General features: G+C 41.6%; 2 pseudogenes; both read right to left on the minus strand.

Moving 5' to 3' along the window:
• Positions 1–37,070: 37,070 nt before the first annotated feature.
• On the minus strand, positions 37,071–37,585 carry LOC121479297 (annotated as a pseudogene).
• Positions 37,586–55,379: 17,794 nt separating this feature from the next.
• On the minus strand, positions 55,380–56,561 carry LOC121479247 (annotated as a pseudogene).
• Between the last annotated feature and the right edge of the window lie 15,528 nt (positions 56,562–72,089).

The raw sequence follows: 72,089 nt of genomic DNA on the forward strand, positions 1-72,089 counted from the left end.
GGATAGTCACAGAGAGAGAGAGAGGCAGAGACAAAGGCAGAGGGAGAAGCAGGCTCCATGCACCGGGAGCCCGATGTGGGATTCGATCCCGGGTCTCCAGGATCGTGCCCTGGGCCAAAGGCAGGCGCCAAACCGCTGCGCCACCCAGGGATCCCTATTTTTTTGACTTTTAAATCTGTTTTTAAATTTTTTATTATAATAGAATTTTGCCGGTTATTCTAGAATTCCCTTACTCCCACCAAAAGTAATCACTTTTATGGTTTTTATGGTATTAAGTTTCTTGCATATTTATGGCTTAGTTAAAAGTATGCAGCCCTACACATCATAGTTTTGCCTACTTAAAAGTTTTTATATATGAACTTGAAGAACCTGGCCCATTTGACCTGTGGACTATGCTCCAGGCTGAATTTTGCTGATTGTGCCCTCATTGTGCAGTTCAACATGCTCCTGTGTTCCCTGTCTTCCTATAAATTGACAGCCGGATCCAGAGGCAGATTCAGGATCAGCCCCTGGGATAGGTGATTATAGGTGGTGCTGTATTCTTCTGTCATGTACCTGTTCTTTTCTCTCTTATTTTTAATGTTGGAGGATATGATGCATGTCACCTAGATCCATTCATTTGTTGGAGGCTGCAGAACAGTGATGTTCTAAGACCATAACTTTGTTTTCATTTATTATCTGGAATAGTTTTAAAAGGATATACTTCCTTTTATCCACTATTTGGTTGCCTAATAGTTTATACATATTGGAAAGTAAGATACATGTTTGATAGTTTCCTTTACTTAGTTTTCTTTCTTTTAAAAAAATGTATTTATTTATGAGAGAGAGAGAGAGAGAGAGAGAGAAGGAGCAGAGAGAGGAGCAGGGGGAGAGGGGAGGCAGGGAGTCTCACTGGGCTGAATCCAAGGACTCTGGGGTCATGACCTGAGCCGATGCTTAACCAACTAAGCCACTCAGGTACTCCTTTTTACTTAAGTTTTCAAGATCATGTACTGGTTCTTTGTCATCCTCAAAAGTTTACCTGTTAGGTTTTTCAAACATGTCATCATGAGCTCATAGGTTTAAATATACTTGATGAATTCCAATTTCTTGTAATTCTCATCCTTATGGAAGTCACATTGTCCCATCTGTGAGTTAGAGAAGCTCTTCCACTTAGACCTCTGTGATCAGCTGCTCTCGTATCTCCTTGACATGATTCTAGAACTGGGTTGGCCTTTGTTTCTAGGCTTTCTCAGTGGACAGAGCTAAGAAAACACGCATACATACACAGACAGACAAACTCTGTCTCTCTCACCACCTCTCTGTCATCTGTCTAGAAGCAGATAAAATGCCATATCAGTTCACACTAATTCCTTTAAATTTTTTTTAAATTTAAATTCAATTTAATTAACATATAGTGTATTATTAGTTTCAGGGGTAGAATTTAGTAATTTATCAGTTGCATATAACACCCAGTGCTCATCACATCAAGAGCCCTCCTTAATGCCCATCACCCACTTTAGAAATGGACAGAAATGATGAACAGACATTTCTCCAAAGAAGACATACGAATGGCCAACAGACACATGAAAAAATGCTCAACGTCACTTGGCATCAGGGAAATACAAATCCAAACCTCAGTGAGATACCACCTCACACCAGCCAGAATGGCTAAAATTAACAACACACCAATTTCTCTAAAAAATTTTTTCCTTTTATTTAAATTCAATATGCCAACATATAGTATAATACCCAGTGCTCATCTAATCATGTGTCTCCTTAATAACCCATCACCCAGTTAGCCCATCACCTCACCCATCTCCCCTTATGCAACCCTTTGTTGTTTCTCAGAATTAGGAGTCTCTCATGGTTTGTCTTCCTCTCTAATTTTTCCCCATTCAGTTTCCCTCCTTATTTATGGTCCCTTTCACTGTTTCCTATATTCCACATATGAATGAGACCATATGATAATTGTCTTTCTCTGATTGACTTATTTCACTCAGCATAATGCCCTCCAATTCCATCCACATCAAAATAAATGGTAGGTATTGGTCCTTTCTGATGACTGAGTAATATTCCATTGTATATATACGACATCTTCTTTATCCATTCATCTGTCAATGGACATCTTGGCTCCTTCCACAGTTTGGCTGTTGTGGACATTGCTGCTATGAACATTGGGGTGCAGGCCATCTGTTTCACGACATCTGTGTCTTTGGGGTAAATACCTAGTAGTGCAATTACTGGGTCATAGGGTAGCTCTATTTTTAACTTCTTGAGGAACCTCTACATTGTTTTCCAGAGAGGCTGCACCAGCTTGTGTTCCCACCAACAATGTAAAAGGGTTCCCCTTTCTCCACATCCTTGCCAACAGTTGTCTTGTTAATTTTAGCCATTCTTATGGGTGTAAAGTAGCATCTCATTGTAGTTTTGATCTGTATTTCCCTGATGGCAATTGATGAATAAAACACCAACTTCTAATTCAAATTAAAGACTACAGGGTTTTTACTTTACCTCCTCTATATTACATCTGTATCTCCCCTCTTTCACACCAAAAATCTAGTTCCCACGTATATAGGATTAAACTATCCCATAATTACTTGCTTTATCCCTTGGTATAAACACAACAGTCTCAGAATAACAACATAATACTATTACCACCAATCATGATTCCTCAGAACAGTTAACTGTATTACATATGCTATTTCTTGTCTCTCCATTATTTTATGGCTTTACTACATCGTCACAGTCGGATCTGTGTTCACATGGTCCTATAGTATATATATTATAAGGTTCTCTATTAACTTTCATTTAGTCTTAGTTCTTCAAGCAGCTACAGGTTAAGTGCTCACCATCTGTCCTTATGTGTTCTCTAGTCATTTTTGTTGTCTGAAACATGGGCTTTAGTAGATTCCTCAGGAAGAACTCAAGGGAACAGTATTTTCTGCGTTTTTGTATGATGGGAACAGTTGGTCTCTGCTCTTTATACACAAGGGCGATACTGCTGAATGCATGACAAATGAGCGCCATGTGGGATCTGGGATTTTCTTTTGCTCTAAGGGACACTATTTGGACAACTGGCAAAGTTAGAATTAAGTCTGTATAATAGGTCTGAACAATAGCTTATTAATTTTCTTACTTTGAAATCATATTGTGGTTGTGTAAGAGAATGGTTTTGTTTTGAGACACAAACTCCAGCAATTAGGGGTAGAAGTGCATCATGTATGCAACTTATATATCTACACATGTGTCCATGCACACACAGGCACACGCGATAAATGGTAATATTTGGGGAATCTAGGTGAAAGGTGTATGGAAATTCTGAATTCTTCACGCTATTCTTCAGCTTTTCTGTAAGTCTAAAATGATGATAAAATAAAAAACAGTATTTATATAGACATGCATTTTTCAATAGACATGTAAGTGTGTATATCCCTATTTATGCTAACATCCATAATTTTACAGTACAGTTTTATGGATCTTTTGGGTTGTATTTTTTCAAAGACACAGTAGAAACTTCTTATGATGTTTAAGGATTTATACTTGGCACAATAAAATATGCAGTACTGATGACGGATCCAGAAAACATGCAGGAAAAAAAAAGACATAAATGACTTCTTTATAAAGAAAAAAATTCAACAACAATGCAAAAATACAGAGGTTTGATCTTGATTCATTTTGCATAGATGTCTATTTCTGCCATATTTTCTTGATTTTTAACCGAGACCTTGATCCCCTTCTTCTTCTAGTTTTTCCTTTAAAGTCAAATAAAAAGGAACAGAGCTATAATTATTTTGCATTGAGTGTCTCAAGTAGATTTAGATTGGTGGTTTCAAAGCAAACAAACAAGAGACAGATGCAATGGAATTTCATAACTAGATGGGCTTTAGGGTGTATCAATTTTCTTAGGCAAGTTCATAAAAAAACAAGTCTCTCCCTCTCATACTCTGTCCTTAGGGACTAATGTTCTAAAAAGGGAGAACAATTTTCCAGTAAAATTAACTCTGTTGAAGATGTGATGGATTTTAAAGACATTCCCCTTTTGCGATATTTTTTAAGGCTTGTGGAGATAAACCACTATGTAGCTACTGGGGGGCCTCCCTGGTGGGCTGCATTCTTGTCCGATGTCGTGGCACAGGTGGATGTAAGTGGCCTCATGCTTGGATCTCCTGGTTGTCCAAAATACTTTCATCTTTTCCACAGGATGGCAAGTTCTGTTTGAAAAGTGGAAGCACCCCTTAAAGATATGAAACAAATTTCCATCATTTGGGAGGGCAGTCTCCAACTTACAAATGAATTGTTTTTGAATATTGTTTCTGTTGGTGGCTGGAAATGTAAAATCGCCTTTTTGTAGGACACACCATAGTTAGGTCCCCAGGCCAGGTGACTAAAATTTACCAAGCCCACCATGTTAATTTCTTTTTTTTTTTTTTTTTTTACCATGTTAATTTCTTTTTTTTTTTTTTTTTTTACCATGTTAATTTCTGAAGCAATCCTACAGCTCCCAATCTCCAGGTGTGACTATGTTCTAGAGCACTGGCTCTCAACTGGGCCATGGAGGGCACTTTTTGAAAGGCCCCGCTGGCTGCTATCTAACACCCTACACAAATTCCCTGGAGTGTAGATCTTCTCATGGTACTGCTCTGCTCAGGGGCATGCATGCTCCTTGCTGACTACCAAATATATGCCCCTCCTTAGGCAGCATTCAAGGCTTTCAACCACAGGCTCCGATTCTCCTGTCCCACTATGTGCCATTACCCCACATGCTATCTAAAGCTTTGCCTGAACGTGCCCCACGCTTCCTCAGTTCCCCACCTTTGCCTATGCTATTCTTGGCACCCAGGATTCAATCTCTATTTGTCTTGACCTAGGAGATACCTCCTCTTTGCTGGCTCATCTCATATACCACGTCCTTTCCTGATTTCTCCTAGTTGGCACTTACTTCTCCATTCTGAATATATTCTTATCCTACTACTATCTCACCCGTTGTATGGCATGTAGTATTGTCTTTATGGGGTAGTGTTTGTTAGACTATTAATGAGTCCTATGCCTACCTGGGGGGCAGGGATCCTTGTCTTATCCACCTCTGAGAATCCGGCAATGCCTAGCACTGTGCTTGAAACACAGTGGCTGCACAACAAATTCTAAGGTGTTGAACTGCCTCCCTGCCCCCATCCCAATGTCACATATAGAGAGGGGATGGGCAGTATGTGCAAGTGCCCGTAGCAGGCCAGAGAGGGGAGCTGTCTTTGTTACTCTCCAAACATTAATGTCCACAGACAGCTAAGTGCTGTCTACCTTTGGCTTTGAGTCAGATACAATAAAACAAAATCAGCCATTACGAGTAATGCTTTTTAAATATTGTTGTAAGCCTCACAAAAGATGTTTGCTATCCCTGACTGGTGTCAGATACAATAAATATAATTAATCTCTGGAAACACATAGATGAAATTACTTAAATCATGGCTTTAGTTTGTTTCCAATCCTCTGAATCTCCTGGGCATAGAGCAAACCACGTGACCTTTTGCTGCTGGAGGCGCCTCCAGCCCTTCTCCCAGGTTTGGCTCTAGGGATCGTGGTTCTTTCTGGCCATTTTAAACTTGAAAGTGGAAAATGTTGGGCTCTCCATATCCATCTCTTGGGGACTTACTAAAAGAAAGTTTATTTGTGCAGGAGAGATGACCTCTCCTTTCCTCTTTGACTGTGTTTTCATATCTAATAAAGTCGAGAGTGCATGTTGCAGCAGCTTCCCTCAGGACAAATTCAATGAGTCTTGGAGGTAAATGGCACCGAGTGCTTTCCTCCATCTCAGTATCACCAAATTACTTTTGCCATGAGTCATGATGGCTTTGGAGCTATAATGTAGACACCATCGATTTGATGAGGTAGAGGCAACCTCAACCTTAGATTTCATCCAGGCCAGTAGCCCCATTTGATAAATAAGAAACTTGGTGAGCTTCCATGTCTTGCTGGGGGTCACTTCTTGTGTGAGTGTCAGAGGCTGGGTGAGAACAAGCTCTCTGTTGGGATTCTTTCTACCTCATAGATTTTTCTCAAACATTTTTCCAGGTGGGATTTTAAAAAAAAATCTATTTCAGAGAACCATGATGGAAAGGCTTGGTTAAGAAGACCATGCTTTTCTTATATTCATTTAACCAGCATTTATGGAGGGCTCACCATAGGCAGGCACTTTCTAAGTGCTGGAGATACCATGATGAGCAAGACAGATACAATGCCTAGAGTGGGGAACCTTCCAGTTTACTGGGGCAGCCAGGAATTAGATAGAATAACTCAATGAATTTTGAAGGGTGAATTTATAATGGGAAAGTGTTAGGGTGCCTGGAACCTCTAATTGAAGGGTGATGAAATTTTTCCAGAGGAAACCAAGCATATTCTAAGTAAAAGGAGCAGCACGTACAAAGGCTGAGGGTTCAGCGAGCACTTTCTCTCATGTCCACATGCTTACGCTAGACATCTTTGAGGCTACCCACCACTTCCCTCTCCAACCTTATGTCTCCTGCCCCAGTTCTTTGTCCAAGATTTTCTTTATTTTCCTTCCTTTGCACCTACTGTCCCTCTCCTGGAAATAAATTGCTTCCAGTCCTACTCATGCTTTAGGTTTCCGCTTGCCATTTGACTCCTCTAGACTGTTTTGGCAAATTCTCCCATATGATATCATAGCAGCCTTTGTGTACCTTCAGTGGACTTCACAGGCTTCAATGCAATTGTCTGTGTGCTTATCTGTATTCCTTGCTGGCCTGTGAGTGTCTTGCAGGGGTCACAGTTGTGTCTTATTTGTCTCCGTATGCCCAGCACAATGTCTTGAACTTAATGGTTATTCCCAATATACATTTGTTATATCAACAGGTGGAGAAATAGAAGCTTCTGACTTTAGTCCAGTTCTTTCTGCCTCTTTTTGCCCCTTTGTCTATCACTCCATCCATCTATTCTTCTTTCATTCCTTTCTTGCTCCCTCCCTCCCTCCTTCCTTTCTTCTCTCCTTCTTTTCAGTTTCCTTCCTTCCTTCCCTCCCTTCTACTGATGATCTAACAGAGTCTACTATGAGCTTGGCCTTGAGTTCACGGTCTAGCAGAAGAGTTGGATAGGCAATTAGATAAATAATTGTTTAGCAGCATACTTGATATTACTGGAGTTTAAACAAAGGGCTCCAGAGTACCAAGGGTGGACCCACAAGTCTGTTTGGGATAGTCTGAGAAGGCTTCACCATGGAAGTACTGTCTGAGCTGGGTCTTGAGAGATTTGGCAGGTGAGGAAAGGGAGCAGGAAGGCTACTGCTTTGGAGGCTTTAGCACATGCAGAGAGAGACCCTGATTTGTGGAGAGTCAGAAGTTTAATGTCCCAGGAATGGAGGATGTATATGGTACTGGGGAGTGAGGGTAGGGAAGAGTGGGCAGGAGGAACCAAGGCCCAATGGGAAAATGCTCTTGCTTGACTCTAAACAATGTGAGTTTTATGATATAGGTGCGGGGATCCCTACTAAGGTTTTTAAGCAGAGAAGTCTCTGTTTTGTAGGAAGCTGAAGGCACTTCCCTAGGGCCATCATAAGAGAAAATTGTGGACATAGCAAAGGCAGGGCTTGCTAGCAGGTTTTCGGTGCTACCCTGCCATGGACTCCCCTGTCTCTTTCTACCCCTTCTCTTCTAGCAAACTCTAGTCTGGAACACAAGCTATTGCTAGCACCTGATGGGGATCACCACAGGAGGAAAGAAGAAGGGGTGAGGGGTATAACCAGTTTACTTAGAAGAATTTGTCATCTTTGCCTCTGGAGAACTGGGGCTTTGAAATGATAGTGTTTACTAGCCCTTTATGTTACTTATGAGACATCTCATTTTCCTTAATAATCCTTATTAGCCAGAGAATTTATTGTTTGGCACTGACTTAAATATATGTTTACCGAATTTTCCAGTGTTAGAGCTGGCGAAAGGGCTCATTCTTCCTGGACTCTTCTTGTTGTTATAACAACAATGGTAAATCTTTGCTGACTGATTTGAGGAGGCCATTGAACTTGAGAGTAACAATTACTGAACCAAATGTTTACATTAGGGCACCCGCAATTCATCGAAGTGCTTCAACTGCATAATTAATAGGACCAGCTAAAATTCTACATCATTGTAATAATATTTACTCTGAAAACTCACAGTTGGACTACAGTTTCTATCGCAAGCTCCGCTGACATCAAGGAATTTTAAACTTCCTTTTTGACAGGGAGGTTTCTTAGGGCCTTATTTTGGCAGCCAAAACACAACTCCTCTTGCAGATGTGCATTGAATTCATGGACTCTTAAGGATTGATGTTGGATTAGAGATGATCTATTCAGTTGTTTCTAAAACTGGCTGAACCACAGAACCTACTAGGTGGGGTGTGTGTGTGGTGGAGGGCTTCAGATATCGGTATTTCTGGGCTCCATGTCTGGGAGCCTGATTCGGGAGGTAGGGTGGAACCAGGACATTATAGACAGATTTTCTTAAATGCTCAGGTTGTTCTTCCAGCTATGAGAACCCCTGATCTCATTTTGAGGATATTGAAGCCTCCAAACCTGAAGTCATTGGGAAGATTAAAACAATCTGGTGGCCTCTTGGATCTCTATGAGTACAACAGAAATGGGTATCATGAACCCCTGGGAAATATTTCTGTTAATAAGATACTTTTGTTAAAAAAAAGTACCTAATTTCAACTTAAGAGAACCACTTTTACAGTGTTTCTAAGAGTGGATTCTCTGACCGCCCTCGTAGAAACTCTTAGGTGCTTGTTAAAAATGCAGATTCCCGGAATCTCCTGTAGCCCCACTGTATTAAAAACTGAGAGTGGGACTGAGGAACTGTATTTAAAAATACCATTCAGATGTTTTCAATGGACATTAAAGTTTGAGAGCCATTGGGTTTCTTTTCTTTTCTTTTAAAAAATTTTTTATATATAATTGCTTCTTCCCTGATCATGTCAGATACTCAGTGCCAATCCTCAAACTCATGGAAACTGAAACTTGCAAACATTGGCATATCCAGTACATGTTCCTCTTTCTCCCTTGTTCCATTTGTCACTGCTGGCTGCATGCTCCTAAATGGTTTATCTGGGGGTTTCCATGTACAGACCTTTTTCTCTTTATCATCCTCTATGTTGCTATGTCATCCTCAGATTTACCTTTTCCTGGACTCTTCTTCCACCTGCCCCTCCTGGGCAATCACATGTTCTCTCTTGGTTCCATTATGATTGCAGTGATGATTTCTAAATGTCTTTCTCCAGCTTAGACTTATTTCCTAAGCTTTGGGCCCACCTGTATAACATCCTGCTGAGTACCTGCAGTTTGGATGTCCATAGGGCCCTCAAATCCACATGGCTGAATGCAGCTCATGATGTTCCCCCGCCACCTGGTTCTCCTCCTCTCTACAATATGTAAGTTGATGGTGCTACCACTCATCCAATCACTACCCCGGACTCTTGCCTCTCACTTCACTTCCATCCATGAGCAAATCCTACTGATTTGAGCTATTAAATATACCTGAGTGGGAAATATCAGACAGGGAGACAGAACATGAGAGACTCCTAACTCTGGGAAACGAACGAGGGGTAGTGGAAGGGGAGGTGGGCGAGGGGATGGAGTGACTGGGTGACGGGCACTGAGGGGGGCATTTGACGGGATGAGCACTGGGTGTTATACTATATGTTGGTAAATCGAACTCCAATAAAAAATATACAAAAATAAATAAATAAATATACCTGAGTCAATTACATCTTAATAAAGTTGGAAAAAAATATACCTGGAATCTACTGTCTGTTCTCTCTCCCAGATGCCTCTGGCTCACCCTAGACCTTGATCATCTCTCATCTGAACCTTGATATTATCTTCTGGCTTAGTCTCTTCCTTCCAGTCATCAGAATGATCTTTGTCCCCAGAATGATCTTTTAAGCATCTTAGCACATCACCCCTCCTGCTTAAAACCCTTCAGAAGTTCTGCATTGCCTTCAGAATAAAGCCCAAGATCTTTAGTTTGCTACTCTAGGTCTTCTAAGCTCTGGCTATTCCTCTACTTAGCTCCTGTTCATCACTTCCCTCTCTTTCCTTAGACCTTGCATTCTAAGCATTCTGAATTACTCTACTCCCTGGTGCCTTGAGGCATTTTCAGAGCAAATTTCTAATACCTGGAATGTCTTTCTGTCACTATAGCCTCTTTCTCCATATATCATCCAGCGAATCCTTACTTGTCCTTCTAGATGCAGCTCTGCCCCTCTGAAACCTTGGTTGATCCTCTGACAGGCATGTGGCCCCTACACCGTGTACCACCCCACCATGTCCACACCTCCATCATAAATATGTGTGTAAGGACTTGTTTGTATGCCTGCTTCTCTTCTTTGACTTGATTCATCTATTACCTCCAGTGCTCAGAATCATGACTGGTTCATAGTACGTTCTTAATTAACACTTCTTAGATGAATGGATGGATGAATTATTCACACCATCTGACTTTTAGAACCATAGATCATGTAAAAATCTATACTTATATTTTAGCCGTTCTTCCAACTTATGAAACACATGTCATGAATTAATGTGTTGGCAGTTGAGTTCATAAAAATAGCTATGCATTCTGATTAATTGACTCATGTTACTCAATTAACTTACCCATTAAGAGGTTAGCCAGAAGCTGGAAGTGAAGCAAATATACTGTGGCATGGATCAACATTAAACCAAGTCCCTTTAGTGTTGATAGGAAGGGGTTTTAAAAACAGCCATGGTTACTAGGCATTACTTCATCTTTTACAAAATATTGGGCATTTTTTTTTAACCGGAGGAAACCATATTTCATCCCGGTAAGTAAGAAACATGCTAATAATGGAAAACAAAATTATTCCAACATTTTAACTAAAATTGTGGTGTTGGCTGTAAGGAAAAAGAAGTTTGAGATGCTCAAGTGGGTCTATCTTTTCTTGGTCCTTCTTTTATCCATTGCAGCATTGGCATGAAGGAAACTGTGATTGGTTTGAGCAGGGTCCCATAGCGAGGCAGGGAAGAGCACTGAGGGTGAGATGGGTAGTGGCAGGGTAGAGGGTGTAACACATCAGTGATGTATCTCAGGAAATAATTAGGTCTGAGCACAATACGTGTAGACTGCAAAGCCCCATAACGACTTGTTACTCTAGGCCAGGCGTGGTGCTTTCTGTTTTATATAGCTTATGCTGTACAACCCACTCTGCAAACCTGTGAGGCTATTACAGGTTTCTTAATTTTATAGACTCAGGAGCTGTTAATTGATTCTCAGGGTGTAGAAAAGTGCATCTGATTGATTCCATCATTTAAGATCCAGGAGGATGTGTTGATCAGCTTTCCTGAATTCAAAAGGCAAGAAGACAGCCCTTGCAATTCTTCTGTCCTCTTGTCTTTCAGTAATTCTGTCCCTTGATTCTCTCAGAACTCATGCCTCTTGGGTTCCCACCCTTTGTCCAGATGGCATAGGCAGCTGTATAGGGCTGCACAGCTGCCCAGACCAGGACAGCTGCACTCCCTTTGCAAAGAGGCTTATCAGTAGAAACCATCTCTGGTAAGCTCACTGTGGGAGAATGGAGTGTGGTATCTGATCTCGAAATGCCCCTTCTCTCCAGCCCTGCTGGCTCTGGGTAGATGTGACTTTTACATCATTGGAGACTGACAGGGTGTTAGAATGGTAAGGGACCATCATGTCAGTTCCTCTTATCCAGCAGCACTGGATGTGGAGTATGAGTTTCCTAACATGCCCAGGGCCCTTGCCCCTACACCACCTATGGCTCCCTACTTGTCAAGGTCATGCCCTGCTCCTTCATAGCACTTTTCCTCCCTGTCAAGCAGACGGTAGGAATCATTTGTATCGACTGGAGCCAAATTCACTTGTGTTCTTCCAGCACTCAGGATCTGTGCTTTTGCCTTGAAGTTGACTCTTGTTTCTCATGCTTCCAGGATGAGGTTCTCACGGTTAGAGTCTTAGTCCTCTTTCCTTCTCTTTCTCCTGCTCCTTCCAGGCCTTCTGATCTTTTCTTTTTTTATTATTTTTATTTTATTTTATTTTTTTATAAATTTATTTTTTCTTCTTCTGGTCTTTTCCACAGCATGCCTTCCACACCAGTCTTCTGGTTCTCTTCAAACACATCTCATAAATTTTCTGCTTTGTGAAGTTATGTTTCCAAACATACTTCTCTTTCCCGCTCCTTGCTCTATGTTTTGAGCATAATATGAATCATACTACTTTTAACATGCCCTCTCTAACCACCTCAGTCCATAGGGGATCCTTATGCAAATGGTCGTGGTGTCTCTCCTTTGAAACAACATATCGTGGCTGGGGCAGTGTTTGTCGGAGTATTTCCTAGAACACATGCCCCTTGAACTCCATTTTCTCCACTCCCCCTATAGGATAAGTTCACGGTTAAGTCTGTCCATGAAGTGCTGAATGTTTAATCTGCCTCATAGATAATCCTATTGCAAATTAACACACTAAAGGCTCTGAGAAGTTCTGATTATAGAAACTGGCTTAGCTTTTTAAACCCATGTACCTCCCAAATATATGTCCTTGGAACCTTTTGTTTGTGTGACACTGTTAGCATTCTATTGAATGCATTTTGGGGAATGCTCTTCTAGGAAGTTTATGACACACAATTAGAAATCTAGAAGTCTTATCTTCTCAGGAATAAGTAGGTTTTTGTGTTTCTTATCTCTCCTCAGCGCCCAGTGCAATGATAATTTCTTTCTTTCTTTCTTTTTAAAAATTTTAATGGTGGCAAAGGGCTAAGCGAGGTTTGCTAATCTGCCACTCTAGGATCCTGGCGCAGAAAAGAACTTCTTATTTGGAGACGTAGTAAAGATGCAGAGTGGTCGGCAGGAAAAGCAGAGATTGCTCAGGGATGAGGATAACTTAGACTGTAGTGTTGGCATGGACTGTAAGTGGGGCTGGGTCTAGAAAGACCAAATCCACTGTCAAAAAAATCTCAGTGGAAAAGTTGTAATTTGAGAAACCCTCATCCAGAGACAGGCAAGCAGCTCTGATGTAAGTGAACTTCTCCAAGTCCTGGAGAGTGAAAAACAAATTTAAAGATGGAGAGAGGGAGAGAGAGAGAAAAAAAAAATGGAACAGAATGGATGGTTATAAAACACTCATTTTTATTTCAGTTTCAAAACTTTCCTGGGATGAGCTCCCAGATCCTCACCCGGCTACCAGGAGCTAAGGCTTCAGTTATTAAGGGTCTCTTCTTGCCAAAACTTCCTTCTTTTTCTCTTTTCTTGCTTCGTGTTTCAGTAATGACCTTAAATAACACTGGATCTTTATCGGTTCATGTTGATTTGGTTCAAGTTGGTTCACTAGCTATTTATTGAGCACTTACTGTGTGCCAAGCTGTGCTGGGGCTGCAAAGATAAACAGGACAGTTTTTCTGCCTGGGTATGTTCTAGCCAGAGGGTGGGGAGAGGCAATAGCGGATATATGACAGGTAGTTTCAATATGGCATCAAGATAAAGAACAGAGAGGCATGTGCCCAAACCTGGGGACCCCAGTGACTATATCTACAGGGCCACCGTCTCCATTAGGCTCAGGAGTACAGTGCTGAGGGCCCATGACAATTCTAGGGGCCCATGAAGATGTTTTCATTTTTTAGAAGTCAGCAGTAAAAATTGCATATGATCCAGCCTGGATCTTATTTATGTTTATACTAACACAGTCACAGAGTAATTTTGAATATTTTTTTACAAGCCAAAGTGCCCAGGGCCCATGAAAATCATGTGACTGTGTTAGTTTCCTGGAGCATCTGTAACAAAGTAACACAAACTGAGTGACAGACAGTAGGAATGTATTTTCTCATGGCTCAGAAGTTTGAGATGATGGTGTGAGCAGGGTTGAGTGGGTTCCTTATTTACAGGGATTGTGAAGGAGACTTCCAGGCATCTCCCCTAGCTTCTAGTGCCTCCGGTGCTCTTTGGCTTGCAGATGGCTGTCTTCTTGTGTCTTCCTATCTTTTTCCTTCTTTGTATGGCTCTCTCTCTTCACTTGACATTCTTTTTTTATAAGGATCCAAGCCATCTTGGATCAGGGGCTTGCCCTATGGCGGCATGACCTCATTTTAATGGAACTAATTGCATCTGCAACAATGATATTTCCAAGTAAGGTCACATTTTGAAGTTCTGGGGGTTAGGATTTCAACATATAAATGTGGTAGGGGTGGTGGTGATTGAGGAGGCACATAGTTCCATGCATCACAGTGACCTTGCGTTCCTGTGATGGATTCTCTCCTGTGTGACCACCAGGCAGTGCTCAAAGTGAGTCACAGGCTATCGGCAGTTCTAGGTCCTCTCACCTCCCTCTCAAAGAAATAAAACAAGGAAGTTTTTCTTGTTGATCATAAGACCACTGAGGAAAAATTATATTGCAGACTTGATTGGAACATTGTTATTGGCTTAACTTCTAATTGAAGATGGCCAGATTCAATGATTATTTAGAAAAATAATCTTTACCCTCAGATGTCTTTAAAAAGTTAAGCCTTCTTCTTGAACTCAAGTTCTGTAGTAAACTCCTCTTTCTGCTCCATTCCCAGAGGGGCCAGCCTTGGTGGTTCCAGGATGTTGGGGTGTAAGTCCCCAGGTTGCACTGCTGTGAGCTGTGTTTTCTCTCCATTTCTCAGGGACAGGCTTTAAGACAGGAAACAAATGCCAGGAAGTGATGATAAGGATTTTGAGGAAATGGTTCCCACCCTACTGTCCTCAGGGCTGGGGTCTAGAAGGGGCCAGAGCACATTTCTCACAGGTTCCATGTGCTATTTTGGGGAAAGGGCCAGGCAGTCACCCAGGCACAAACCTGGCACACGCCCACCACAGCCTGTTTTGAATTTGCATTTCAAATTCTGCCTTTTGCCCAGAGAGTTTCAGGGGACACCGTCTCCTTCCTCCCTCACTGTGCAGGCCTGCTCAGCTGGTGGTGGTCTGATGCAAGCCAATGCTACTTCTCACTCCCGTCCCGCCAACTCTGCAAATACTTCTGGGTGTCTGGTCCTCATTAGGGTTGGCTGAATTGACAGTTTGCAGTCTCTTCCTGAAGTGCCACCTCACCTGTGGTTGACCAGACGCCCCCATCTTCACTTTTGAAGAAAAGGCCACAAGGGACTGCTTAGGCAGTTGCCAGAGCTTGTCCTGTGGGCTCACATGCCATGCAACTCGGCTGCTGCTGTCACCACCTTCCTGTCTAGGAGGCCAGCTCACCACAGGCCTCTCCTCCTTGCCTGGGCTTTGCCAAACTCTCTGGACAGCAGCCATCTTGAGTTCGCTCCTGGAGCCCATCGACTGTCTGGGTTCTCTCACAGGTTGTAAGAGAAACAAACTGAAAATGTGCTAAGTCCTTCATCACCTCCTTCTTTTTCCAGCCTCTCATCTGAAGTTCTATGCATATTCCCAGACTCATACTTCTTAGTATTTTTCATAAAAATAACTCTGTATAGCTACTCTGGGTGAATATCTTAGCTTCAAAGTCTTTATAATCAGACCCCCTATTGCAGCCAGAATGGGGCAGCTGTAATTAAGAAAAATACACAGAATCAACGTTTTAGAGTGTCCTCCCCCCCCTTTTTTAGAGCATTTGAGCTGTTTTGCTATTAACAGAGGAAATATTTAGAAAAATCCAGGGCATTTCTAAACATCTGACTGTTCAGCTGGGTAAAAATACAATCTAAGTATTTCCTTTCAAATTTGCATCACTTTATGATTAGTCAGGGCTTTTGAAGTATGAATATCCTTTTCCGAAATGTTTTCTATTACAGCTGTGTCTTTTTTTTTTTTTTTGGTGACCCAATTATATGACTCTTCGGCATGGAAAAATTCACATTATTAGTTTAAAAATACATTGTTGAATGTCAATAACAGGTTTTGTAAGGTTGTGTTTCACAAACTTTTATGGAGTTTAATTTTGTCATTTTGTTCCAGAATGTAGGAAAAGGGAGCTCTAGGGAGGGTGTTTAGGGTCTTTTGAGGTAGGACAGAGGAAGAAACTGGAAAGAATGGTAAATATCCCTTTTGAATGGACCCTTTAAATGCATTTACTGCCGTAAGGGAGAAAGTTGGCAATAGTTGGAAACATTCCTGATTATTTGAACCAGAGTTGGCCTGGCCGTGGAACTTCTTCATCTTGGATATTTAGAGATCTCATTTTCCTTTATCCCATGATACAACCGTGAGTCCATAATCATCATTTGCCCCTAATATCTATTAACAGGGAGCCCTTTAAAAGATTATTGAGTTTATTTCATTACTTAGACATGTTCCAGGAGTTCTGGAAAAATGTTGCCTCAGATAGAATATAATCTGGAAGCTTACATTCCTTAGAATTTGCTACTCATGAGATACTTTAGCACTTGGGTTCTTTAAAAATAAATTATTTATAGCTCCAATATTATCTTTATAATTTGTTCCAACTAGTCCATCATCACTGAAGCAAGGATTTTGAGCCAAGGTGTTTGCTTCCAAGAGAGAATTTAAAGAAAATTTAGTGTTTGATTTTTTTCCCCACTTATCTTTTCTGGGAGTAGATATATTGTGTAGTGTTCAACACACCTGCCAAAGTCAACTTTTAAAATAGACATAACGTAAGGCCAGCACACAGCTCAGCCTTGTTCCCTGGTGGAGCTTTGTCTCTGAGGGTTTGGGTTCTATAGGATTGGTCTGCCAGCCATGAAGCCTGCAGAGATACATTTGTCAAGAAAGACAAATGATTGCCTCTTGTTTTGAACCACCTCATCCATCAATGGCATCATTTGGAGCAACTTGATAAAGAAGTATCAGAAGTGCCTTTCCTAATGGTATATGTGCTTTAAAAATGGCACTTGCATGAAGGGGCGGTGGGAATGTTGAGTGTGCCACCTGCGGTGACAGGGGTTGCTGCTGACTTCCTTGTGGCCTTGTGTTTCTCTTGAAACAGGCCACGGGCTCAGTAAACATAGGGGCCTCCCTGTGATTCTTCCAAGAGTTCTTACCTTCATTGTCAGGAATTTTAAGGCACTAGGATGTGAAAAGGCAGCTAGGACCAATATGTGCCCTCTGAGATAGAGCTTTTGATGACTTCTAGGCTGTGAATTGGTACCAGAAGCCAAGACAAATAATCCTATAGTGTACAGGTAGTGTTCTTGATCAGTATCTGAAATTTGGAGGTCGACTCACCATCAGTATTTTAGGAAATGAAAAGAGAAAAATTTCAAAAAAACTGCTCAACCTTCAAATCAAGGATGGTTGAGTGATCCGCAACCGGAATATACATGTAATTTTATAAAGGAAGGAAATATTTCAGCCTTCAGTGGTCTTTAGTTTCTGCATTTTTTTTTTTAAATGTGATATCTACCAGGCTTGAATAACTAGTAGAATTCCAGTGTTAGAGCTTGTAGTGCAGAGAATTGTTCCCTAAAAAGCTATGTTCAAGTCCTATCCATTGGTACCTGTGAATGGTACCTGTGAAATAGAGTCTTTGTAGATGTCATCAAGTTCAGGAACCCAGGATGAGGTCATCCTGGATATAGGATGAGCCCTAGATTCACTGACTAGTGTTCTTATCAGAGAAAAGAGAGGAGGGTTGAAGCAGAGGCACACAGAGGGAGAAGAGCTTGGAAAGACAGAGACAGAAACTGCACTGATGCATCTATAGCCAAGGAACGCCAAGGGTTGCTGGCAACTGTCAGAATTTAGGAGAGAGGCTTGAGAAAGATTCTCCCTCAAAGCCTTCAGAAAGAGCCAAATCTGCTGACACCTTGATTTTCAACTTCTGGCCTCTAGTATTGGGAGAGAATAGATTTCTGTTTTAAATCACCCAGTTTGTGGTAATTTGTTGCAGCAGTATCCTAAGAAACAAATACAGAGCTGTATGGGGTCTTGAAAACATCTGATCCAAGAGCCTCATTTTATATTTTGGAGGCCTAGGGACTTGTTCCAGTTTACACGGTAGGTGCTTGATTGAGCTCCGACTAGAATGCTTGATTGCAAACCCCGAGTTCGGTGTCCCTTTGCTGACTTTTAGCATACCCAACATGTGCGAAGCACGGGGTCAGGTGCTAGAGGGAGTGCAGAGGTAAGTCACACCAGCTTTGCCATTAAGGAACTTCAAAGAAGTCATGGATCCAATTTTCTATGATATGGGTACAGGATGCTCTGTGATATCATTAGAGGTTATAAATCTAAACAGGTGGGACAAGTACGCATGATTGAAAAGATCAGGAAAGTCTCATTTTGGAATTGGCCTCTGTGATTGGGCTTTAACAGATGAAATTTCAGCATGGAGTTTTGGTGGGGAAAGAGGAGCCAGGAGGAGAGGGTGTAGGATGGTGCCTTCTCGCTGCTGGCTTAGAGAGTGCCCAGAAGTTGGTGGGTGACAACCCTGTTGCTATACACCTGCAGAGGCAGGGCCAGTCAGTGAGCTGTGGGGGGAGGGGGGCAGGGAGGCACAGCATCAAGCCAGAAGGGATGATTTTCCAGGCTTAGGGTTTAATGCTATTTGCCCTATTCGATTTTGGACTTACTTGGGACCTGTCATTCCTTCCTTCTTTCCTGTTTCTCCCTTTTGGAATGGGAATGTCTACCTGGTGTGTGTCCCATCATTGTGTTTCAGAAGCATGTAACTTGCCTGGTTTCACAGATTCATGGCTGGAGAGGAATTTTGCCTCCAGATAAATGTACCTGGAATCTCACCCATATCTGATTCAGCTGGTATGGAGATGAGAGTTGGTCTTTAGAATAACTGCTGCAATGAATTAAGACTTCTGGGGCTATTGGGATGGAATGAATGTATTTTGCATGTGAAAAGGACATGAATTTTTGAGGGGCAGATGCAAGTGCTTTTGCATTTGCAGAATGCTTTTGTCACTCCAAATTCATTTGTTGAAATCCTAACCCCCAATAAGATGGTGTTTGGAGGGGGTGGGCCTTTGGGAAGTGATTCCCTCAGGTCATAAAGATGGAGCTCTCAGGAATGTGAGGTGTCCTTAATGATTAGTGTTCTTATCAAAGGCCCCAGAGGGCCCTTGCCCCTTCTGTCCTGTGAGGACAGGGTGAGAAGATGCCGTCTGTGGACCAGGAAGCAGGGCCACACTGGATCTCCTAGTTCCTTGATCTTGGACTTCCCAGCCTCCAGAGTTGTGAGAAATTTCTGTTATTGATAAGCCACTTAGTCTATGGTTCCTGTTAGGATGGACTAAGGCAGCCAGCCATAAAAGGAACACAGAATCAAATGTGAAGGAGAGTGAACTCTGGTTACCTGTTGCTTCTCACTTCCTTCCCAACGGAATCTGGGTTTTGATAGGGTATCGACTGCTTGCCACACCATCTTGTGCCTCGGGGGAGGCTGACCTCAAATCCGAGTACGAGAGGTAGCTCAACAGGTAACACCAGTAATGCCACACCCCTCACCAGTGCTTGGGTGAGTGATGGACACATGAAATAATTTTGGCCAAGAGTTGTAAGGGGAAGTCTGGTGGTGGTTAGGGAAGGAGGGGATGCTTCTGGAACTATCTCAGCACCTAAGAGAAACTACAGAAAGAAAACTCTCTTCTTCCCCTGGACATTACAGTTTCTGGAGTAGAACAGGGGGAAGCATCTGCTGAAGGTGAAGCTGATACCAGGAGTGGCAAAGAAACAAGAAACAGCTCACTGGTGACAGCAACATGACACCCCTGAACCCACCTACACCTTACCTTTGAGTCTCCTGTTTAATGGCATTAATATATTTCCTTATCATCTCTGCCAATGGGAATCAGTGTTTCTGCCACCCATTGCTGAAAGCATGGCGGGTCTTCCTGGAGGAAATGACACCTAGGCCATCTGGGAGATGAGTGGGAGTTAGATGGAAGGAGAGAGGGCTAGAGTGTTCCAGGCAGAGAGAACAGCTTCCGGGGGTGAGGGTGGGGTGCTAAAGGGAGACACTATCACCCCGGCATTGGAGACACTGGGGGAAAAAAACCCCACAGTCTGTCTGGAACAGGGAATGGGGGTGGTGATGTATCTTCAGAGATGGGGAAGAAGGAGGGGGAACAGAGAGGGATACAGCCTAAGGAGGGAAACAAGTAGCACCGAAGTTTACAGACTCATGTGGGGGAGACATTAGGGTATTAATTATAGGTGGGGTATTAATTAGGGAATATTAAATTGGCTCCATCGAGACATGATGAGATCCTGGCATCCAGTGGTGACAATGATAATGAAAACCAGGGACGGATGTTAAAGACACCAGGGAGGTAGAATCCATGGTATTTGGCAGTACATGAGCTAAGGGGGGAGATGGAGGCAGCAACGTCGATGCCAAGAATCGCGAGTGAGTGACTCAGAAGATGTGGTTCCCTGAAAGGCCAGTGAGGAGGGAGGAGTGGGTGGGGTGGTCTGAGGTGGAGGAGAGGACGAGAGCAGCCTTCAGCCCTGGGTTGTCCCTGCCGAGCGCCTAGACTCCCACCAGACAGGGGAGGAGGCACCCGAGCTCAGAGCTTTCTGGAACACCCGCAGGGCTGAATGAGGACACCCAATCTGTCCCCTTGTGGCTCCTCCACCGCTGATGGGAGGGCTCTGGGCTCTGACTCGGGCTCTCCCCATGCCACCCCCGTGAGGCCTGCTCCCTCACCTGCCCTTGTCCAGTGTCTGCGTGGGGCCCTCGGACCCTCTTCTGTTCCTGGGCAGGATTCAGGCTCAGCTTCTGAGTTCTGAAGTGCCTGTGCCTCGTAAATTAAAACACTTGGACTTCAAGACTATAGGCCCGGCTCTGATACAACGTGATGAACTATCTGGAAAGGCTCTGCTGGGCTGGTCTTCTCTAAGTGTCTACGTTCAGGAGGCAGGAAGGTAGGAAGCCAGAGTTAAGATGCTGGGCTGGTGCCTCGCAAGGATGGAAAGGGATGGAAAGGTGACCTGCTGGGGCTGGACCTAGGGAGAAAATGTGGGTTAACCAGAGACACAAAGGCAGGAATCCACTGTGCCCACATGAAACCCCGCAGGGAGGGAGCGAGAGCTCCCTTGGTCCATCTGACTGTGCCACCTGACAAGGCTCCAGGTTCAGTTTGAAGACAGGAAATGGTGGCTCCCTGGATTCCGTGGCTGCTCTTGTGTGGCCTCCAGCCATTTGCGATGTACAAATGAGGGTGCAGGTGGTTTGGGGCCAATGTCCCGAATGCAGTGACGACCCCCGCTCCCCGGTTCCGGGAAGATGTGGAGGAAATCCTTTGGCACCGAGCAAGCAAACAAACGCACACCCAAACAAAACAACACGAAAAGTCTGCACCGAAAACTTTCCACTTGCAAACATGTTTTTGTCACTGCCAAAGGTTTAGGATTGCAACATTTGGGCGTCTTTGGCCCCAAACCCGAGGACTCTGCAGTTTTCCCAAAGCACCTAAAATAAAGAATTCTTTTTGGCAAAAACAGTATGTTTGTAAACAGAAAGCCTTTATTTTTGAGAAACTCAATTTGCCCTTAGATGTAGAGTAGTCTGAATAAAGCCCCCGAGGCTATTTTCTCTCTGCTTCTCCTACTCCAGATTGTCACTGGCAGGTAGAAAATATCTTGTGTGTGTGTGTGTGTGTGTGTGTGTGTGTGTGTGTGTGTGTGGTTTCCATTAGCTGGGTGTGTGTTTGGAATTTGTGCTTGTCGGCCAGTTGCTGATTGCCTTCTGATGCTTCTCGAGAGAAAGCTTTGCGGATGAGCTTCTTCCAGACTCCAGGTTTCTTGTGCCCTGGGGTCATGAAGAGATAGGGCCAAACCTCCTTGCTTCTTGTCAGACCTACCCCAGCCACCCAAGCAAAGCACAGCTCTGAGTTGGAGTAGCTTGTTTTCTGACTTCTTTGTAGAACAACTTAGCTGCTAAGGATGAGCTGTCTTTTCCCTTCGACGGCCTGTAGGTGACATCTCCCTCACCCCCATTTCTTACTAGCAGCCCCTGTTCCCATAGAAGGCTGGAATAATCTCGATTTGGAGGATGGTGGCCTCAGGTCCTAACTCAATCTTAGAAATAATTCTCACCCAAATACTCAAAATTGAAAATAACTCTGGTCTAAAATCCTAAAATGGAAGACAGAGTTAAAATTTTGTAGTATTTCTGGGCTTGGCCACGGAAGGAAGTGTATAAATAAATACATATATTTATTTATGTTTTTATTAAGGTAAAATTTAAGTAGCATCAAATTAGCAATTCTAAAGCAGGCAATTTAGTGGCATTTAGTGCATGCACAGTGTTGTACAACCAATTCCCCTAAACTAGTTCCAAAACATTTTCGTCACTCCAGTGTAAACCCTCCTAACCTGTCAAGCAGTTACTTCCCAGACTCTTCCCCCCACCCCCCCACAGCCCCTGGCAACCACGAGTTGGCATCCTGTCGCTATGGATTCACCTATAGCTGGATAAGCCAAATAAATGGAATCATACATGTGGCCTTTTGCATCTGGCTTCTTTCAGTTAGCATCAGGTTTTTCAGATTTATCCATTTCGTGAGGACATTTGTCCCCAAAACAAATCCTGCTGAAGGGCTATTATGTCTCCTATTTAAAGTCAAATAGGAATTTGGGAAGCAGTGAGATGAACCCTGATGGGTTCGAGGACTTGGAGACACTGTCATCGGCTTCGGAGGCCAGCCTCTGCTCAGGGAAACACCCTCTGTCTTCCAACTCTGTTGTACCCTGGCTCTGTCCTGGATGATGCCTCCTGGGACCCTGACATCATGTCCTGCTCATGGCCCTTGCCATCTTCTTTCCAGCCCTGCTCCACATACAATGAACTGGCTCCTACTGCATGAATTCAGTGCCATCTTGCCTTGCTGCTGTGTGGGTGGGTTCAACAGATCTTAGAGAAAATGACTCTCTTGAAAATCAAGGAGAAGACAAGTAGTGGATTCCTAAACTTCCAGCACTTCTCAGCTTGTTAGGCAGCCCTGTCTTAACACCTGGACAGGAAGAAGGTGCTGGATTAAGAGAATACCTGGAAAAGATTACTTAGTCATGAAAAGATTTTAGTGTGTGCCTATAATAAATTTATTTTAAGGATATAAACTTAAAATGGTTTTCCATATGGCCTTTTCTCTTTTATGTTTTATTACCATTGTCTCTTCATAAAAAAAAAAAAAAAAGCAAAAACCCAGGCTGACATCATTCCTATGATTATTATTGATTTTACCTGTTTTGATGTTTTTCCTCATTTTTTATATCTTCACTGTATTTTTTAAAAAGATTTTATTTATTTATTCACGAGAGACACACAGAGGGAGGCAGAGACAAAAGCAGAGGGAGAAGCAGTCTCCCTGCAAAGAGCCAGATGCTGAACTCGATCCCAGGACCCTGGGATCATGCCCTAAGCCGAAGGCAGATGCTCAACTGCTGAACCACCCAGGCATCCCATCCTCACTGTATTTTTAAAACTTTTCTGGAGGTCAAATAATTCATCCTTCTGGAATTGGAATTCTCTCATTCCGGAATTAGGAAACTGGAGTGTACTAATTTTAATAACTTTTCTGTCCTTGCTGAAACTTAGAGCGTTTACTCGGAGCGGCCTTATCTGTCCACTAGGTGGCGCCCATATGCTATTGCAAATGGGTTCTGTCCTTGAAGTCGAAGAATTTGGAAAACAATTTGTCTTCATTTAAGGTAAATACAGGAATTCGCTCTACAATCTGTACGTGCTTTGTGGATTACAGTTTTTCTTCCTCATTCTCTTCTTGACTGCTCTTTTCACTATGGCATCATGACCAAGTGCAGGGCCTAAGTTTCAATGCTGCCTCTGTCAATCACTTGCTATACGACCTTGAGCAACTTCAATGTTCTTAATAGAAAATGAAGTTAATAATAACACAGTAACACATACCTCATAGGGTGGTTGTGAGAATTAAAAAAAAGTTAATATGTATTAAAGCATTTGTGTTACATTGTTTGCTTTTTTTTTTTTTTTTTCTTATTTATGATAGTCACACAGAGAGAGAGAGAGAGGCAGAGACAGAAGCAGGCTCCATGCACCGGGAGGCCCGACGTGGGATTCGATCCCGGGTCTCCAGGATCGCGCCCTGGGCCAAAGGCAGGCGCCAAACCGCTGCGCCACCCAGGGATCCCGATTGTTTGCTTTTTTAAAAAAATACTTTGTCTTTTTCTCCCCAGCTACATGAAAAATAACTGACATTTAACATCGTATAATTTTAAGGTGTACAATGTGATGATTTGATATGCGTGTGCACAGCAAAATGATTACCACAACAGACTTAGTTACATGCTTGCTATATTATCAATATTATCAATATTGTTGATCCTCACTGGGACATTGCTAATCACTTAGACCAATGTTTCCCATACACCAGTTCAAAGACTAGTGATATCAGAATCACTTATGGATCTTGTTTAAAATATAGATGTATGAGCTCCATATCTGGAGTGTCTATTTTAGTAATTTGGGGGAAGGGCTTGGGGACCTCCATTTAGAAGTTTCTCAAGTAATTCTGATGCTCAGCTAGGTTTGGAAACAAGTGACGTAGACTACCCAAGACATCCCACTGAGGTATAAGAGGTTTATGCTACCTGGACGCTGGCACTTTTTAATTCCCCTAAACATGGGGAATGTGCCATCCAAAGCTCTGTCCATTGGGATGATTCCCTCTCACTATTGTCTTTCAAGGCTACCCTGGGAATGAGGCTATTAAGCAGCCCCTGGCTATTTTTGGCTTGTACCCTCATATTCAGCTGACCCCAGGATAAATCAAGCTTGGGCTTTTTCATTCGCCATTAGCTGTTCAAAACAGATGTTCCATGTGGCAATAAATATGAGCCAAGGAGATGGTGGTAATGCAATGATGGTAAGTACCGTGGGGGGTCTGGGCTGCCTGATTGTATGGGTTGCTTATGCCCTTGATATGGAGATCTGCTTCACAAGGGATTACAGCTGGGCTTGCCCAACCATGTGGCTTGATGGGTATGATGCAACCCAGCCTGTCATGGATGACTGGTTACTTGGTGTCCTGGGGTCAGGTACTCTCCATTTCTTCCAGGGCCCAATAGCATGCTAGGAACTGTTCTCTCTAGACTTGTGTAGTTATTTGCTGTAGTTGACATGGCCTGCTCCAGAAATTTAAGTGTCTACCTGAGTCGTGATTTTCCTAGCGTAGATTGCCAAAACTTCCACACCGTGTCTTTTTTCCATCACTAATGCTTCTAACGCCATAGGGTCTGCTGGGACATAAGGCTCAAATTGGTAGGCCACTTGCCTTTCAGCCTGGACCTTTTTTACAGACCCGTTTCCTGTTTGGCTCCTATTCAAAAACTTGGGACCCTTGTTAAATGGATGTGAGCAGTATTCCTAATTGCCGAATCCAAAGAGCCCAAAGAAACCCACTGAGTGTTGTGCTGAAGTCTTTGCTTTAGTGAGGGGGAGATGCAATAATTTGTTCTTTCCTTTGGCTAAGATGTCTTGGCATACCCCAGATCTGGGTTCTCTATTTTTTATTTTTAAAGATTTTATTTATTTGAGAGAGAGAGAGAGAGAGAGAGAGAATGAGAATGAGCAGGAAGGGCAGAGGGAGAGAGGGAGAAACAGACTCCCTGCTGAGCAGGGAGCCCAAGATTATGACATGAGCTGAAGGCAGGTATTTAACTGACTGAGCCACCCAGGCATGATCTGGGAGCTGTACTGCTGTGGCAAGCCCTTGGGTCCTCATGGAGTTACTTCCCATTGTGTTTATTGCATGAATCTGACTTATAAAAAGCCCCAGGGTATTTGCCACTTGTTGCTCATCAGGTCTTGTTCACATGGTGTCATCACCAGGGTGATGCTCTGCAGATGTCCAGCTGGTCCAGGCCTCCTCAGACTGTATGATGACAGAGAGGGGAGAGTTAACACAGCCTTGGGTCAACACTGAAAGTGAATACCTTTGTCTGTTTTGAGTAAAGGCAAACTGTTTCTGATCCTCCTTCTGGATTCGGGTGCGAAGGGCACAATCCCCAGATCAGAGGCTCTATTCTGTGTACCTGAGCATCCTGCACTTTAGTTAAGATATGCTGTCTAGCAAGGAAGCCTCAGTTTCAGTTCACGGGAGTCCATCATCCTTCAGCACCCGTCTGGTTTCTTTCTGCAGGGATCAGACTGATTAATTAAATGGTGATATGATAGGGGCCACACCATGCATCCTGCAAATCTTTGAAGGTAATTCTAAGCTTTAGAATCCACCCCAAGATATGATGTTTTTAATTTGCTATCTTGGCTAGGGTAGGGGGCAGTTTTAGAGTCTTCCCCTTGAATTGCCTCACTATGGTAGCTCTTATCTGCGTGGGCAGTTGCCACTGCCAAGTATTCCCATCCCTGTGATTCATGTACAGCCTAGAGTAATGGCTAGGGAATGGGTTCACTCACCCAGAGTCCTGATCCTCCAGCACGGAGTCCTCTGGGGAGGAGGGGGGAAGTGGGGAGAGGGACTTGGTGGGGAGTGAGGGGAGAGATGGATGGAGCAATACTTTGGTTAGTTGCTTTACCTGGCCTCTGGGGGCGCTGTTCTGGAACACTCATCTCTTACCTCTGCCGACATCGCCCTCAGAACATGACTTTGACTTTGCTACTCATTAGGACAATTGTCAGTCCAGCTTCCAGTAGCTGAGTATAGCTGCTGGCCTCTCGTATTTTGGGTCTTTTTTTAAATATTTCATTTATTCATGAGAGACACAGAGAGAGAGATAGAGACATAGGCAGAGGGAGGAGCAGGCTCCATGCAAGGAGCCAGATGTGGGGCTCCATCCCAGGTCTCCAGGATCACGCCCTGGGCCAAAGGCAGACGCTCAACCTCTGAGCCACCCAGGGATCCCTCGTATTTTGGGTCTTGTCATCCCCATTGTTAAACCAGTGGGCTGCAGAATTCTGTATTGCCGTCTCCTGCCGCCCTGCCCTGCAGAGAAGGGCACCCACTGAGGTTTCCAGCGATGCTGTCAGCTGACCAGCTCCCTCGTCATTGCTTCAGTAGGTGGCATGCCCTCAGCGTCTTCCCATGGAAGAGCATCTGCTGGGTTTTCTGGCCTCACACGGAATGTTCGGTCATGCTGCCCACTCCCCTGAGCCTGTCTATCCTTCCTTCACTGTCCATCATGCAGCTCTGGCACTTTGTTCTTCTTTAGAATGGCCATCATTTGCTCCAAGCTTCCCAGAGCCACTCCAGCAGCAAGCTAGCTCTACCTCTTGGAGTTTATTCGGGGTGTTGTATGAATTGTGTAACCCCCCCACCCCCCCACCACCATAAATCCATATGTTGAAGTACTAACCTCCTGTACCTCTGAATGTGATTGTATTTGCATACAGGCTCTTCAAAGGAATAATTAAATTAAAATGAGGTCATTAGGGTGAGCCGTAATCTAATCTGACTGGTGTCTTTAGAAGAAGAGGAGATTAGGACGCAGACACACACAGACGGAAGACCTCGTGAGGACACGGGGGGGAAGGCAGCCACCTACAAGCCAAGGAAGGAGGCCCTCAGAGGAAACTAACCCTGCTGACACTCTGATACCAGTCTTCTAGATTCCAGGACCGTGAGGAAATGCATATCTGTAGGTTAAGCCTCCAGGTCTGTGGTGCTTTGTTCCAGCAGCCTGAGCAAACTGGTCCAGGTGTTGCATCCATAGCACAGGACAGTGTTCCCTTGTTGATACACTGTCCCTTCTTCGACTTGGTGTCCTGCCCCTGATCCAGAGCCCCGAGGGCCAGCGTCTCCATCCTCTCCCGGCTCCAGCCAGGACATGCTGCCTGGGGCCCACAGGTCCTTCAGGGGCCATCCCTTTCCTCCCTTGGAAAGCCCAGCATTTATTTCCCTGGCCCATCACGTTGTGACCTAATGCTAGTGCCTGAGGGGAGGGGGTAGAGATTCTGTGTGTGTGTGTGTGTGTGTGTGTGTGTGTGTGTGCATCTCCCAGGGTAAAGGTCTCTGCACAATGTCCTCAAGCAATAGGAAGGCTCTAGCCCTGACTGGGAGGAGTGGCCTCTTCTGGAGGTTCAGAGAATTCAAGGGGCTCTAGGATTCAAGACTGGAGGGCATCGCTCTGGACAGCCCTACTCTGTACGTCAGGACGCCGTTCTTTTATACAGGAGCTCGGAGTTTTGCCCTAGCAGAGTTGCCAGGTTGGGGGATAAAGTTCTGTGTAGCTCTGCTGGCTTTCTGAGTGAGTCCCGGGCCTGATCCTTAGCTTTCTCTGCAATTTGAATAGGAGTGGCCGAGTCCCCTCACAGACTGGCAAGGAAGACTTCTGGCTGCCATCCTTAGTATTCAGCTGATGGTTGATGTCCTTAGACCTTCATGGTCACTCTCCCAAACATCTGCAGCCCCCAGCAATGGGGGATCTCATGTCTTGAGAAAGACTCCATCCCATAGGGATTTCTCAAGCAACTGATGCTTGAGTGTTTCCTGCCCCATAGGCCACCCTAGTTCACTGTGGTGGAAGTTTCAGCATCTACACTCCCTCTGTGAGCCAGGGACTACGTGGTGGGGTCCTCATTGCTGGCCACGCAGTGGGTAATCAAGCTCCAGAATCCTATCCGCGAGCCTCCACTCTCCTGAAGCACTTCTGGTGTGAGGCTGGGTTCCAGGGAGGCAGACTCTGAGGGGGGCATTAGCATGTGGGATCTTTGTTAGGGGGCACTCTTACGATCCAGGAGGAAGGAAGGAAGCAGGAAGGGGGAGATGAGAGGCTACACAATGCTGCTGTTACGCCCCTGGGACACTGGCGTGGTCCTTGGAGTCATGCTGAGTCAAAACAGGAGGGTCAGGCTGTCATGCTCCTGACCTGTCAGTGGGTCCTTGGATTCCAGCTGTCGCAGGAAAAGGGTATGATCTTGTGCAAAGTGGTTCCCTTCAGCCAAAGGCAGCATCTGCGGAGGACAGACTGCCCCCCGCCCCCCAGCCCTGGGGAAATGCACCCGTCGGTCCTGAAGAAGTTCTGGAAAATGCAGAAGGCATTCAAGACAATAAGCCAAAAAGTCTTCATTCTTCTGGGGTCACTTTGAACTTCAGGCTGGTCAAGGCTCCGTGCTGACACCTCCTTCTGGTGGATGGAGCACGAAGCCGGGATTGTGCCCCAAGCTGGAAGCAGCACGTGGACAGGCGGTGCTGTCATTAGAGGGGTTACTCTTCTTATCCCCGGGAGTGGCAGTCATCTCCAGGAAGGTGTGTGACCCTAGAAGGCTCAGGCCCCGCTCAGCCGCCTTGGTCTCTTGGACACCGGTTCTCTGGTGTGAATCCGAGCTCCCACCTGCTGCTGGGCTGTCATCAAGCCAGAAGTGACACTGAGACAGCCCAGCTGCCACTGGCGCACGGGGAGCGGGTGAAGGTGAACCCGGGGACTGCAGGCAGAGGCGCACCGGGGCTCACCCGCACGTTGGAGCTGCACATCCCAGGGCTGCACACCCCAGGGCCGACCACAACAAAAGCTCCGAAGAGGAAAGGTCAGACCCATGAAGTGCTATTTGTTTTCACTGAAACTTGATCCCTCCCACTTAACACCGGTCTAACCAGCAACGGAATCAATTACCACGTGTCAGCCCGAAATCTGACACAAGGAATGAAAGAAGGACACAACCTCCCCAGGGGGGTGGCAGGCGGGCAGAGAGGGCCGGGAGAGAGGGCTCGGGGAGGGCCGCCTGGATGAGCCACTCGGTCCTGTAACTAAGGGTTAAAGACCCTGCTTCCCTTCCCTGGCTCCCTCTGCTGCGAGCCCGGATCATTACCCGTTTGCGCTGCGGCTGTTTCTATCGCAAAGGGTGGTCAGGCCTGTGAGGTTATTCGACTTCGGTTACAGAAGTTGCTCCATTTAATAATGGAAGACCCAGAGGTTCTAGACAGTGATTATTTAATCTTGCTCTAGGAGCGAGAATTCCTGGCAGATCAAGTTCGGCCGCCCCGTGCCTATTTGAGCTGATTGGGTTCCTGCCTTTCTTGGGCTTGTGTTAAGTGTGGTGTCAGCTCGTCCGAGTGCCCGGTTCGGGTGATGTCATCCACTTTCCACATTTATGCAAGTCTCCAAAAGAGAGCTCCCCGGGGCTGCTCGGGCTGAGACCAGAAAAGTTCAGTGGATGAATCTGGGCAGACGTGCTCTTTCACCAGCTCCGATTAAGTAAGAAGTTTTTGTCCATAAAGAACACCTGAACTCTGAGCCTTTCATCAATAGGGGCCTAAGATACAGAAATCTCTTGCCTTTAGGTAGAGCATTAGATGGACATTGTCTTGTTCTTTTTCTTTCTTTTCTTTCTTTTTTTTTTTTTTTAAATAGGTGTTTACTTATTTATTAGAGAGAGAGCCAGAGAGAGCGAGAGAGCGTGATCGCGGGGAGGGGCAGAGGGAGACGGAGAAGCAGGGAGCCCCAGGTAGTGCTCGATCCCAGGATCCCGGGATCATGGCCTGAGCGGAAGGCAGCCGCTTCCCCAGCTGAGCTACCCAGGCGCCCCAGGTGGATATTTTCTAGTCTGTTCTGTAAATGGTTTTGCCTCTCTGATTGCCCTAGCATGTGAAGGTTCAAAGTGCGAAGCATTGATTGGAGCATAGGTACAAGGAGCAGGAAGCATCCTTCAGAGATCCTGGTGGCATAAAAGGTATTTCCATTTATCAGCAGGAATTGATGAAGAGCCGAATTGTTGCGCAACCAGATGATTCCATGGTGGGTGGAATAGCACGTGGCCTGCTTCGGAATGAATCAGGAGCTTATCCTTTGCTGCACTCATTACCGCCAAGTGGTCTTATGGTATCGAGACCTCTTGACGACACTACTTTCAGATTATTTCTTTTCTTCTGACCTACGTGAATGCTCAGTCTTGGGTTCCTTTGTCGGCAGAGAGAGATTTGCAGGCTCTCTTTCTCTTTGCTTTTTCAGGGCAATGCCACCGACAGGCAGGATTTTCTTTGCTGCTGGCAATGTAATGCTCCTCGAATCTTCATCATCATCTCCGCTCCTTGGTTCCCTGGGCTCAGCTCTGCACCCCTCTCTGGGTAGAAACTGTCTTCCTGACACCTTGAACTCAGCGCTGGCAAAATGGCATCAATCATCTCTCCCTGGCTTGTATCCTTCTTCACATCTCTTCTCCATTTCCAATGTGGGAGCAAATTCCCCGGGGTCACTTAAGCTTGAAACCTGAGATACTTTCTTGATCCTCCCCATCTCCCTTATCCCCTACATCATCAGATGCTATTGATTTTTGCCTCCTAAATATTTCTCACATTTGCCCCTCTGCCATCCTGCCACTTGGGCCTCATTTTATGCCACCATATTCTTGTTCTGCCTATTCTGACAGCCTCAGACTCTCATCTCTGTGGCTTTGCTTATGTTTTTTTCCTTTTCTAGAGTGTGTTCCTTTGTTTTGGCTTTTTCTTTAAAGATTTTATTTATTTATGAGAGATACAGAGAGGCAGAGACATAGGCAGAGAGAGAAGCAGTCTCTCCCCCAAGGAGCCCGATATGGGACTCGATCCGGGGACGCCGGGATCACACGCTGAGCCAAAGGCAGATGCTCAACCACTGAGCCACCCAGGCGTCCCTAGCTTTTCCTTTTTAACCAGCAAACCTGAAGACTTTAAGACTCAAATTGGGGGTCACTTATTAAAAGAGGAAGCATCGGTTACTTCATTGTTTTCACATCTGCATTTTCTCTTGCATTCTCTTTCTTAATTCCCTCCCTGTCTGTCCACCTTTCCCAGTTGGAAGGTCTGGAGTCATCTTTAGCCCCTCAGATGCTATCAGTTACCCATGTTGAATTACTGCTGAAATGCACCTGCTTTTCTTCCCGTCTCCACCATCGATTTTCACCTGATTTTGGCATAAGCCGTACACTCATCTCCCAGTGAATCTTTTCTTCTCCTTCCAACCTTCAGCTCACCATGGGATTCATCTGTCTCAAGTCCTTCTTTGTTCAAAACCTTCTCTGAACCCATTTTCTGCAGAGAAATGTCCTAAGTCCCTAGCACACATTTGGAGCCCTTTACAACCTGGTTCTAATTTACCATGTTGAGGACAGGTGTTGTCATGTCCCCCCACCCCACCCCCATCTTGCATTCCCAGTGCCCCTCACCTGGCCTGCCCTCCAAGCCCCCCCAGTACTAGCTGCCTTAGAGCTGAGCCATCCTTCTCATGTTCTTGGCCTATGGCCGTGCTATTCTTGACTGGGGTCTTCTCTGGGTGTTGAAGTCCTGCTTACCTTTTAAGACCTAACGTAAATGGAACCACCATGTAAAGACTCTCCTGATTCCACCACTGGGAACATATCACTTTTTCCTTGCAGTTTTTTTAAAAAAAATATTTTTATTTATTTGAGAGAAACAGAGTTAGTGACAGAGATAGCGAGAGAGAGCAGGAACAGGGAGGAGAGGGAGAAGCAGTCTCCCCACTGAGCAGGGAGCCGGATGTGGGACTCGATCCCAGGACCCTGGGATCATGACCTGAGCTGAGGGCAGATGCTTAACCAGCCCACCCACGCTGCCCTTCCTTACAGGCTTGATGTCACTTACGACCCTGGTTTGCAATTTGCCAGTCAGCCCAGAATTACAGGCACTTAAGTGTCTGTTTCTTTTGAGCTTGTGGACAACACCCCAGAGAAGGGATGTGTTTGATTGCTGTGTTCCTCAGTACCTCGATTTAGCAACTACTCATTAAATCCATGACAAGAAATAGGAGCCATGTACTATATTATATTTACGATATTTTTTATTTGAGTATAGTTGACATACAATTCTACATTAGCTTCAGGTGCATAGCAGAGTGGTTCAAAGGTTGTACATTATGCTCTGCTCACCAGAAGTGTAGCTACCAGCTGTCACCATGCAACAGTACTGCAGGATCATTGGCTATATTCTTTGCTGTGCCTTTTATTCCCCTGACTTATTCATTCCATAACCGAAAGCCTGCCTATGTATAAACGACTGGAAGCCTGTATATAAAGACCATGAACTTTAAACGTATATTTCAAAAGGAAAGTTCCTATTTTTCCTTGAAGTATGATTGACATATGACATTACATTAGTTTCAAGTGTACAACAAAATACTTCGGTGTTTGTACGTATTTAAAAATGATCACTGCGATAAGTCAACATCTCCCCATACATAGAGAAGTTTTTCCCTGTGATGAGAACTTTTAAGATCTAAAAAGCATTCTTTACTTTTGATGGTGTTCCTTTTTACATCTGCACTATTATTTCTAAAATCTTTATTAATACGAAACACATACCGGATATCTTGTCTTTTTAAATACTTTGTCCAAACCCTTAATTTGAAAACTATAAGGTAGGATTCATATAAGCACAACAGAAAAAAACGTTTCTGAATTGTGATTTAAAAGTAATCATTTGCTGGGTTTAAACTTTATGTTTCAAACTGGAGCTTGTACAGATGAAGCATGAATCAGGTGTGATGCAGTCTCTCTGGCTTTGGTGGGACAGGGCTCCCACCCCAAGGAATTTTCTTTAACAGTGGCCTCTGATGTTCAGGGACTGGATCAGTGGAAATGAATAGCCAAAACCATATCTTGCTACATAATAAATGGTTGTCGGATGTAATGCACAATCTCCATATATATATGTATACGTATATAGTGAACATGTGGACAACAGATGATTTTTAGATGTGACTAACATACTCATTAGGCATTTTAAGCAAAATTCTCCACTAGTCTCATTGTCCTGAAGTTGAAATACAAGAAGTTGACTGTGCTTCAGAATCCTGAAGTTTAACTGGGATCCCTTTGAAGTCTTTTATTATGATTGATGAATCATTTCAACATTTTTCCTACATTCAAAGGCCCACAGTAAAAGATAAAATCAAGTACCTTACTAATCAAGGATACCACAAAAGACTGGAAATCAGGCGAAAATGTGACATGAGCAGTAATACTAAACTCAAAAACCTGTATCAATCACTACAAATTTCAAAAGAATTTGGAAACATTTAAAGCTTTTAAAAAGTGCACAGGACTGATTTCAGAAACCATTTGGGAAATATTTGGGTGTTATTTGTAATAGAAATAAACCCGCTTTGATACTTTTCTCAAGCAAATGTTTTACAATAGAGTTTGGCATCACAAATCAAGGATGGAGAAAGGTTCTGTACCTGTCTGTTTGCAAGTGGATTCCCAGGATAGGGCTGGGTTTCCGCCCCATGTCTGTGACAGCTGCTGATGAGACGAAACTTGCTTTTTTAAGGGAGGCTACTTTTATGCCCAGATGGGGAGGGTTATCACCCACAGACTGAGGTTTTGGGGTTTTGGGGTTCTTGGCAAGGACTGCTAAAGATCTGACTTATCCTTTATTCCACTTTCAACACTCTGGGACAAGCCCCATGGATGACTGATTCCTGAAACTGCCCTGCTGAGAGGTGAAGAGGAAACTTCCAGCACCCTGGGAGGAGCATGAGGATAGGTTCACAGTGGGAACCCACAAAAGAGGAGCTGCCCAGCTCAGGGAGCCAGTGAAATCACAGTGATCATTAACAGGGCAAGATAGTGAACAAAGCAGACTTAGATATCAAGACTGTCAAGGGCAAGGATCCAGATCATGCCCTCAAAACAACAAACTCCAGAGAGGTGTTGAAGTCGAAGATCGGCAACTTCTTATAATCTGGCTTCACCCCCATTTTTAAAAACTAGGAATTGAGTCCCCACAATCGGGTTGGATCAGCCATTTGTCCAGGCCAAGACTGCCATTGTCTTATAGTCTTGCTTCATTGTGTTACTTCCTGGGTCAGAAATCATCACCCATCCTCCCCTCCTTTAAGCGGCAGCCCAGAGCCTTTAGCCAGTATTCCAAGCCATCTAAGCACTGTCAGACTGACTCTTGCAGGCTTACTTCCCCTATCCTATAACATTACCAGAATGATTTTCCCTTTTTGCTCTCATCCAATAGCAACATTGCCCAGACTCAAAACACTGTCTCACATCTCATTACCTCCAGAAAAACTTCCCGGATCACCCAACATAAATGAGACCATTTCCTCTTTTATGCCTCGAAGAGTCTCCTGGCTTGTCACCTTCATGATGCTCAGTCCACGCTGTCTAGGGCTGTTGCCCTGTATGTTCCCATTGAGAATCTTGAGCTTCTATAAGCTCATAGACAATAAAGGACACTCTGTTTTTCCTTTTCAGCAGCACTGGGCACAATGCCTAGCATGCACAGCAATGGCTCAGCACATATTGTGGAGCTAACCAGGTAAATTGGGTTTTATGTAATGGTTGGTACCTAAAGTAGCTTACATATAAGCCCATCCATCCATCCGTCCATCCATTTCTACATTGACTACATATTCTATCCACGTCAGTGCTTGGTCCTGGAAATACCGCAATGAGCAATAAAGTCATGATGCCCATCATCACAGAGTTTATAATCTTGTAGAGGAAAAGAAATAGTTACACAACTAACCATCACAATACGGTGGATTACTCTTATAGAATGCTTACTCCGTGCCAGTCATTATGCTAAATTCTTCTTCATATTATGTTATTGAATTTTCATTACCACCGTTGGAGATAAGCATTATTATCACTTTCTTGTGGATAAGGGGATGGAAGCTTAGCATATTTGTTATCTTAACTCCCCAAAGCCATCTGACTAGTGAGCGGGAAAGCCGGAGACTGACCCAGACTGTTTGACTCCAGAGCCGGTGCTTTTTAACCACCACGTGGTATAAATAATTACTGATATTAGAGGGATGACACATACCACAAATATCACATGTGTTAGTTTCCTATGGCTGCTATAACAAATTACCACAAACTTAGTGTCTCGAAACAACACACATTTATTATCTTAAAGTTCTTTGGGTCAGAAATCTAACATGGGTCTCACCAGGCTAAAGCCAAGTTGTGGGCAGGACTACATTCCATCAGAGTTTCTAGGGGGAATCCCATTGCCTTGCCTTTTCCAGCTAGAGCTGCCAGCTTTCCTTGACCCATGGCCCCTTCCTGGATCTTCAAAGCCATCAGAGTCATTTCTCTCTGACCAGGCTTCTAACTTCATATTTCTCTCTGACCACCAGTGAGAAAGATTCTCTGCTTTTAAGGACTCATGTGATTATGTCTGGCCCACTTGGTAATCCAGGACAATCTCCCTATCTCAAGATTCTTAATCATAGCTGCATGACCCCTTTTACCATGTAAGGTGACATAAGATTAGGGATATCTTGGGGGGTGGGCACTATTCTATGGCCATACAATAAGATGATGTAACAAGGGGAGCAGTTGAGGGGTATAGGAAGGGCTTAGGCTTCCCGGGAGGGACAGGCACTCCAGGCTGAGGACCAAGGAGGTGCAAAGCCCCTGAAAAGCCACAGAGTTGGGGCCTTACCAAGTCTGAGAGTGACCAAATGTGGTGAATAGAGGAGGAGGAGTGGCTCCTGCTATGGCTGGAGAGGATGGCAGGGGTCAGATCTTGAGAAACATGCCCTGCAGGTAGGGGAAGGATTCTGTTATGATTCTAGGAGAAAATGACAGTAAGTAAAAGTGTCAAAAAAAGGCCATGATAGATTTGCATTTTCAGATCACTCTGCTACTGTGTAGAGAACAGGTTGGAGGGGAGCATAAGTGCACACAATTAGTAGGGTATTTCAGTAGTTCACGTGGGAGATGTTGATGGCCTAGACCAGGATAGGGGCACTGCAGGTGAGGAGAGGCCAGTCTGGGCTCTTCTCCAGAGCAGATAGCAGGGTTGGGGATTGCCTGAATGTGAAGTAAGGGAGACATATTCAAGTTTCTAAGTGGGATAACCAGAGTGGGTAAGGCCTTTCGTGTTGACACAGTGGTGGCTAGAGAACGCCAGGCTTGTGGATGGGAGTGAGAATGATCAGAACCAAGTGTCTGTAGAAGTAGCAAAGACAATTAATATAGGAAAGAAAATTTATCATGGTGGTAGGAGGCCAGCAAGCAGCATCAGGGAAAAATTTGGCAGAATCATTCCTTTTAGTTCTTGTAATTGAATATTTACAGAGGCCATACTGCCCCCCCCCCCCCCCCCCCCAAAAGCTCTATTGTTTCCATTAGATTCATGGCTTGGGAGAGGTCTCCAGGGTAGCTAAGCTACCTAGTGGCTGCAGGGACAAGCCCTGGCACCAGTGGGATGCCAGAGGAGCCCCTCAACAGCTTCAGAGATGTCTAGTCATGCTTGCAGGTGATCCTTTTGAAAAACTATTTGCCCAGTCCAGCTTGTAGGCCAGCCAGCCTGTTGAGGTGAGTCAGGTGGCCACCATCTTCTTAATGAGTTTCACCTCCTCTCTAGAACATGGTTCTCCAGGAAGTCCACAGAGATGGAGATGTGTGTAGACAAAAGCCAGGGCACACAGATCCAAAAGGGCCTGGCTCAGGTTCTTCTCCAGAACCAGGGTGGCTTCCATGAAATACAGGACTTTACTCTATTCATCCTGGGATGCTTCTGCACATTCTGGGCGAGGCTGTAGCCACTGCACTGGTTTTGCATCTTCAACACCCTTGCAATTCTTCTAAGCCAGCTCATGGAAGAAGTGGTCCAGCCCTCCAGTGCCACATTGTTCACGGTGGAAATAGAAGCCCAGACAGTAGTGGGTGTAGGAGACCCACAGATGCATGTTGACCAGGAACCTGATGGCAACCTCCACCTCAATGGAATAATTCTGTTGAATCTGGGAGCTCATGGTAGATCAATAATAAGGAGCTAAGCTCAAGTGAGGATGTTGGCTCATCCTGAAGTCAGAGGGTGACTGAGAAGATGGTTCTGAAGGTTGTGCCTATATAAAAAGTTGGAGGGTGGTTGCAGACTGGTGGAAGGGGCATCCCTGGGTCTGTTTGGTCCCAAGACTGTTGAAGCAAGAGACTGTGGATACTTTGCCTGCAGAGGCCTTATTTATTTATTTATTTATTTATTTATTTATTTATTTATTTATTTATTTATTTGCCATATTGCTTTAAGAGGACTCAGTACACACAGTTAAAATGTCTTCTGGAAAATTATGCAGACCAAATATTCTGATTGTTGGTTTGGTTTGACTAAGGGTGACAGATCTGTTATCATATTTCAGCCTCGCCATCTTAATAACCAAACATACTTTTGCTTCCTTGCACATGATACCTCTGTGCACACGTATATTTCTTCTGATCCTTAGCCCGATGACAGAATGATTCTTTGGGCACAGTATAGTATAACCTTGATTTTTCAATAAGATTCATTTTGTTCTTTAGTGAACACATATAGAATTGTATATTTCAACAAGGTTCACATTTTGCAAAAGGAATATTCTAGAGAAATACGTTTGGGCATGAGTTAATGATGGGACTTAACAAGGAAAAGCCATCAACCCACCATGCAAAACTGAATAACCGAATGACATGCACACACTTGTAACTACCAAGTTACTTTATATACCTGTCCTGGGATGAGAGTCCATAATTATCTTATTTAGATCTTATAATATGTCCACATCTACTAACATACGTTAGGTTTAGAAACTCCATACTGGAAGAGAATAGGTTCTCCCAGAAAGCAAGAACACTTTGGGATTCTTTGGCCTCCCATTTATCCCTGGGGACTACAGTTGTCTGCAGGCTGGGTTGACTCGGATGCCCAGACTTCTGCGGAGAGACATCCCTTTTGGTCTTTCCTATAGTCTGTTTCAGTGGTTCTCAAACTTCAGTGAGCTTAAGAATTACCCTACAGGGCTGTATAGATAAAGCGATGGATCTCATGCTTGTCTTGCAATGTAAGACAATTTTAAGGGTATTTTAGACTTTAATTTTTGCCTCTGGTGCTGATTGTAGAACCTAAACGCCATGGGGTTCTGGGAACCCAGTGCAATCTGGGGCTATAATTCCATGTCTGATTTTGGGAGGCATTTCAGCACCTACCTCTGAACAGAAAAGCAGCTGCAGTTAGAGATAGCAGGGGGACACATCATTGTGAACCTGATTAGATAACCAGAAGGGGATAAGCACCCTGTGGTCATGCGTGTGGTAAAGAGGTCCTGGAGTAGCAAAACAGCAGATATTAGTTGTCACATGCCAGTGCAAGAACAGAGGTGGACCTAGGGTATATGCAATGAGATTCCTCTCCACGGGAAGGACCAAGGTTATCACCTGGTGTTGTACAACCAAAGGCCTATCGTAGTTTCAGTAAAAAGAAGTATTGGGAGCATCCCACTGCTTGTGGTACACACAATATTGCCATAGGCCAGACAAGCTCTAGCACTGACTTTTATAGTTACATTAGCCCCTGCCATGTTAAAACAGACGCATTAATTTGAAGTTTTGTGGCTTTTTATCATCTTGATTACATTTATTTTAAGTGTTATTGTGATTTTATAGTGGCCGAAGTGTTCTAAGTGGAGGAAACTTATTTCTAGTTTTTGGTGGGTTGACATTTAAGAAATATTACAATATAAGCAAATTACTCAGACTTGAGGCATAATGCATTTGGTGTTGCATGGAAATCACTCCAGGAGCTTATAAACGCCAGCCCATTCTCAAATACTCACTGCACATGTGGGATCTAAAGGTGAGTAGGTGGGGATGCCTGGGTGGCTCAGCAGTTGAGTGTCTGCCTTTGGATTCTGGGGTCCTGGGATCGAGTCCCATATTAGGCTCCCCATGGGGAGCCTGCTTCTCCCTCTGCCTGTGTCTCTGCCTCTCTCTCTCTCTCTCTCTGTGTCTCTCTGAATAAATAAAATCTTAAAAAAAAAATAAAGGTGAGTAGGTGGTAAATGTGGAAACTTTTTTCCTATTAAGAAGTTCCATGTCCTGCTCAACTTAGTGGAACACTGCCATTTACTATTCCTAAATACAATGAGAAAGCATATCACATCCTTCATAGCTGCTGTGTGAAAATGGCACCGAGCACTATATAAATAAGTCCTTATTAATTCTGTAGTTTCCAAAGTGCTAAGTTATAAAAGCATCAGACACTGAAACCCCTGCATGCCCTTAACACAACGCATAGGAAATTCGTTACAAAACCCATTTAGTAAAAAAACAAAAAACAAAAAACAAAACCCACATGTACAGTGAATTTGGCAGAAAAGCCTTTTAGAGAAACAGCCACCAAGATAAGACCTGGTAAAAAACAAAACAAACAGAAGCCTGGAAAGGTTGTTGTTTGTGCCAACCTTGACTTTCAAGCTGAACTCTCCTTGCTAAGTGTCAATTAAGGAAGGAGCTAGCAGGGGCCTGCACTTCCTGTGGTTCCTTAACGCGTTGCGGGCATTGATGTGTTCGTGCTGACCACCCGCTCATCTGCAAACTCCAGCATCTTGTACGTGCTCAGTGAGTGTCTGAGGAATGAGGGGAGCAAGTGCTTCCAGAGTGATTTCCATTCAAGCCTCACTTACCATGGGCCTCAGCCCCTTGGCAGCTCCTGTAAATGAAGTGCTGCCTCTAGGCACATGGGATTTTCGAGAGGGACCGTGCAAGTGCTTGCTGCTTTCCTGGGCTGCTGCCTTGCGACTGTGTACGGGATTCATCGTGACTGTGCCCGTCCCAGCTTGGCCCAGCGCATCTGCCAGCAGGCCCACCCTTGGCCCTTCAGCCTGTTCTGATCAGTGTACTAACCAGCCCATTTCCATAGGTGAATGGGGTCTAGAATGACCTCCATTTCCTTCTGCCCTGAGTCTGGTGAACCCCAGGTATCCTGCCTACCCCTGGTGTCTGGGTGAACTGCAGCCTTATTTTACCTTCTCATCTTTTCTGGAAGCTTGGGTGAGTGGGCCACTGATGAGGCTTCTTCCTCAGAGCTAGTATGCACACAATATCCCACTGAGATTGGAGTCTTGCCCTGCCCTGGCTAGGGGAGGATTTTGTCATCCGAGTCTTGCATCCTTCTTTCTCTGCAGACTCTCAAACTCCTGGCTTTGGCACAGGTTGGATTCCTGGAGGAGTGCATAGTCAAAAGCCTTGGCTCGCTACATCCAACTAAGGCTTGGTTTAGATTTACATCTCAGCACCCAGCAGGACTCCTTCCTCTCTGCATAAGTGAGTTGATTTTTTAGCTCTATAGATTTTGCTCAAAGCAAAATCTTAATTGCCTACCACTGAAATGAGAACTGTACATTAGGGGAACCTGGGTGGCTCAGATGATTAAGTGTCCAACTCTTGATTTCAGCACAGGTGATGATTTCAGGATTGTGTACTCAAGCCCCACATCGGGCTCTGTGCTGGGTGTGGAGCCTGCTTGGGATTCTCTCTCTCCTTCTCCCTCTGCCCCTTCCCTACTGCATACTCATCTCTTTCAAAAAAAGAGAAAAATGTACATTAGGAATAGTGTTCATGTGGATTCAGAGGTGAAGTCCAAGCTTAGAGTTGGTACATCTTTGGGATCCGTCTAAATAATCTCACAATTGTTGTGATCCTGGTTCTTGGCACTTGATATAACTGGGTGATGGAAGTCAGAGGTTTTAAACTGGTTTATAGGTTTATATCTCATCATGAAGATTTTTTTTTATTCGTTTCCTTGTTAATTTTTTTGAGCCTATTTTTGCTGGAATGGCAGCTATTGACCTAACCAATTCCCAGTCACTCATCCATTTGTCCGTCCAAATACAAGATACATTGGTCCTGGCATCTGTACCAAGCAAATGGGGAGTGGCCATGTTGGCCGTTGCCTGGACTTCAGAAGAAAGTTTGGGATTCACTGAACTATTAGATGTTCATTTGGTTTCTCAGGTTGACATGGGCAGTAAAAGAAATATCAAGATGTAGGAGAAGTCTAGGGCACAGTAAATTCTTATTCCTCTCTGAGATATAATCTCCCATTATTTTTTTGGGAGAAGAATCAGACTGTTTCCCTAGTGAGAAAGATCAAGTTGCTTGACAAAGGGCATGCGTGGGATTTTCTATTTGCAGAGACTAATCATTTGAAACCCACTTTGCAAATTATCTCACTACCAGCCTTTGCTCCTGCTCTTGTGCTTTTCCCTGCCTGATCTGTGATTTTCACTGCTCTCCACTCTCTGTGCCAGAATCCAGTGTCCAGATGCATAGTTGGATGTATGTCTTCTTCTTCTTTTTTTTAAGATTTAACATATTTGAGAGAGAGAGAGAGAGAGAGAGCAAGAGAGCATGAGCAAGGGGAAGGGCAGAAGGAGAGGGAGAGAGAGAATCCTTAAGCAGACTCCCCACTGAGCACAGAGCCTGACATGGGACTTGATCTTAGGACCCTGAGATCATGACCTGAGCTGAAACTACGAGTTGGCTGCTTAACCAACTGAGCCACCCAGGTGCCCCTGGATGTATGTCTTTAGACCAAGCCCCATCCCTTTCATAAGCAAAGCTGTCTTCTTGCGGGCCCCTGGGTGGGGTTTTAGGATGTCTCAGAGCATTGGGTGCCTGACAGTGGTTTGTAATTCAAAGATGAATGGCTTATTATAAATACCAAGGCAATCCTAGCCAAGAAAGTAGGTTTGGGGTTTGGTTGTTGGAGTAGAGGATTACAATAGCTTCCAATTCAATTTTTATAGGAAAAGCCAAGTTCCAAAACCTGGGAGTGGGGGTTTGAGCACAGGGAGAAGATGAGATGATGATACAGGGAGGGATGAGACTTGAGACTGGATACTGTGGACACTTGGAATCACCACAGGCTATTCTGAAAACGTGAACTTTCCTGGCATCTTCATCCGCTAATGAAAACTTTGTGACATCTGCGATTGCATTTATCTTTTAAATTCTCTTTCTAACCATTGTTTTGGGTAGTCTGGTGCTTCATTAGTAATGATTTTACTGACAGTTCCCTTAAACAGTCTCTGAATTCAGGTGGAAGAAGATGGATTTTTAACTAATCTTTTTTGGCATAAACATATATCATATAGGAGACTAACTATTCTTTCCATTTTTCATTTGTTTTCTTTGGTGTTATCTGACATTGGGTTGTCAGAACAAATTAAGGCACTGAGTGAGCAATAATTGCTTTGCGATATAAAAAGATGGGTAAAAATTGCTTTTTAACTAAGTAGATGCTCTATTTCCTACATCTCAAATATTTAAGGCAAGCGACTGTGTATTTAGCAGACAGGCTTATAGGATGTATTTATGGACCTGGCCCATGTTTTGAAACTGGGGATTTGTACTGAATAATTTGGATTTGCGTGCTTCGTGGCTCAGCTTTCCTGAATCAGTGCCAGCCTCCTCTTCCTTTTGCGTGATGTGCATGGGGTCTTGCTGTTAATGTTAATCTTGTCTGCCCGCTGTATCCTTTCTTCAGACCATCCACTTGCATCCTGTGCTGCAGCTGATCCCATTTCGATATAACTGAACTGTTAGGAGCCACCTGATTATTTCTAAAAACACCTTCAAAACTCAATTCAAGAGCAGATTGATAAACTCCTTGGAACTCTAGGCCCAAGATGCATGGAAGCATGAAAAAAACAAGCCATGTACCATTGTCGTTTTCTTGAATATTTATTTCAGCCAATCGCTTGGTAGATTCCAGGGGTTTTTAATCTGTTATAATTTTCAGTGTGGGAAAAGTGAAGCAGAACAGTCCTTTTCTGCCCTCTCCCAATTAATATGTGTAATAATGAGAATTCTTGGTCCTTAGAACTCTTTGTGATCCCATGAAGACTGGCAGGTTGGTTAACCGGTGGGACCTGGGCATGTTATCAGGTAGTATAATTTGTGTAGGAAATGTGAAAAGATGGAAAGTCACCTTTTAAAAGAGAGGGGAAACTCACTCCGATTTGGCCAAGAGAGATGATCAGACCATTAGCTGAATAAGGTAAATTCTTTGGGTAAAAGTTTCATTGGAATATCATCCCTTAGCAGCAGGTTATTGAAACAGGAAACTGGGATTAGCCTTGTTGGGTTGTCTCATAGTCCTCTCAGACAAAGCCCAAACTGGATGAAAAATGGCAGCTAATTTCTTTTGAGCTTTTGTTTCACAGATTCATGTGATAAATCTTAAAGCTTCAAGTGCAAGTGGTGGACTCCAGAAATGCCTTAAAACTGACTAGGTATGTATGTATATGCATGTGTGCATAAGTATTTTAGATCAATTTATTGGGGGGGGAGATAGGACTCATTTATTAATTTAGGATTATTTTGCTACACAGGAATCAATACCAATAGGCACTTGTAAATTTCTGGATTGATTAGGTAAACAAAGAACCAAAATGGGTTAAATGCTTATCCTCTGTTGTGTGGCGGTGTAGGGAAGCTACAGGACACAACCCAGAGCCCCAGGAATCTATAGTCTCCAGGGAAATGGTCAGGATGGAGAGTTGGATAGAGCTGGGACCATGAGTGGAGAACAGAGCATGTCATCAATAATATTCTGCAGGGGAGGTGGAGGATGAAGAGAGGGTGAAGTGTGTCCAGGGGTAATAGCCAAACCATGGAAGTGAGACGGATCAGAAATAGATAATCTAACAGAGGGACAGTGACAGCCAGGTTGAGGCCTTGGAAGGCTTTCGTGGACGGGGGTGGGGGGGTGGGGGTTGCATTCCTATATGTCCAAATAATGAGGAAATGGCTTGTGGCACAATATTTCTCCTTCTTGGAGACTATTCTGTTTGAATTAATGAATATTTAATCCCAGATAGCTAGATAAATATTTAGCCTTTGATCTTTTTCTTAAAGAATTATCTGGATGTTTGGAAATCTATTTTCATCCTTCTACCTCGCATAGTGTGTGAACCGCTGACCTTAGAAAGTCTTTGGATAGAGTAAAGAGTGTCCCACTGTCTTCTAATTGGCCCAGATATGTCATATTATATTAATACAATGCCTGACATTAAATCGCCTGTGGATTCCTTATGTAAATTTTATTGGGTGTGTCATTCTTCTAAAATATTATGAAATTTAGTTTATGATTTTTTTATTTAGAATTTTTGGCCTATAGTTGTGAGATTGGCCTATAGGTCTTTTCTCTCATTTCTGGATTTTCTACTTTTCTGGTTTTGGTTTCTAGATTAGAACAGTTATATAAATGATGTTGGCCAGCTGTCTGTATTTTCTGTGCTCTGCAGTGATTTATATATATCCTAAAAACAACCTATTCCTTATTTAAAAGTATATCTTAAAAAACCTATTATGGTCTATAATCCCTTGGAGATAAATTTTAGATAATTTTTCTAATTTTTCCGTAGTTTTAGTTTACTCAAATGAGATGTTCTTGCTTTTGTTTTTATAGTGAACATTTTCTTAATTTGCCATTTCTTGAAGATTTTCAGTTATGACACAGCTCTATATGAAATGTTCTTTTATATTTTAAAATCTTGGTATTTGTGGACATTTCTTTTTACATAGGTATATTTTTATTTTCTAATTTGATTTTCTGGATCTGAGTGACTAGGATTGTGTATTTGTGTAAAAAATTTCCAGAATTTCTCTATTAATCCTACAACTTGTGTAATAATACTATTTTAAAAATATATTTTCTATGTCCTGTAGATTTGCTTGCTTTTTGCATAGAGCCCTTAGTTCATTTGTTATTCTTTTAGTATTAAGAGAATTTAAATGTGAACTTTCCTGTGAGAACTATTTGATCCTACCTTAAAAGTTTTGTTAGTTTTAAAATATTATTTTAAAAGTTCACTCATTGGTTTGTTTAAATATTTTATTCAAGGATTATTTAATAGAATGCATATTAATTTCTATGTAGTGGGTTTTGTTGTTGTTTAAATACTGTTATCAGTTTCTAATTATTTTTGCTTCATATTATGATGCTACGGTATTCAGTGAGTATTTATGATTGTTATATATTCATTTTGGGTTCTATTTTTATTGATATAAAATTGCAGTTTTTGTCCTATTTAATATTCTATTTGGAACTTGACTTCATCAGAAATAAACTGTTTGCTTCAGGGGAGGTGGGTGGAAGGTTGCTTAATTAGGTGAAGGGCATTAAGGAGGGCACGTGATGCGATGAACACTGGGTGTTATATGCAACTGGTGAATAACTGGACTCTACATCTGAAACTAATGATGTAGCTAATATATGTTGGCTAATTGAATTTAAATTAAAAAAGCTCACACTTTCCTATTTTTTTAAATCTATTTTTAAAATTTATGTAATAAATCTTTGCACATGCTCCCTCTAAACCTTTTCTGCTCATTGTATTTTTTTTTCCTCATTGTATTTAAACATAACCTCTTGAGAGCAGAGTATGTTTGATTTTAAAAATCCAATCTGATCATTGTTAGAGTTTTTGTTTGTTTCTGCCATGATTCTTATGCTGGTTTTTGGGTAAGTATTTTTTTCCTTTTCCCAATATTTTCTCTTCTTTTTTTGAGTACTTATTTTTTGCCTTTACAGTTTCTTGGGATTTTGAATCAGGGTACTCTAGTTTTTATTTTACTAATGGCTTTCTAAGTGAAAAAATGTAAAAATGTGTATTTCTATAAATAATCAAAATTAAAAATGATTTTTAAACAATTCTCTATATCAAATAAGAGATTTAATGTATTTTTACTTCCCTTACCCATTCTTAAGATTGAAAAAAATTTAACCTATGTTTTTACATTCAGATGATTGAGATTAAATATTTTTTATTATTCTATATTTGTAAGAGGTATTTTACATTTGTATTTAGTCTGGTCAGCGTTCATAATCTTCATTCAGATCATCTTTCATGAATTTCAGTGTTCACCACCAGTCCTTTTAGATCACAAGATTATTTTTTTGAGTCCTCTCTTGATCATTGGTATATATTTCTTCATAATCTTTTATTCATTTTAAATTCAGGCACAAGTATATTTGCATTTTCTTTTAGCTTTCAATGTCCTAGAAGGGACTTCTGAAGCTGCTTTATATTTTGTTTTGTTTTGTTTTGTTTCTTTTGTCTCTCCCTTTTCCTAAATTCTTATATGCCTTTTTCTCCATTTATTTAAGAGTTGTTAGAAAGTGTCTCAATGGAGCTCTTCTCATCAATTTAGGTTCAACATGGTAAAAGAACCCTTTCCTTTCACATACTCAGGTGGGTGTGTCTGTGTTTTTTGAATTCATACATTTTCATAAATTATTTTAAATCAAAACTTCCTTTTCACCTTTTCTGGTGTCTTCCTCAAGAATTCACGGTATGTAAAAAAAAAAAAAAAAGAAAAGAAAAAAAGAGAGAATTCACAGTATGTTGGGGCACCTGGGTGGCTCAGTTGGTTGAGCATCCAACTCTTGATTTCAGCTCAGGTCTAAGATCTCAGGGTGGTAAGATTGAGTCTCACATGGCACTTGTCCTTGGTGGGGGATCTATTTGGGATTCCATCTCTCCCTCTCTTTCTGCCCCCACTTCTTCACCCCACTCAAATAAATAAACAAATCTTAAAAAAAAAAAAAAAGAATTCATGGTATGGAATTTGGTGGTGTTGGCTTTGGATATCTGCCATCTTTTTGCCCTTCATTTTATCTCCTTATCTCTTCATATTTATTCTGAACATCCAAATTTTTTTCCAAACCAGGGCTTCAGTTTTCCACATAATAAAGTCTGCTTTTTTACCAGACATGAAGTGGATATTTAATTTAAGAGGGTAAACATGTTGTCTTGCCATTCTTCATGGTCTCACTCTCAGCCTTTTAGAGTTTATTCTCCTAATTTGCATTCTACCTTGTGGTTCTTTCTCCTAGCTTTTTGCTAAGTGGGGGCCCTCTCTTTGTTATCTGCTTTGCTGACCTTCTGAACTGATAGAACGTGGGAAAAAGTATGGCCCCTGCATCTCCTCCTACTGAAGCGCTTGACACCTTAGCACTTGGAACTGCCCCTCCCTGTGTGCAATGCACCCTCACCATTTACCTTTTTCTCCTTTCTTCAAGTCATTTCCTTCTTCAGATAAAAGTATAAAGTGAGGCTCTGAATGAATTGTAACTATTAAAAACCTGCACCTACCCAACATGGGGATGGCTGAGCCATTTTCTGTTGTACACAGACATTGGTTTCTGAAAACACAGGCAAGATAAGGGTCTGAGCTCCAAGGGTGTCAACTGTTGGCTTTATTATGTAATTAGTGAGATGTCCTTCCATATTCTGGGAATAGTTTGCTGCCAATAATAGTTCCATTTTTCTTGTAGGGTTTTCCCTCTTTCTGTATCTTCTTCTATCTATTTTTCTTCTTTGTGGAAACTGGGGGTAGACTATATTTTAAACTAGAGGTCAGTATCAATAGGATTTTTATTTATTTATTTTTTTTATATTTTATTTCAAAGGGCATTTTTACCACTCTATCCATCATTCTGTGGTGATGCATCCCATTTAGTCAGAGTTCTCTTTAAGATGTCTATAAATGCCATAAGACACACAATGGCAAAGATAAGATAACATTCCAGGAAAGAATCAGGATGAGGAGTTTCAGTTTTCTCCCTGAATCATATTGTGGAAAACATGTTATGCTGTGGATTGTGACTTGTCTTGGTGGAAATAAGCCTGGTTTGGGAATAAGAAATCTAGACTTGGGACTCTGGAGTGGCTCAGGGGTTGAGCATCTGCCTTTGGCTCAGGGCGTGATCCTGAGATTCAGGATCGAGTCCCACATCTGGCTCCCTGCATGGAACCTGCTTTTCCCTCTGCCTACATCTCTACTTCTCTCTCTCTGTGTCTCTCATGAATAAATAAATAAAAAAGTCTTAAAAAAAAATCTAGACTTAACCTCTAATGAACTATGAGAATAGATTTCTACTTCTTGACCTGTAAAAGGAAGAGGCTGAGTTAAAAGATTTCTATAGTCCTGTTGACTCACATTCTACATATTTTGAATTACCATCATAAACATTGCATGCCATTTCATCTCTCCATTGCTGAACAAAGCCTGGGGCAAGAAGAGGACAGTGCTTTGTGATAGGAATGCGGAAAGGTGTATTTGTGGATAAGCGGGATGTGATCTTGCCTTTTGGTGGCAGATCTTAATATATATCTTTATTCCTTGCATTATCCCATTGAGTGAATAAGGGGAGGAGTTACATGCCAAAGGGGATTTTCTTTAAGGAAATTAGGGCTGACCAAACAAGGGATTGGTTGCTATTATCAGACACTAATGGCCCCTGATAAGGTGTAATCAGATAGCACAAAGGGCAGGGTTTAGAGTTAAGTAACCAGGCTCCCTTTATGCAGGAGATACAGTGTGACCATGCTTGGGATGGATTCTTTTCTCTGTAAATTTTTAATCAGCTCAAAAATTTTCATGGAACAATTTATTCCTTCCCCTCCCCCCATTACTTAGTTTCTTTTGACCTTGATTATGTGGAAATGTGAATATATATGTTGATAGTAGTTATTCCATATATATGTTACACAGTTACTATCAGCCAAGGAACTTTCTGCACAAACAAGACTTTTTGTATCTTTTTTACCCCTTCATAATGGTGAGAATCTAAAGTACTCCTTGAAGGGCATTTCTTAACCAAGCATGTATGTTTTTTGGAACTGGTACATATGATTTGAAGTATCAAGTTTCAATGTTCTTATCACACATTTGTTTAAAAAATACACTATCTGGCCTTGTGGAATTGATGGCACAAACAGGGACTCTCTCTGACTCCTTCTGGGGAGACTCATTTTAAGTCTATGGACCTCTAATCTGTCCATGATCATGGGGGGGATTTTTATGTATACTTTAGCCCTTTATCCACACCTCACTGAATTTCCTTCCCTGGACTCAAATTGCAAATGCATGGATAACAGGATCTTTTCTTTCCCTGGATATTCAATCAGATTCACACTTGGGCTGATATCACTCCTTGCCAACCAAAGTTAGATACAAAACCCGGTGAGTTTTCTGGAAGCAGATGCAGAAGTGGAGTTTGGTGTGCAGTACGTTTTTAAGGAACAACACATTAAAGAACAGGGGAGAAATAAGATTGGGGAGGTGACACCTACCCTTAGAATAGGCCTGACAATACCTCTGTCAACCTGGAGGGGGAGTTGTAGAGTGAATAGTATTGTGAGAGGAGCCCACTTTGGCCTGAAAGGGCTCATCCTCTTGCTCAGTCCTTGGGTGTAGACTGTCCTGAGAAGCCATAGTCTTGGGTGGGGTCTTTATGTAGCTCGGGCAATTGTGAAGGAGTTAACATCTGGGGCAACCCCCCTTTTTTAAAAAAAATTTTATTTATTTATGATAGTCACACATTGAGAGAGAGAAAGGCAGAGACACAGGCAGAGGGAGAAGCAGGCTCCATGCACCAGGAGCCTGACGTGGGATTCGATCCCAGGTCTCCAGGATCACGCCCTGGGCCAAAGGCAGGCGCTAAACCGCTGCACCACTCAGGGATCCCTGGGGCAACCCTTTTTTGAAGGAGGATCTGTGTAAGCAGCATATCTCTAGGTCCATCATATATCCATCTTTCCCAATTACCTGTCCTTTGGGTGGTATTAAGTCATATATGACCTCAACTCTATGGTTGAAGTATGCCACTGAAGAAGGTTCATGGAATGTACTTAGAATACTTTGGTACATTTCTGTTATATATTCCTATAGAAAAGGCTTTTAAATAACTGGCTACTCGATTCCTCTAATGGCACTGCTATAGACTGGGCACTCTGGCAATTTAATCATAAATGAATTAATGACACACAATGACCTCTTTCTAGCATTTCACCTTGGGCAACTTTCTTAGCCTCCTGAGGCTGGAGTTTCCTCATCAACAAAGTGGTTGAGACTGAGAAGTCCCCTTATCTTATAGGGTCATTGTAAAAATTACAAATGAGAACATAAGCTAAATATCCCAGCATATACTAGGGATTCAATACATGGGAACTGGACTTTCAAAAGAACATTTGCTTCTTCTGAAGATACTTTTGACCCTCCATTACAGGTCAGAAATTGAACTACGTGCCTTCTTTCCATTATTATCCTTTTTTAAAAATTAAAAAAAATTAATTTATTTGTATTTAAATTTTGTTGGTTAGCATACAGTACAGTATTGGTTTCTGGAGTAGAATTCAGTGGTTCATCACTTACAACACCCAGTGCTCATCACAAGTGCCATCCTTAATGCCTGTCACCCATCTAGCCCATCCCCCACCTACCTCCCCCAGTTTAACCCTCATTGTTAAGAGTCTCTTATGGCTTGTTTCCCTCTGCCCTTTTTCTCTTTTTACCTTTCTCATATGTTCATCTGTTTTCTTTCTTAAATTCCACATATGAGGGAGGTCACATGGTATTTGTCTTTCTCTGATGGACTTATTTCACTTAGCATAATACGATCTAGCTCCATCCATGCTGTTGCAAATGGCAAGATTTCATTCTTTCTGGTGGCTGAAAATATCATATCATATATATATATATATATATATATATATATATATATATATTTATACCACACCTTTTTTATCCATTCATCAATGATGGACATTTGAACTCTCTCCAGAGTTGGGCTATTGTTGATAATGCTGCTATAAATATCGGGGTGCATGTGCCCCTTCAAATCATATTTTTGTATCCTTTGGGTAAATACCTAGTAGTGAAATTGCCAGGTCATAGGATAGTTCTATTTTTGACTTTCTGAAGTACTTCCATACTGTTCTCCAGAGTGGCCGCACCAGTTTGCACTCCCACCAACAGTGCAAGAAGATTCTCCTTTCTGCAGCCTTGCCAACATCTGTTGTTTCTTGAGTTGTTAGTTTTAGCTATTCTTGCAGGTGTGAGATAGTATCTCATTGTAGTTTTGGTTTGTATTTCCCTGATGATGAATGATGTTGAGCATCTCTTCATGTGCGTATTAACCATCTGGATGTCTTTTTTGGAAAAGTGTCTATTTATGTCTTCTGTTCATTTCTTTTTCTTTTTTTTTTTTAAGGGAGAGGGAAAAAATCTTTTTTTTTTTTTAAAGATTTTATTTATTTATTCATGGGAGACACAGAGAGAGAAAGGTAGAGACACAGGCAGAGAGAGAAGCAGGCTCCATGCAGGGAGCCTGACGCCGGACTTGATCCGGAGACTCCAGGATCATGCCCTGGGCTGAAGGCGGTGCTAAACTACTGAACCACCTGGGCTGCCCCGTTCATTTCTTAACTGGATTGTGTTTTGGGTGTTGAGTTTGGTAAGTTCTTTGTAGATTTTGGATACTAACCCTTTATCAGATATATCATTTGCAAATATCTTCTCCCATTCCATAGGATGCCTTTTAGCTTTTAGTTTTGTTGATTATTTCTTTGCTGTGCTGAAGCTTTTTATTTTGAAGTCCCAGTAGCTCATTTTTGTTTTTGTATCCCTTGCCTCTGGAGACGTGTCTAGTAAGAAGTTGCTGCAGCAGAGGTCAAGAGGTTTCTGCCTGTGTTCTTCTCTAGATTTTGATAGTTTTCTGTCTCATATTAAAGTCTTTCATCCATTTTGAATTTATTTTTGTGTTTGGTGTAAGATAGTGGTCCAGTTTCATTCTTCTGCATGTTGCTGTCCAGTTTTCCCCAACACCATTTGTCGAAGAGATTGCCTTTTTTTCTACTGAATAGTCTTTAAAAAAAAATAGTTTATTTATTTGAGAGAGAGGGTACAAACAATGGTGGGGGAGGGGCAAAGGAAGAGAGAGAAGCAGGCTCCCAGCTGAGCAAGGAGTCTGATGTGGCCTCCATCCGAGGACCCTGGGATCATGTCCTAAACTGAAGGCAGACACTTAACTGACTGAGTCACACAGGTGTCCCTCCATTGAATAGTCTTTTCTGCTTTGTCGAAGATTAGTTGACCATATAGTTGTGGGTCTATTTCTGGGTTCTCTATTTGGTTCCATTGACCTACGTGTCTGTTTTTGCACCAGCAGCACACTGTCTTGATGACTACAACTTTGTAATATAGCTTGAAATCTAGAATCATGATGCTCCAGTCTTGGTCTTCTTTTTCAGAATCACTTTGGATTTGGGGTCTTTTGTGGTTCCATGCAAATTTTAAGATTGTTTGTTTTAGCTCTGTGAAAAATGCTGGTAGTATTTTGGTGGGGATTGCATTAGATGTATAGACTGCTTTGGATAGTATAGACATTTTAACAATATTTGTTTTTCCAATCCACGAGCATGAAATGCTTTCGATTTCTCTGTATCCTCTTCAATTTCTTTCATAAATGTTCAATGGTTTTCAGAGCACAGATCTTTTACCTCTTTATTTAGGTTTATTTCTAAATATCTTATTGCTTCTGGTGCAATTGCAATGGGATCAATTCCTTGATTTCTTTTTCTGCTGCTTCATTATTGGTATATAGAAATGCAACAGATTTATGCACATTGATTTTATATCCTGCAAACTTTGCTGAATTCATGTATGAGCTCTAGCAATTTTTTGGTGGAGTCTTCCAGGTTTTCTAGAGAGTAATTCTGCCTGCAAATAGTTAAAGTTTGACTTCTTCCTTGCCAATTTGGATGCCTTTTATTTCTTTTGTTGTCTGATTGCTGAAGTTAGGGCTTCCAGTACTATTTAATATACTGGACATCCTTGTCCTGTTCCTGACCATAGAGAGAGAATCTCAGTTTTTTTCCCATTGAAAATGATATTAGCTGCAGTTTTTTCATATATGGCCTTTATGATATTGAGGTATGTTCCTACTTTGTTGAAGGTTTTTATCAAGAAAAGACGCTGTATTTCATCAAATGTTTTTTCTGTATCTATTGACAGGATCATATGATTCATATCCTTTCTTTTAATAATGTGTGTATCATGTTGATTGATTTGTGAATGTTGAACCACCCCTGCAGCCCAGGAAGAAATCCCACTTGATCATAGTGGATAGCTCTTTTAGTGTATTGTTGAATTCAATTTGCTAGTATTTTATTGAGAATTTTTGCATCCATGTTCATTAGGGATATTGGTTTTAATTCTCCTTTTTAGTGGCATCTTTGGTTTTAGAATAAGGTAATAATGCTGGCTTTGTAGAGTGAGTTTAGAAGTTAGAAGTTTTCCTTCCATTTCTATGTTTTTGGAACAGTTTGAGGAGAATACGTATTAACTCTTTTTTAAATGTCTGGTAGAAGTCCCAGGGGAATCCAGATGGTCCTGGATTTTTGTTTGTTGGGAGATTTTGTATTATTGACTCAATTTAATTGCTGGTTCTGGGTTTTTTCAAATTTTCTATTTCTTCCTGTTTCAGTTTTAGTAGTTTGTAGGTTTCTAGCAATTTGTCCATTTCTTCTAAGTTGCCCAGTTTGCGGGCGTACAATTTTTCATAGTAATCTCTTATAATTGTTTGTATTTCTGTGGCATTGGTTTTGATCTCTCCTCTTTCATTCATAATTTTATCTATTTGGGTCCTTTCTCTTTTTGATAAGTCTTGCTAGGGATTTACAAATTTTATTAATTCTTTTGAAGAACCAGCTCTTAGTTTCATTAACTAGTTCTACTATTTTTGTTTTTTTTTTTTCGTCTTTTCTATATTGTTTACTTCTACTCTAATCTTTATTATTTCTGTTCTGCTGGCAGACTTTATTTGATGTTCTTTTTCTCCATTATCTTGTTGAATCCTCCATGTATTGGTTTGCCAGGACTGCCTTTACAAAGAGTCAACACCTGGAGGTTTAGATGAACAAAAGCTTACAGTTTCATGAGTTCTGGAGGCCATAAGTCCAAAATTAAGGTGTAGGCAGGACACTGCTCCCCCTGAAGTCTCCAGAGGAGGATCCTTCCTGGATCTTCTAGCTTCTGGGGAGTCTCAGACATTCCTTGGTCTGTGACAGCACAATTCTAATCTCTTCTTCTCCACATCATCTTCCCTCCATGTGTATCTCTTTATGTCCATTTTTTTCTTCTTTGTATAAGGACACCAGTCTTATTGGATTAGGGCTCACTTAACAACCCCATCTTAACTCAATTACCTCTGTAAAGACCCTGTATCCAAATAAGGTCACATTCACAGGAACTAGGGATTAAGACTTGAACATATCTTTTTGGGAGCACAATTCAATTCACAGCACTCCCAAATCTCTATAGGGTAGGTATTATTATTCATGTTAAATAGACAAGTGAACTGAGACTCCAAGAGGCCAAATAATCCACCCAGAGTCACATAGCAGGCAAGTGGGGAGGTGGGGACTTGAATGGAAATCCCTCTGGATTGCCAGGGCATGCCCTTCCCACTGAAACATTGCAACAATGTTTTAGAATTCCATATATGAAACTTCTAAGTAAATGCGGAAGGATTTGAAGGTAGGGATGAATTAAGAGATTCGAGTTGCTCCAATAAAATTAGCTGTTATTGAGTAAAATAGCCTAAAGCAACTAGAAATTTGTGAGCCATTTTGCTGAAAACAACAAGGCACCTACCTACAACATGCAATACCTAGCAAGGGGTTCCAAACCTGCTTTTTCCATTTCCTCTTCTTACCTGCAGTTCCTGGCACTTTAGACTGTTTTTAACCACCCAGGCCTCAGTTTCCCTGAAAAGAAAATTGGCAATTTGTGTTCCATAAACTGTGACATGAAGTGGATTAAAAAGTAGCTTGTATCTTGCTCTAGCAACGAGAGTTATAACAACTCCAGCAACAAATGCTTTACTAATACAGGTTTCATAATAGTAAATATCCAGTTCTTTTTTTTTTTTTTTTTCCAAGCCAAACTGTATCCAGCTTTATTAAAGATACTTTTCATAAACAATCATGGTATTTCAGGCAGGACATGGGCGGACGATCGTTAACAGTATACAACAACTTTCAAACTCCCTTCTTCAATGGACTACCAAAATCAGAAAGCCACTATAAAACCCAATGAAGTCTTCATGTGATGCTCTGAACAGGGAAAGTTTAGAGTGAGGGTTGACAGTTCACATTTAGCATGTTGTTTAACAACTTTTCACAAGCCGACCCTGACTTTCAGGAAATGAAATGAAAATGGCAGAATTATCAATCTGAGGATCCACAAGCTAAAAAAAGGAACTCTTTTGAGGGACGCCATCTCAGTGGTGACACCGTAAAGTCCAGATTGCCTGACAGACTGGGAACCATTTCATGGGATCAGGTTCCAACAGGTCTCTGGGTTTAAGGGAGTCAAGTCTATGTTGAAGGCAGAGAGGGAGAAGAGGACATAAAAAAATGAATTTTAGTTTTTCCACACCACCAAGGTGGCTCATGTGTGTCAACATCAAGGAATCCCTCCTCCTGGGAGCCAAGAGGAAGTTTCTCAAAACTAGAAGGGGAAGGTGTTTTTCCCTCTTGTTATCAATGTAGCTTCGGAGATATTCTATTAGTGACATATGCCCTTCCCCCAAAACAACAATGAAGTGTTCCGTGTGCTAACAACATAGCTTAAAAAAAAAAGTAAAACAAAATTCTGCATTTTTATAAAACTTGATAAAAAATAGTATTTCAAACTGTACAGTCACCAGAAGTACACAGTTATCAAAAATGCACACACTTCACTTGGCATCTCCAGCACCTTCAGCTTTCTGTGCCTGGTCTGTTTTGGCATCTCCATTTTCTGCAGGTTGTTTCCATCCTTGCCAGCATCAGCTTTCCCCTTTTTCCCTTTGGGTACCTTCTCTCCCTTCTTTGCAGGGGCCTTTTTAGGCTTGGGCTCTGGCTTTGGAGGAGCAGGTTTAGCAGATAACCTTGCAGATCTTCTCTGTGGCTCATCCTTCACCTTGGCTTTATCTCCTTTAGCATCCCCTTCAGCCTTTCTCTTGGGCATGGTGGCGATGGCGGCGGGACGTAAGCGCTGGACGCGGGGATGCGGCGGCACGCGGGCTTTGGCCGGTCCGGGGGTCGTTCTCGCCTCTTCTTCTTCACACTGCTCGTAAATATCCAGTTCTGTTTGAGCGTCTTCTCTGTGTCAGGAACTCAGGGCCTGATAGTGGTGTCACTGAGTGTTTCCATGTGGAATGGCACAGCCGCAGAAAAAACTCACTGCTTTCCTTTGCTCTCACACTTATCTTGCGGCCACCAAATGTGGGGGTTCTTTCCATGCTGACCAATTCTCCAACATTAGCTGGGTGTCCTATGATCAGTTTAGTTTTGACACTCTCTACCTGGAGTCAGATCAGTCTGGAGTCAGGCTCAGTCCCACTGACTACTTCCACCCCCCCCCCCCCATTTCAGATGTGCATTGCAAATCCCAGGTGTCACCTATTCCCCTAATTGACTAGCTATAAATAAGGTTCAATAATTTGCTGGAAGAGCTCACAGAACTCAGGAAAACAGTTTACTTGCTAGATTACTGGTTTATTCTGAAAGTCTATGACTTAGAAACAACCAGATGGGAAAGATGCATGGGGCAAGATGTGTGGGAAGAGGTGGGGAGCTTCCATGCTCTTTCCAGGCACACCACTCTCCTGGTACCTCCATGTGTTCATCAGCCTGGAAGCTCTTTGAACCCTGTAGTTCAGTAATTTTATGGTGGTTTCATCACACAGGCATCATCAATTATGAAAGTCCCAAGCTTCTAATCATGGTGTGATGTTTCTGGTGACCAGCTTCCATCTTGAAATTGTCTAGGAACTTACCAAGAGTCACCTCATTAGAACAAATGATGCTTCTAACACCCAGGAAATTCTAAGGGATTTAGGAACTTTATGTCAGGAACCAGAGTCTAGGACCAAATATTAGAATATTAGAATTAGGGAACCACAAAGGTTTTAGGATCTCTGGCCAGGAACCAGGGATGAAAATATGTATTTCTTATTATATTACATCAAGGGGAACTGAGGAGGGGAACTCTGACTCTGGTTCTGCTGGTCAACTGTACCTTCCTTACAAAATGTTTTCTTACAACTAAGTTGATCATGACATAGCATCTTGGAAATATAAGACATCATCTCATTTTTTGAATTTCTAATGTGAGAAAGTAAAACAAAACAAGCTGGTTTTTAGAGTAAAGGTTAGTAAGTAAAGACCTGCAGGTCAAATTTGGCCTATCATCTATTTTTGTTGAAAGAGTTTTATTCAAATACAGCCATGTATTTGATTATGCCTTGTCCATGGCTGCTTTCATGTTACAAGAACGGAGATGAGTATTTGCATTAGAGACCTTCTGGCCCACAAAACCTAAAACATTGACTGTCTGGCATTTTCCAGAGAAAGGTTGCAGACTCTTGGTCTAGAGGATATACCCTGGGTAACTAACAATTTGAAGGTGAGAGACCTCTGAGACAAAGAATCTAAGACCAATCACTCAGCCAAAATAGAAGCTGATAAATAGGCGGGAAGATGCAGAGAGAGTGTTGTTACCTGAAAAATAAAACTAAAATACAGAAGATGATGATGTCAGTATTACAGGTGGTGGCAAAAGCAGAAATCCAGTATGAAACTTTGGCTGCTAGAATGCATATAATGGCCAGGATCAAGTTAAGGCCTTAACTGAATAAAATAAATGAGGTGTCTGTGGGTGCATGGGTCACCTCACATGGTAAGACTCAATCAATTTCAGATGAATGAAGTTAAAATAACGTTTTAAAAAACTAAACTTAAAAATACTTTTAAATGTTCATTTGCCTAATTAGGAAATACATTTTTTCACATGATTCACTGCCACCTGTATATTTTTTGGGGTGAATCATCTATTCAAACATTTTGATCATTTTTTAAATTGAATAGCTTATGGTCTAATTATTAATTTTTTTTAAATTGAGATACAATTTACATACTGTGATGGTTAATTTTATGTGTCATCTTGGCTGGGCTGTGGTGCTTAGGTGTCTGGTCAAATACCAGTCTAGATGTTGCTGCGAAGGTATACACAAAATTCCATGATGAACAAAGTATGAACTTTATTTATTCATTTAAATTCAATTAGTCAGCGTATAGCACATCATTAATTTCAGATGTAGAGTTCACTAATTCATCAGTTTGCATATAACACCCAGTGTTCATCACATCAGGTGCCCTCCTTGAATATGAACATTTATTTTTTATTTCTTTAAAGATTTTATTTCTTTTTTTTATAATAAATTTATTTTTTATTGGTGTTCAATTTGCCAACATACAGAATAACACCCAGTGCTCATCCCGTCAAGTTCCCTCTTCAGTGCCTGTCACCCATTCACTCCCACCACCCCCCCCGCCCTCCTCCCCTTTTATTTCTTTATTCATGAGAGGCACACAGAGACAGGCAGAGACATAGAGGGAGAAGTAGACTCCTTGAAAGGAGCCTGGATGTGGGACTCCATCCCCAGACTGGGATCACACCCTGAGCTGAAGGCAGATGCTCAACTGCTGAGTCACCTATGCATCCCAAGTATGAACTTTTAAAATAAAGGCAGGATTCTTTTCACTATTTTTTAGTGAAAGGGATTATAAGGGAGAGGAGGGGAACTAAGTAGGAAAAATTAGAGAGGGAGATAAACCATGAGAGACTCCTAACTCTGGGAGACAAACAAAGGGTTGTGGAAGGGGAGTTAGGTGAGGGGATGGGGTAATTGGGTGATGGGCACTGAGGAGGGCACTTGATGGGTTGAGCACTGGGTGTTATACTATATGTTGGCCAATCAAACTTAAATAAAAACAAATGTAAAAAAAAAAAGCAGGATCTACTAGGATGAGAGGAGTTGCATAATTGTGGGGTCAGGCCTGCAAAGAAGTCACTTATTACAGTCAGGATAATTTGGCATCACTAACTGAACATTAAAGTAGTGCTTTCCAACCATTTTAACATGATCGGATATTTGCAATATTTACAATGCACTACAGCAAATGAATGAAGGGAGCTGTGTGAACTTGTGGAAGAGAGAGAGAGAAATGTTAAGAACAACAGTGTGAGACAATGTCTTAAAGAGCCAGCGCTTTGTAATTAGTTGGCATCACATTCAGAAGGCTTAATTTCAAGAGATATTTATCCCCCAAAAAGCAGATAATAATGCTCTAATAAGTCCTGTACTTTGTGCTAAGACAAAGTTAATCAGGGTTTTCTAGGGCTGTGTGATGTGCTGGAACCATCACACCATTGGGACTCTGCCACTCACCAGTGAGAGGGTATTGGGAAGGTAATTAGCCTCTCTGGATCCTAATTTCATAATCTTTAAAATAAGGATAATGCCTGCTTTGTTAACTTCATAGTGTTCTTGTGAGGATCAGATGAGATAATGGTTGCGAAAGTGCTTTATAAAATTGTGGTGATCTGCAAAGTTGGCCATTGTTGTTTTGTGGTGGATTTTTTTTTTTTTGAAGCCAGTGTAGGGAGCCAAAACTAATATCCACTGTGTAGACCATGTCTCACAGAGTTTTTCTGTGTGTAGTTATGTTTGGGTGGGCAGAGTCCTGATTTGACTTATGATCTGTGTGTACTTGAGTAAAAGACAGAAATCAACACCCTGATGCAACCGTGGGTAAAGATTTTAACACTGAGAACTGGCAGGTTGTAGATTTTAGGTGTTTTGTGAGAACAGCTGTCTCAAAATGTGGGTGACACTTTTGGGTATGGCTAAAGTTTGACGTGAGGGATAAGAGTTGGGTTTACGTGTTGAATGACTGAGAGCAGAAACATTCTTGGTTTAATTGGTTTCTTGTTGAGATGCAGCTGGTCCTGGGTACCTGGGAAATGGTGGGGTACATGATCAGAGCTGGGCATACAAAAGAAGATGGTGAGAAAGTCATTGTCTCAGCAGTCTGGTCATTCACTTGTGCGAGCAAAGATGTATCAATGTATCCTCTATTATAGCCATTTAAAAAGTATAGATAACGTGTTTTGAAACAAATGCACCATCTCTACTAATATGTCAGAAAGCTATCTATGTCAAAATGAATATCAAAGAAACCATTCATACATTTCAAGCCTTTGAAACTTTTAAAAAATTCACTTGATGAACATATAAGGAAGCAGGTCATTTGTTGAAGGAACAATATCAAAAGATCTTAGCAAAACTTCTTTGACCTCAAGACTAAGCCATCTGGTTTGATCCGGAGTTAGTATTTGGCTGCTGGAAAGTCTTGTCAAGGTAGAGTGTTTTGGTTTCATTTGATCTGTCATCATACTAGGCTCCTGAATTTTCTCCTGAACTTTAGAACCTTAGATTTGGTGAGCTCCACCCAAATTTCAACACCAACAGAGCTTTTGTATTAAGTTCAGAATGGGGGATTGTTTGGACAAATCATTCATACCCTTTGATTGGAAGGGAAGATTTGTTTCAGGAAAGAGATTATCTGTGCCTGTGCCAGGTTGGGGCCCTAGACCTCAATTTGCCAATGCATTAGTGTGTCCATTAAAGGAATTGCATTTTTATTGGATCATATCAAGCTGTTGATTGGAAAAATAAAAGTGGCATTTAAATTTTTCACTAGCTATGACAGGATAGTGATGGCACATCCAAAGAATGGGCTGGAAATGGTGAACTATTAATGATACTATTTTTCTTCCAGCCCATCCTATAAGAAAAACCATCCATTTCCTCAATTGCTTTAAGTTTGGCCCTGTGCATTAGGTAAGGTGGAGTGAGCCTCCCTGTTAGGATAGAAGGGTTTAAAATCTCTCTCTTCTACATTTTCATGCTATTAAACTTTCAAGTTTCTACAAATAAACATACATTAACAAAGAAGTGGGGTGTGAGGGGGAGGGCAACAATGAATTTAGAAAAGTGAAAGTAGTATAGCTTTACAGTGACATGCCTTAAAGAGGGCCCAGACACTTTATGGCAAGTGAAGACATAGTTCGGTGGTTGTGGAGGGGTTCGGTAATGGGTGAGTACCCATGGAGACACGGAGGAGTCAGAAATTAAACAAATATATAGTTAGTAAACTACTTATGGCAAAGCCTTTTCACATTTTTAAACAAGAAGAGGCATCAATGAACTTCCCAGAGTGACTAAATTCTTAAGAATAAAGAGCTGGCAGGAAAAAAGTTCACTTTTTCCATGGTGTATGGTGGATTTCCAGCACTCACATTTCTGTGCCACCTTGGCTAGATTTATATACAAAGTGCAATGTTCTAATTTCTTTCTTTCATCTTTCTCAGTGCAGCAATTGGTTCCTAGAGTTGCTTAGAGGCAATTTGTGAAATAATCATATTTAGCACCTTTTTATAAATAGAAGCAATCTATTATAAATCTGGCTTCTTTCCAGGTTTTTTTTTTTTTTTTTCATCAGTTCTTTTCTGTTTTGTTGGTGTAGCTTATTTTGACTGGAGGTGGGGGATTGTGATTTGGTATTATCCTAACAAAAAACAAAGAATTTATTTCAAGCATGTCTTAATCACAAGGATAAAACTGATAGGTAAAATGGTTCTTTGTCACAATGGATTTATTTGGGTTTGTGGTAAATATAAATTGAATCTGAACTAGAAATTGTGACTTCAATTCTATCAACCTGGTCTGTCTATAAGAAATAGTTCTGACACAAAGTGAAATGTTCTTTGGAGATGCAAATGACATATACATCATTTAAAAATTCCATAAAATCCAACAATCATGCTGTCTGTGCTCTTTTTTTAAATTCTAGTTTCTCCTATTAGTAAAAAATTGGGGGGCTTTTAATGAGCCTCAAGTCACCAATGATAGAATCTGTTACAGAGGAGGTAAGGGGACTTCTTTATCTAGATAGGATATAGAAGGTTTTGGCTGATGCTCTTGCTGAAACAATAAGAAGAAATAGATAATTTATAAATTTACAAAAGGTCTATTTTTATAGACACCAAAGAGCTAGGAAAACCAATGAAGATTACATAAACTAAACTCATAAGCAGAGACTCTTTAAGGGTGAGCAGCCAGTCATCACCTATCCCTACTTCTCTGTGGTCATTCACCAATTCTGGATGTAGGGTGAGGAAGGTGGAGAGGGCTTGCATCAAACGCTTGGCTGGTCTCCTCATTAAGACATTTTCAAATTTTGAGGTTACGTTGAGTAGTAGGAAGTTAGAAAGCTAAGTTGAAACCTCTACGGGGTGAGACTGTAACTCTCAGAATATTTCAGGGCCGATGAGATAGAGGCCCTACCACTCTCAATAAAAACCTCAGAAATCCATGCCCTAGAAATAAAGGAAAAGTAGAAGTGTTCTGAGTCTTACTAGAACTAAAACATAGCCCGTTTCCAAGTTAACCTATTAATAGCTTGAAATGAATGGTCTTTCATACCATCTGCATAAGAGAGAAAAGAGAAATTCTTTTTTGTGGATAACAGAACTACCTGGAGTCTCTGCAGTCTTGTATGTCTTACATGCAATAGAAGATTTTAAGACATGCAAACAGCCAAGACTATACAACTAACAATCAAGCAAAAAACCAGATAATAGATGAAGATCCACAGATAATCAAATATTAGAAGATAAGGATTTAAAAATATCTATGTTTAGTATGTTCAAAAATAGAGAAAAAATGAATAAAAGATACAAAAATGGAGAATTTTATAAAAGGGTTGACATCTGTAAAGAATTAGATGGCTATTCTAAAATGGGAAAATGTGGTATCTGAAATTAAGAATATACTGAGTATTAGTGGCTACTGGACATAGCAGAACACAGGACTAGTGAACTGGTAGGCAAGTTACTAGCATTCAAGTTCAGATTTTAGGAAAGATAAAATGTAAGAACCCACATGACATATGCTAAAAAGGTCCAATATACAAATAACTGGATCCCTTGAATGAATAGAGAAGGAAATGCAGGGGTGGGGTGAGATGGGGTGGTGGGCAGAAGAAATTTTCAAAGTGGTCATGGTTGAGAATTTCACCAAACAGGATCCCAAGTTTCGAGAAACTCAGGAACTCCTGAGCAATGGAAACACAGAGAAAATCATATACACATCATAGTAAGACTGCTGAAGAGCAAAGTGAAAAAATAAAAATTTCAAATCTGGAAAAAAGACATATTACCTCCGAATAAGCCATAGTAAGATCAACAGCTGGATGGTTATGAAAAGTAAAAGAATCCAGAGAGCAATAGAATATTCTTAAAGTGAAGAAAGAGAATCACTGTCCATCTAGAATTAAGAATATCTAGAATAGTTTTCAATGGTGAAGGTGAAGTAATAATACTTTTAGACAAATAAAAATAGAGGGAATTCATTGCTAGCATGTTTGTACTGAAAGGAAAACTATTCCTTTAGGCCGGAGGAAAATGATTCCACATGGTAATGTGGAAATACGGGAGGAAATGAATAGTACTATGAGGGATAAACATATGCCTAAATAGAAATAATTTTTGATTGTGCAAAGCAATAACTGTAATGTCTTTTGAAGCTTAAAGTAGATGTGGAAAAATGTATAGTAATGCCAAGGCAAAGATGGGAGGGAGGTAGATGGAATTAAACAGTTATAAAGTTCTGGCAGGATTCAGATAATAAAAATTATAATAAGTATTAGATTGTGATAAATCAAGAAAATATGTTGTAATCCTTAGGATAGTCAATGAAAGAATAGTGAAAGAACACATAATATGCTGATAGAAGGAAAATAACTCGGATAATAAAAGTATTTGATTACTAAAAAATAAGGGAAGTATAACTAACATTTGAGGAATACTTTTTACCTGGGCTCCAGGTGCTGTTACCCGATTGTTCCAGGTATAATGCTCAATATTTTTGTGTTGTACGCCTTATCATTGCCATCTGTAAACATGACAACTAATTCATTGAGATTCTTAATTGGTAACAGAAGAACATACTCTCATTTTCATAAATATAAACGAAACTTAGTAAATAGAGGATTATTAGCAGTTTGCTGATTCTCGCAAGAGTGGGAAGTCTTTGTGAAGACTCCTCTGTCACCTTCACAGGATACAGAGAGCACAGTTTTACCACTGAGGCATGAAGGCCTTTTTTTGGGGGTGATGTTCCCCAAAGCTGGAGGCTTCTATTGCCTCCAGCACAACAACAAACACTATAGGACAGAGCGTGAGTACGCTTCCCTCTGTTGCTCTCTACTTCATTAAAGTCTCTAGGGAGTGCATCTGATTCCCAAGGCCTAGATCATATAGCTGCACCCTGGCTTCACTGAAAGCTTGGGAAATGAGTTTCTGGCTTATTCTTGGGGTCATGGGACTGACAAGGGAGAAATTTCTTTAAACATAGGCAGAGTGCTCAAGCAATGCATGTGTGTACAAAGCATGATGAATATCTGCTACAGGAAGTGCAGCTCAACATTAAGTGGTGGCCCAGGGTTGGAGCCCAGAACTGTTGGTTTCAGAGGATGTGAACAACTCTGAGCCACCATTTATTTGATCCCTTCTGGGTCTTTGCAAGACACACTGTATCTAAGGCTACTGGGAGGATGCCAGCACTTACTGAATGGCATTTCAGGACCAACAGGCTAGGGCTTGAGGTAGACAGTGGACCAGGAAGGCATTTAGTTCTGTGGTAGTAATGTCTTTGGCTTACACTCCTGCTGGTACTGGACATTCCAGGAGTTATAGGTTTAGAAACTTCCACATCAATTTACTGACAACTCTTCACTTCTGAAGTATCTCATATTTTCTCCTCAATTGATCGTGTGAAAAAGAAATCCCTTTTTAAAAAGATTTTATTTGTTTATTCATGAGAGACACCAGAGAGAGAGGCAGAGACACAGGTAGAGGGGGAAGCAGGCTCCCTGTGGGGAGCCTGAAGTGGGACTGGATTCCAGCACCCTGGGATCACATCCTGAGCCGAAGGCAGACGCTCAACCGTTGAGCCACCCAGGTGCCCCCGAAAAAGAGATTCCAACAATAAAAGAAATGTAGCCATCTAAAAATAACAAGTGAACCAAAGGATAATGGAATTTTTTATGGTCCAATAAGAAAACATCACCTCAGACCAGATTAAAAAAACAAAATAAATATTGTGGGGAGTCAGCTATGGGATCTGATTGCATGTATGATTATTTTAGCCCACAGCATGTAATTACAAACACTAATTTGATAAAAGAATATTTTAGATCATGTAGATAATATGGAGGCATTTTGGAGGGATGGAGAGATTTTCACATTAACGCATTTACTCTACCTGCCCCTTTGGTAATAAGGACCTGTCTTTGTGGAGTGCTCTGCTATTTGCAGATGTTTTCCCATGGTGTCTCTAATTTGCTCCTCTCAGCCCCGTCTGGTGAGCAGTATAATTCCAATAGACATAGGAGAAAACAGATCATAGATATGAGTTTTCTAGTATTTTTCGTTAAGGGGATACTCTTCTTTCTCATTTTTAAACTTGGTGCATATTATATTTTTATTTTGGTTTCTATGTTTTTTTCTAGGGATAAGGAGGAGGATTAGAGGGCATTACCAATGAGCCATTGGTTATTTGTCAACCTCTCAACAAATAGATTTATTATTATAATAATCAAATTTATATATTCTATGTCATATCTGCATACCAGTGTTTTCTTATTCCCATCTGATTGCACAATGGTTATAATATGTTGCTTTTAATTGGCTTCAAGACCAAACCAATAGCAGATATCAATTAAAGAAGCTTTCTGAGATTAAATGATAAAGCAGTGAAGGTATAGTTAGTATAATCTGATTACTGGTTTATTACATGGCACCAATGGCTCTGATCTTATAGATTAGGCCATGTTCTCGCTGTCAAAGCACTGCTCCAAAAGGTCATGTGAAAGATGTTTTCTTAAGTCCTCTTTTTTCAATAGATATGTTTTGCTACCCTCAATATTCTCTTATTCATTTTTGGGGGGTTGATCTGAAGCAAATGACTAAGGGACAGAAATGTGAAACATGGACAGAAAAGAAGGAAAGTGTGAGAAAGATGTGAATGAGGTTGACCCACCACATGATGAGAAGGAACAGGAGGTGGGACCAATCACCTGGCTAAGCATTGGGTTGTTAGTCTACATCTCTAGAGCCCCCAAAATGTAGCTTGTTTTTAGTCAGTAAAGCTGTTCTGCCAGAGTTTCTTACCTTCAGGAAAATAACAACCCAATGAAATAAAGCATCTGATTCCAGAGGGAAAATGGCTCAAAGGTAACCAACCACAGAGGTTTCAGTTATCAAACTGGTTGGAAGACATTTTTGTATTTTGTATCATAGGGACCACATCACTCGGGCAATCTCACCTATACTTTCTGTTGTGTGAGAGTCCAAATGTCAAAATCGTGTTTTTCTCGCTGGAGCAGGGGAAGTGTTTTTCATACCTACCCATTCCAAGCCTGGAGGTTCTAAGGGTGCCTGCCTTTAGGCAAACTCATTAGTCCTGCTCACGCGTGTGTATTCTCATGACCATTCAAGGAGAGTGCCAATGCGAGCACCTCACCTATTAGCAGTGCAACTCTGCAGTACTTTAAGATGAGCAATGCAATTTGAGCATGGAAAATGACAATCTAAAAAAAAAAATTGACAATCTAGTTACCTGAAGTCAGGGGCCAGCAACCAGTGCTTGTGATTGATTTTGGAGAGTTGAAAATGTTTCTCTACATTTGGAATGAGTCTAGAGACCCATTTTCTTTAAAAGGGGTAATTTTTGTATCATAAGATCAAGGGGTTGGTACACTGTGACCTATAGGACCAAACCAGCCTTTTGCTGTTTTTGAAAATAATTTTGCAAATGATTGTGGATCACAGCCACAATCCCTCATGTTTGTATTACCTATGACTACTTTATGGTGCAACGGCAGAGCTGTGTAAGTGTGCCTGAGACTGTAAGGACTGCAAAGTCTAACCTATTGACTCTCTGGCCCTTTATAGGAGTTTGCTGTCTCCTGTTCTAGTATGTCAGGTTGAGTGTACATACATGCAGGGACAGCATGAGAGGCTGCCTGTTGCCGGGGCTTTTAACATCCTTCTTCTGTGTTTCTTGTCTCCTTTAGGGTAGGAGACAAGAACCTTTTAATTTTAATTTTTTTTGTTTTTGTTTTTTGCTTTTTTAAAAAATGCTTTTGAATACTCAGGTCCTCTTGTTTTCTTAGGATTCAGTAGCAATGATGTATCTCTCCATATAAAATGGTTGGTGGATCACAGTGCTGAAGAAATTCATACTGAAGCATTCTCAGAAGTTCAGTGTGATGTTCTTGCAATTTTTCCATGTTCTAGAATTTCTTCAAACTTACGAGTTTAACAAAAAAATTGAGAAATAACTAGAAATTTATGTACACACACACATTTACAGAGATGTGTGGGAAAACAGTCATCACAGCACTCTGCAATGAGAAAAGATTAATAGTCATTAATAGTCAGTTTAACAAAAAAATTGAGAAATAACTAGAAATTTATGTACACACACACATTTACAGAGATGTGTGGGAAAACAGTCATCACAGCACTCTGCAATGAGAAAAGATTAATAGTCATAAATACCTGCCAGTGAGGGACTGGTTAAATTCATTGGCATATTCATTCATACAGTGGTGATATGGTTTCTTTGGTATAGAAAGAAGGGAAGATTAAAACAGAATATATCAATAGAGCTACAGATTTTTCAAATAAAAAGCCAAGCTCTGGAAGTTAAATAGGATACCAGTCCCATTGGTTGCTGCCAGGGAGGGGTACTGAAACGGTATAGGACTAGGAGGGGGTATTTTTCCATATAACCCTTTGTACCTTTGGAGTTTCTAACCATGCAAGCAAATTACTGTTTCACAAAATAAAAACAAAAATAGAGAACATTATTTTAAAGGAAACACGTGTAGGTGTGTTGCTCAGATTGAGTTACCTGAGTGACATAACTGGCCGAGGTCATTTCCCTTGCTGGTATAAACCAGCCTGAACCCATGTCTGAGCCAGAGCCCAGAAGCTACTCAAGAGGGGGTTCAAGAAAGAATGAAGGCTCTGCTGGTGACAGAGATGCGGTAACATTCATTTTCTTTTTTAAATCCATTGGCTCTGCTGGCAAAAATTAACAAACTTCAATGAGAAGCAAACATCAGCTAATTGATGTGTTTGACCATTTCCACTTTCCTCCTCTGACAGCTACTTAACCTGACTGATGAGTAGGTTAATGCAATTACAACCACTGAAAATTCCGATGGAGTTAAGGGATATAGAAATATAGTGCTTACAGTTTAATTATTGAAGCTTAGATTGACTCATGAGCTATGCCCACGGTGGGTTTCTACTGCCCAATCAGACCCCAGGGACTATTTTTAGTACCCGGATGCCGCCACCCCTGGAAGCTTTCATTGGTACAAAATCTTGTAAGCTTCCTCCCCCTTCTGCTGCCATAATGACAATAGTTCCCCAGAGTCGGATATTATTTCTGATGCTCTTTTTTATTCTTCTTTAATGTCTTACACTTTTTCCAATGCAAATATCCTACCTGAAGTAATTCTCACTATGCAACTTAAAAAAAAATTAATCAAGTTAAAAAAATATTTTTATTGAGGTAGAATCTAGGCACAGAAAAGTATCCAAACTACACATCTATAATGAATATTACAAGCTCAATGAATCGTCATAAACTGATCACCAGTGTAACCAATGTTAGATCAGAAAACAGAATCTTAATTGCTTCCAGAAACCCTCTCCAAGCCCCTACCCAGGTTCTACCCGCTGGTCTCCCAATCATAACAAGTTTTTTTTTCTTTATTACAAAATTTGGTTTAACTTGGTTTTGTATTTTATATAAATAGACTCATACAGGATAGACTGCTTTGTGTTGGCTTCTCTTGTTTAACATTATGTAAATGAGGTTCATCTACATTGTTGAATGAAATTGTAGATTGCCTGTCCTCATTGTTATATGGATTTCTACCAAGCGACTACGTCACAGTTTATCTGTTCTACTGATGATGAGTGTTTAGCTAGTTTCTGAGTTTTTGATTGTTATGAGTAGTGCCACTGTGAACATTGTTGCACACTTTCTGGTGAATTCTGTATCTAGGTGCAGTTCCTGGGTTACAAGGCATGCATATGTTTAGCTATAACATGGTGGTTCTCAAGATTTTGCATGAATCGGAATCACCTGGAGGGCTTGTTAAACTACAAAACTCTGGGACACACCTGGAGAGTTTCTGACCCAGGACGTCTGTGGAGGGTCCTGAGAATTTGCACTTCTGATGAGTTCCAGGTGATAGTGATGGTGCTGGTCAATGGACCACACTTTGAAGGCCTCCGCTTAGCAGATGTGGCTGTGTAGTTTTGCAAAGTATTGGTGCCAATTTATCCTTCCACCAGCAGGATGTGAAAGAGCCAGTTGCTCTGCTTGGTAGGAGACTCCTTTTAAATTTCAACCATACAGATGGAAATAGAAGGTATTTCCTTGTGCTTTTAATTTACATTTGCCTAATGAAGTAGAGCTCCTTTCCATGTTTATTGGCTATTTGGATATCTTCTTATGTGAAGTGTGTGTTAAAGTCTTTTGCTCATTTTTCTATTGGATTGTCTTTCTCTTTCTTATTGAATTGTAGGAAATCTTTATATATTCTGGGTGTCAGTTCTTTGTTGGATTTTTTTTTTTTTATTGCAAGTTTCTTTTCCCACTCTGTGGGTTGCCTTTTCAGTCTCCCGACAGTGTTGAACAGAAATTTGTAATTTTAATATAATCTAATTCATCTCTTTTTTGAGGGTACTGCTTTGTGTGTTATTTAAGGAATCTTTGCCTACTCCGAGGTCGTGAGGACATTCTCATATTTTTTTGGAAGATTTATTTTTCCCCTCTTATGTTTAGATTTGAAGATCATCTGGAATTGATTTTTGTGTTTTGTTGAGTTTCACTAAGAGATTTTCATATACTAAAGTCATCTTCTTTAAAGCTGTGCTTAAAATTCACCTCTTTGTATCCATTTTTAGTACTTGTTAGAAATAACAATGCCATATAGAAACTTTTAGAAAATTCAAGAGATCTTTTTTTAAAACTTGCAATTGTATTGAAAGCAATATCGCAAATAATAAATGCTTTATATTTACTCAGGGTAGGCTTACTTTCGATGGAGCCAAATTTAAGGCAGTTATTGAAACTTTTAAGTAACATAAAGCACTTTTTTCATCTTCTGCCAAAACTATAATGCCCACAATAATTTATATTTAATTTTTAATACAGTTATCTATCATGAGTAATTATGTGGGCTGCTCCCAGTATTCCATTCTCTGTTATGTGGTTTTTCTGAAGACTGTGGTTTCTTTGTATAGCTACTGGGAATTATTACCTTGCTGATGAATTCTCTTCTGAAGAGATATCAACTACAAGTTTCAGTGTTGCATTTTTTCACTTTAACTTACAAAACAGGCACCAGTGTCTGGGTGCTCCCTTTATTTCTCAAAGGTTTAGGAACAAAGTACTCTTTGTGTTTATAAAGAAATATTTTAGCAAGACTGTGGTGCTTTGTGATAAATACCTTTAAAATTGGCTGAAAGAATTGATTAAAATTACTCTACATGTTTTGCCTTGTCATTTTGGAGCAGCCGGCTTTTTTTGGCCAACAACATACTCGAGTAGTTAAGAAAGCCTCTTGGTATTTGGTGGTCAGACTGGCCATGCCATTTTGCACAGAAGGAATGAAATTTGGCTTAGACTGGGACAATTAAGAGCATTTAGAAAGATAGAAAAATATATCCTATGCCAACTATAAGGTCTGTTATTCAGACTCCTTTTTCTCGCTACCAAGAAAGAGCTCTCTCTGGAATGCAAGCTTCATGAGGGCAGACACTTTGCTGGTTTTGTTCACCAGTTATTTCCATCATCAAAAGTAAAGCAGTGCGTGGCACATTGTAGGCGCTTAACTAATATTTCTAAAATGTAAGTAGGAACGAATCAGCCCTATGGTTCTAAAGGGTGGGGTGCAGGCATGTGTAGCATTGGGGGAGTTGATCAATAGCTTTCATCTTTTTTGTCCCTTGTCTTGGGTCCTTCCTAAGGGCCTTCTGTAGGGGTATTGAGGCACATTCACACTAGATGTTTTCTACCCCAGCCTTTGAGCTTGTAGACGTATAGAGGATGTAGATTGTTCCCCGCTACCCCTGAGGATGAGGAAGAGTTGAAGATAAGCCCAAAGCCAAAGACTTTCAGAAGCAGGAAGGTTATGGTGTTCTTGCTGCTCATAGGGTGATTTAGGAAAGATGAATGTAAGATAAACGAATGAGTGCATTTGTAGACATGTTTAGGGTATTTGAACACTATGAAGTTTAAAGAGAAGCATTCAATTAATTTCACTGACCAACCATCCAATCAGAAAACAAATTATAAACTGGTTTGTAAGTTACAAATGATTAAGATTTAAGTTAATTTTTTTAAAAATGTGGATGAATACAGGATTTGTTTATGATTGTTTAACATCTTTCTTTGTGAAACATCCACAAGGAAATCCCCATTTAATGAAACTGAAATTAGAAGGAGAAACATCAAACAAAAATTTGAGGACAATTCACTTAGGTGCTGGCTGAAAGCAGATGAGTAAATGAGTTGTCTGAAGCTCATTTTCTTGTCAGGGGATTTTGGGAGTAGAAGGACAACAAATATGAGATGGCATGCCATCTCACCTCTGATTTTCAGAACCT

Source organism: Vulpes lagopus, chromosome 20 (genome assembly GCF_018345385.1).
Source record: "Vulpes lagopus strain Blue_001 chromosome 20, ASM1834538v1, whole genome shotgun sequence".
Taxonomy (NCBI): Eukaryota; Metazoa; Chordata; class Mammalia; order Carnivora; family Canidae; genus Vulpes; species Vulpes lagopus.